Source organism: Callorhinchus milii, unplaced genomic scaffold, assembly GCF_018977255.1.
Source record: "Callorhinchus milii isolate IMCB2004 unplaced genomic scaffold, IMCB_Cmil_1.0 Scaffold10, whole genome shotgun sequence".
In the NCBI taxonomy this organism is placed as follows: domain Eukaryota; kingdom Metazoa; phylum Chordata; class Chondrichthyes; order Chimaeriformes; family Callorhinchidae; genus Callorhinchus; species Callorhinchus milii.
Window position 1 is genome coordinate 13,470,874 of NW_024704751.1, and position 59,121 is coordinate 13,529,994.

The window sequence follows — 59,121 nt, forward strand, 5'->3', positions numbered from 1 at the left end:
TCACACATCTCGCAAAGGGTTGTTATTAAAATAATAAGACTATTAAATTTGCGGAGGGAGTTTTTTTTTGGGGGGGCCGTCGGAAGTTGTTGAGGATCACTTGCTCGTCAGTTCTGTTGCGGACTCAAAGTCCACTCACAGACGTTCCAAAGGTAATTAACAAGCTCTCTAACTACTGTATGTATTTTCTCCGCCAACGCTGTTGCCATGGCTCCCATTGCAGATGGTGGCGGCTCACTCACCACCTGTCACTGTGACATGTAAATTGGTGTTGAGATAAGCTAAGGGTGTATTTGCACAGAGGGATGCTTTGGTTGCCTGCCTATGTCTGTTTATTTAAGGGATGAGGCCACTAGAAGGTTTGCTGATAGGTTTAGTTGAGGAAGGACAGGAGGAGGCTCATGTGGAGCATAAATGCTGGCATAGACCAGTTGGGCCGAATGGCCTGTTTCCGTGCTGTATACTCTATGTAATTCTGTATAATTTCCATCCCCAGTAGTCTGCACTTGACTGCCGGCCAAATACACTGAAATTGGTTTGCCCTTGGATTTGGTTCTTGGTGCTGCTATCTGCTGTTAGACTACCAGCGATCAGATGACCTCTTCAGGAGTGTCAATGAAACAGACTCCTTCCCCCTGCACCCCAACAAGACAACAGGATAACAATACAATACAAAATGACATTCGTATGGTGCCTTTCATGTCGAGAGGATGTCCCAAGGTACTGGATAGTTAGGGATTTGTAGCAGAGCACGGGTTGGGATCAGGGGAGGGTGGAGGGCAGGGGAGATAGGATGGTGGCCAAAGGCGCGGTCGAAGAGGAGGGTCATGAGACATGCCTTGAAGGAGGCAAGGGAGGGAGGGAGGGAGTCAGGTGAAGGGAATGTGGGATGGAGTTCCAAAGGGTGGGGGCAGAGAGGCTGAAGGCCCGACTGCCGATGGAATGTATTAAAAGTAGTTTGCCACGCACCTATCATTAGAAAAGGTAACTACTTGTGTTTGATCAAGCGTCTTCTTAAGTAGAAATGTCTCAAAGCGCTTTACACAAAGAGTTACTTTGCAAAGAGGGCAGTGAATCTTGAGCAGCCGATTCCGAGAACCAGCAGCGAGATGATTGATCAATTTGGGGGAGAGTGGCGGAGGGAGGAATGTTGGTCAGGATCCTTGGAGAACAGTATCAATTTCTTAGAAATAGGACCACGGGATCCTTAACATCCACCGCGACAAATAAGGGGACTGAAACTGATTTAAACCTTCTCATCTGACGGGCAACGCCATCAGCAACATTCTCTGTTTGCACTGGGAGTGCGAGCTCCAGCCCTGATGAGGGGGGCTTTTGAACCCCGAAATTGTCCGACCCAGAGGCGAGAGGGTTATATCTCGTGAACCAAACTGACGATGTAATTGTTCTCAAAACGCCTGGCTGGACACCCTTAAAATGAAGAGTCACGCTATACTCTAGTAAGTCGGATCAGCTGACACTTATTGGCTAAGAACACAGTCATGCAAAAACAGTAAAACAAAGCTAATATTTCTTCTTTTTTCGGTGCGTTACAGAGCTGCCTTTGATTTTGTGTTCTTTGTAGTAATGCAAACAATGAGACCACTCTAAATGGTGTTCCATTTTTTACGAGTTCTTTTTCAGGCCTGAACCCTGGAGCCAACTGATCTTTTCAGCGGCCCTTCAGATTCCTAAAACGATTCTTTTTCACTTCTGGGACTTTCATTCATCGCCGATAGTGCTCTCGGCTGTTTCGTAATAACATTTATTTTAATGCAGCAGCTTAGCAGTGCGAACCCAATGTTGCCAGCCCCCAGAGTGTAGAAATCATGAGACGAGACTGGGGGGGAGAGGGGGGAAATCAGTTGCTCCGGACAAAAAAAAATCATTTTCTCGATTTTCTTTTTGTTGCAGTAGTCGCACTTGATTTCCAGCTGATACTTGATCATGTTAAATTTCTCCTCTTAAATGTACTTCAGCTTGTGGGGATAATATACGGAGGTCTGGTACTCTATACATTGCCCCGATAACAAACATCGGCCACTGTTTGCTGAATCGTATAACGGGGAGCCTGCACGAGAACACAGAAATAAACAGATGAAAGCTCCCAACTGCCAGTTTATAACAATAATAATAATAATAATCCTTGTGTTTGATTTAGCACCTTGTCACATCGTTGAGACGTCTCAAAGGGCGTCATTTTGTATAAATGATGACCAGGAACAAAAAAAGTCCAGCCTTCCGCACTTGTGTTATCATTCCGCCACCGGTTCCCTGGCCACGAGGCAATGCAATTTCTGGACTATTTTCTCTCCCCCCCCCAAGCCACGGGGAGCAATGCTGAATTTCCCAATCAACAACAGCTGTTTCATCTTCGCCCACCTACACGCTACAGAAAATCGCACGCCACACAACAAGCATTCCCTTGGCAACTGCAAACTACCACCAGCGAACAGGGCAAATACAGGAGACTTGAGCAAAACCAATTAAAATGTTCCCTGAAGCCAATGCCACGATAACAAACGCACATTTCTTGACATCCAAGGCAGCCAATCTTGGGAGTTTTTTCTCGCTGTTAACATGCGGAATGTTGCCACCTTGTGGGAAGGAGGGCTTATCGGTGGCCAAAATGTTGCGTTTAAGGATGGCTGAGGTTGTCCCAAACTAATGCTTGAGTTGGAAATTGCAGAAGGTCAAATGGTGTTAAATGTTTGATCCTGGACTGGGTCACAAGTGACCTGGGCCCAGATATAAGGGAACCCACATTGAGGCTGGTCACAAAGCATTTATGTCCATCCTGGAGCAAATGTATGAGTCTGGCTCAGTTGGGAGCACACTCACCTCTGCGTCAGACGGTAGGGGATCACGTCCCATTGCTGTGCAAATCCATTGGTGCGTTCACCTCATAAAACCTAATCTAATTCTTGCATTTGGTATGGCACCTGGAGGACATCTCAAATTGCTTCTCAGGATTTATTCCACAAGTGCGATGGAGAAATGGTGTATTTGTAGGCAATCACGGCGGCCGATTTGCACACAACAATGTCCCACAAACAGCGGTGAAGTAAGTAAATGAACAATTCTATCAGCAGAGTACAAGGAGAAAATCTCTTCTCTTTTCAAATAGCGTCATGAGAACCTTAACGTCTACTCAAACAGGCAGATACTACCTTGGATAATGCAATAGGACATTAATGTAGTCTAGAAGTTCCAAGATTGATCTCACATTTTTCCGAGAGGTATATGTTGATCCAGCATCAAACAACCCCCCAGACATTGGGTATGGTAACTTGGAACATCTCCAAGTGATATTAAACTCCATAATGGGTTCCCAAAGCCCACTTAACTTTCTCACGTAGCAAAATTGTAATTTCACTTATTTTAGACACGTAAGAGATTTCCCCAGAGGCAAGGTATTAGTATGTGTGTGTTTTTTTGTTTGCCGATTTTTTTTCGGATATTGCTGTAAATCTGCTAATATTTCAATTAACGCAGCCTCTTAAGGGAGGTATGAACGGTGTCACAGTGGAAGAGAGGGAGGCTGTGTGCACAAAATACACATTTTCACTCTGATGAGGGCCTTTTTTTTTATTAGATTTTTTAATTTAAATCCTAGTTGCCTCAATGATTTCATTTATTGTTGAAATCAATTACGCACACAGAAAACAGTCAGAGCCTTGTAGAGCTCAGCCCTTTCAGGCCTGGAGAAAAATGGGAAAACTCATCTGCACCGTACGATATAAGACTATGTGATGAGTGGCCACTCCTTTCCCTCCTGGACAATCACAATCACATTATCTCACACGTTCCAGCGCTAACCCTTTGACTGCCAGAGGCTTCAGAGCAAATAACTTTCCTTGCAAGTTTGCAGCCTGGGTGCTGATAAGAAGATTAATGTTCCAGCGACAGACGCAACAAAATGCCAAGCTTACCTTTCTTACGTCTGCAATGCATTTCTTAATTATCTCGGGGGCATCATTACGGAGCAGAAGAATACGTTTCGCCCACAAAATACACAGTCAATTCGCTTTACGGCGTATCCTGTGAAGCGCTTTGAGACGTCGCTTTGAGAGGCGCTGTATCAAATGCAAGGATTGTTTATGTTTAGAAATACTGCAATTTTCCATTTCCACTCACCCTTCCATTCTCTCCGAACCGCACATAAAACCCAAATTATTCTTGAATATAAAAATAATTCCCGGCACAAGGTGTCTTGTGTGAGAGCTTCGCAGCTCGCATCAGATTCAGAGTTTTATCAGCAGGAGCTGTCGCTTCGAGACTTTCCGAGGAACTCGGAGGCTTTGCTTTAAATGCCATCTTTATCCAGAGGAACTCAGGCAAAGGCACTCTGCCCTTCCCACAGAACTGCCCGCGAATCAATTACCCTTCCAGTTAAATTATCTTTCACTGTGGATAAGAAAAATGATTCCGAGAGAAGGGAGGGGAAGGGAGGGGAGGAGTGGGGGAGGGGGAAGAGAGAGAGAGAGAGAGAAAGGAAGGGGAAATAATGACATTGACTTTAAATTCAGGTGAAAGAATTTGGAGATGTAGGTATTTCAATTATAGGCGCACAATGAAGAGCTCTGGCACTTTAAGAAATACATTAACATTCGTACAGTGAAGACACGGTCAGCTTTGTACTGCCTGTAGCCCAGCAGGATGCTGTAGTTTAAGCCTTTTGAATGCTTTGCTGCAATTGTGTTGGTAGGAGTGGGGGGTGACGGAGTGGGGGGAGGAGTGGCGGGGCGGGTGGGGGGGGGTGGGGGGGAGAAGTATTATGCCTTGCACAGAACAGAGACGGAGCTCGATTGCAACCGAACCAGCACTCTTCTTCCCCGGCCATCGCAGCAGCCTTTCGCAGCCCTCTCCCCTTCTCCCCACCGCGCCCCCCCCCCGCCCCGCCACACAAGCGAGATCACCGGTCGAGCCCTTCCACGCTTTTAACGTGCGCTTGGAACGTACGCTTTTCAAACTTAGGTATTCCGAAACTAAAGCGCTTTCCCTCTTACACTGTGCGTTCGTCAGCGAGCCTGGTGCGCTGGGAAAGAGCCGTGCAAATCACTCAGCACTAAAAGAGGGTCGTGGCAGAGATTGTTGCTGCAGTGCAGCATTGTATCTCTGGCCCTCCCCCCCCAAACTTCCAGCCCCACCTTTGCTGCTGAATTGGCTTCCCATTGGGGTCACTGCCTGCGTGTGCCCCGGTTACCTACTCCAGTCGCATGGTCCGTCCTGCACCCCTCCAAAGCTGTACCGTACTGGCAATGCAGAGCTGCTTTGCAATAAACTGTGCAGTTGTCTGATCTCCCACTCCCGCTCACTCTCCCACCGCAACCCCTCCCCGCTCCCCACCCCACCACCCTCCGAGGGCAAGAGTGTAAAAATATCCTTTATCTAAAAAAAACATGATTATTGAACTAAGAGGACTACTGGATATAGAAATAAATAATAATAATCCTTGCATTTTGATTCCACGTCAAAGATCTTTAACGTTCACCTTAACAGGCAGACGGGACCTCAGTTTAATGTCTTATCCGGTGGATGGCCCCTCCGACAATGCAACACACCCCCAGGACTGCATTGGGGCATCAGCTTAGACAAATGTACAGTCAATTCACTTTACAGTATATTCTGTGAAGCGCTTTGGGACATCTAGAAGACGTTAAAAGCGCTATATCAAATGCAAGGATTATTATTATTATTATTATGTTATTCTAAGTCCCAATGTGGGGCTTGAGCCCACAACCTTCTAACTTGAAGATGAGAGCGCTACCCCTGAGCCAGGCTGACACCCGACTGAATAACAGTGGTTTGGATACTCTTAAACTCTCATTTATCTTAAGAAAATAATCCATAGATCAAACAACAGACTACAAAACTGCAGAAAAGGGGGGGGAAATATTTATAGATTTCCTTTTTATTTTGGTTTAATAATGAAACAGTTGATGTTCCCTTCAGCAGCTGATTGAGCCACATTAACCTGTGCAGAGCATAATGATTAATTTTATGAAGAATATAGACCACAAGCAGATTAATCTTTGTTCCATTAGCAAGGCACAATGTGGTAATTAAAGTTACACAAGAAAAATGATTGTTTATGGTCAGGGCACAGCAACTGTTATGTCAGCCTGACACCAGTTGAAAGCAGTGACTGTTCTGAGGACTTGGGTGTCAATTCGATGTTCTTTATATAATGATAATGCTAATTAATAATAATAATAATCCTTGCGTTTGATATACAATACAAAATTACATTTGTATAGCGCCTTTCACGTCAAGAGGACGTCGCCAGGCGCTGGACAGTCAGGTATGTGGACCTTATCACGCTATGATATAGCGCCTTATCATGTCTTCAAGACGTAGAAGATTATTATTATTATTAATATCAATGGGAAATGGGGTGCTTGTAAAATTCATTGCGATGGTGGGAATGAGGAGAGATCCTACACACACACACACACACGCAGCAGCTTTGAGAGAACTGACAGGCTTTGTTGGCTACAACACTTAAGTCAGACAGCGCTCTTTCATCTCCAGATTTTTTCCCCCCAAAGCGAATGAAAAGGCAACGCCAAAAAGGCGCAGCAAACAGAATATTAGATGAACTACTTTCCCAAAAAACACGACCAAGGAATCATTGATCCCTCGCCCCAGCGTTCAGGAACTCTGACAGTAGTTTTAGAGTACAATATTGTAAAGTGAATTGTCTGTGTATTTCGAGGGCGAAACGCGGTAGCACAATTTTTTTGGTTGAGGGATTATTACCCCCCCCGGAAAGCGAACCCGCCAATCGACTAACAACCAAGTTCCTACTTACTGCTAAGTAAACAGAGGTGTGTGGATTAAGGAAACTTGCCTGAAGTTTCGCCCTACCTGGGAATCGAACCCGGGTTCTCTCGCTTGTGATAACCACTGAGCTGCAGGACTGACTGAACCATCCACCCAACAGTCTGGTCGCACCTTTTAATTTAACTCTGAACCCGGCTGAAGATCACAGTCTGCTCATCATTGACTGAGTCCATGTCTCTATGCTCATTGATCACCATGATCTGAGTATCAGATTAATCAGCTCGGGATTTATCAGTTGATTTCGTGCCTCTCTCCCTGGATTGTTCTTCACTGTTGTGACATGATCTGGTCCCTGACACTGATGAACATCTATTGATTTCCGCATATGTGTTGATAATCCTGAGTTCAGTACGCTGCTAATGCATTGTGCCCACAGTTAAAGGCATTGGTTTTACTCTGTGAGTGCTGTGTGTGCTTATCATACAACGTGAGGCCACAACTGTCAATATGATTAATCTGATGGAGACTGATAAACTTTCATCCTTAAGGAACCCAGAATACAAACCCCTGGTGTCTGACTGGGTTTTGAAGGAGAGAATTCAAACAGACATTCCCTTCCTGAACTCTAAGACCCAAACTGCTGGAAGGTTTTTAACTTTTACACTGAATATGCGGGGAGAGCCACTCGCCTTCAATAAACACGATGACTCCGGCTTGTTCCACCACCACCTCCAATGTCCCAGTGGGAAATGGTACTATGAATGACATTAATCATTCTGCCAACCAACAAGGCCAACTTAGTGCAATGCAACTGCTTTGAGGTAACCTTTGCACCTGTCTCACAAGGCCGGCCAAACTGGATTTTGTTGTTGTTGTTGTTGTTGTTGTTGCTTGGCATTATATTTAAGGTTTCAATCAAGTGACTCCTTGGATCATTGCACGAAGAGTTCGGCAGCCAGATATTTAATAACTGTTCTTGGAACATTTTCTCCGGTTTACTGTCCCAACAGGAAGATTATGTTTGATGCCAATAGGCGTATTGACCCACGTCCAGTTTGATCGTAGCAGCCTTTTATTTTAACACAAGCAACAATGCACGTTTTAGAATGTCCCGATTCATCTCTTCTTATTTCTTTTTCTTTTTGTGAATTCTTTGCAACTGGTCTCGCCAAAGAATTTTGAAACTGCTTGAATTCTTCAGGATTGCTACTGCAAACGGCTTTCGAGATATCTGGGGAGTTTGGGAACCACTCAGTAGATCATGTCAAGAAGGGATAACAGAATGCTCTTGTTTAATGGCACACAACTGCAAGCCCATACACAATAAATTGCTCTGCACAGTCTTGACTATTTTTTGATACCAAACTGCCAAGTGAGCCCAAACCATGGGATGACACACTGCAATGAAACACATGAAGTGAAGTCCTGTAAATTAATTGGTCAGGGCACTCGCCTCGCAAGCGAAAGGACCTGGGTTTGCTTTTCCGGGGATAATATTCCCTTCAAAAAAAAAAATAATAATTTGTTCACTCAGTCCATGACTGATTGCGGGACTCTGCTTTGCGCAATCGGCTGTTGTGTTTCACCCACAAAAATACAGTCAATTCGGCGTTTCAACAACGTGATAAGGCGCTATATCAAATGCAAGGATTATTATTTTTATAAAAACAGTACTTTTATTGTGCATTTGCATTTGTTTCATACTGTCTCCCGTTTGAATCAATTTAAACAGCGTTTGGTAAATGATGATTTGCTTTAATGAGACAGGCTAAATACTAAAAAATGTAAGTGTGAACAATGTTGGTGATAACAATAAACTTCAAGTCAGTTTACATCCTGGAATAAGAGGCAGATTCTGGTTAATTGAAGTACTGTTTTAAGACTGTCAGTTTCCAGTTTGTGCTTGTGATGCACTGAAATGTTCATTACTATAGTAACTGTGTGGGAGAATTACACAAGTGCCAATATGTGCGTGTGCGTGTTTAAACATGCAAAAATAAACAAGCAAAAGAATTAAATATGTTTGCATGGAGCATGACTAAAAGGGTCAGCGTATGAAGCGCTCCAAGATGCTACCCCGCATGAAGGGCACAATAAAATGCAAGTTGCTGTTGTCGTATTGGGAAAGGGATAGATTTTTGTCTGGGCAGCAACTTAACCCATCGTATGTACCGAGACACCCGTCCCTGGTTAGGCAATTTTGATCAGTGCATTGAACAAGCAAACAACAGTCTGACTGTATTAAACCCGACAGAGAAGATCTCTGGTGCTGAGAAGTCACAGGTTAATTAAATTTAAGATATCTTAGCCCGACTCTAATGATTTCAGTGAGGTCGTCACTTGTGCTCGTATCATCTCCTATTTAGAAGCTAACAATGGATCCGCAGAGTGAAGACGCTGATTGTGGCAAAGAGTAGATAGAGACTGTCTCAACTGAAAGTACCGTTCAAATGGAACCGTGACGTGTGATTAGAGTGTTACCTGAGCTCCGTCTTTCTCTCTCTCTCTCTGCAGGGTTTCGTGATGATTTTTTAAAAAATTGCAGGCGAGATTTCCTTTGGGGTGGAGTGAGAACAACAACAGCAAACAACAAATTACACTTGTACAGCGCCCTTCACGTCCGAAAGACGTCCCAGGGTGCTGGGCAGTCAGGGGTTTTTTTTGGACCCGAGCTAGGAGCTGGGGTCAGGAGGGGTGGGAGGGTGAGAGAGAAAGCTCCCGGGCAGGGCCTTGGAAAAGAGGCAGAGGTTGGGAGAGGCAAGGGATAGTGAATATATATATATATATATATATATATATACACATGATGAAATCAGCACTTTTGCAATCTATTTTAAACAGTGGCTTAAAAGAGGAATGACATTCTCGGTTCAAATCAGCTTCTGATCCAGAAACAGTGAAGTGTGGGTTCTTCAGCACTGTTGAGGAGTCACGTTGAACTTGATTGATTGACTCTTTCTCTCTCTCTCTCTCTCTCTTGTCTGCAGACAGTTTGACACTAAACCCCTGGGTGAGGGTGAGGTACTGGAAGAAATGGCTCGGTTTCTTGTCTGCCTCAGCAACCAGCAAGTGAGCGTGCGCGAGCAAAACAAACCATTAATGTATTGCCTTGGAAGCCGGCCATCCTCGCATGTCTGGAAGGTTAACGGATGAAAAATTATACGGAAAAGGAAGATGGTGTAATTGCCCTAGATTTTTGGAAAGTGCATTTTAAGATTAATAACAGATTACAAGCAACCCTGGTGGCTTGCCCATTAATTACCTGTTAATGGGAGTGTAAAAACATTGCTCTTTTAAAAAAATTCTGTCTCTCTCTGTGGGTTTTCATTCCCTGTTCTGTTATCTTGACCTTTTCACGAATCTTTCGTGCTCGTGGTCAGGACTGGGCTGCCAATTGGAGAGCGAAGGCCATCGTTTGACGATCATCATCCCTGGAAGCAGAAAGTGTCGATTCTTTCACAAACTCAAATTAGTTTGATGTCTGTTCAGAAACATTATCTGGGGATACAGTATGTAGTTTGGGACTTGACATGTCAAGCGACTGCCAGCATGGTGGAAGCGAACTAGGTGGACCTTGGTCGTCTTTCATCCAGCAAATTCTTATGTTCTTACGCGATGCACTTCTTGTAGGTTACGGGTAAAGCATTAGTTTTGTATTTATAAAATATGAACAGAAATTCACATGAACTGCGCTCCTTTGGGGAGTTTATTTTGCCTATTTCTGAATAACCTCTTTCGAGAACCATTTGGATGCACCATTTTGGCAACTGCATAGCTTCTGCCTGTTCAGGTGGATGTTAAAGATCCGATGGAACTACAGCACTCGAAGGTTGTTTGTTCCCGGCGTCTGACCCAACAATTCCCCCCGGGCAAAAAAAAACAGTCACTTCACTTTACAGCTATTTGCTGGACATTGCTGTGCGCAAATTGGTTGCTGTGTTTGCCTATGGAGTGGGGAGGGGGGGGGAGTTTCAGTCATTCTGCCCCTGCTCTCTGGAACGCCAACCTGGAATGTCTCCTAACTTGCTCCCTCACACCTTCTCCCTCCCTCCCTGTGCGTGTTCAACGCCTGCCTCAAGATGTACCTCTTTGACTGCGCCTCCAATCATTTTTCCCCTCCCCATCCTCTGCAGCTCCCACCCCCAGCTCTCGGGTGCCCAGGCAGTGATGTGAAGGAGGACTTTGAGACTCCCACCCACCCCCCCACCAATCTCCACCCCCGATGTGAAAGGCACTGTGTCAATGCAAATTGTATTTTATTTCAAATTTCGAGGCAGTCAATGGTGATGTGATCCCTTGCAGGACACCAGACACATTTTATTAAGGCAACAACAACAACAACTTGCGTTTATACAGCGCCCTTCACAATGGGCAGCCTTCACAACCAGGCTAATCCCAGCGTACCACCCCAACACTGTGTGAGAGAGACCTTTTATCGTTCATCCAGTCTCGCGCACCACTCCAGCAATGGTGTACTAAATCACCACCGCTATAGACCATCATAAATAGTCTATTCAAAGGTTTTAACACTGTTGCCATCAACAAATGTGTAATTCAGTGCACTTTCCGATTGCTGTAAGGCCATTCAAAATGCATTGTAATTGCATTAAGTAGTGAAGTAGTCAATGTATGTGTACAATACCAGACTGCCCCAAGCAATTGTTTTATTGCAGAAAAGGCACGTTATTATATAAAAGTGGGACAGTATCTTTTAGTCTCTCTAACCTGATGCATATTTAAGCGACATTTGTCACTGTGCTGCAATGATGATATTCATCCCAACTGTAGTCAAGAAATAGGATACTTTTTTTCGCTGCCGTTCAAAGCTATGAATTTTAACACTGTCTGCTTCACAGAACAGCTTCTCAGAAGTAATCACTTTAAAGGATTAATTTCTCCTCCACTTTCTACGACCGCAGGTTCGACGCTGCAAGTCGCATTTGCTTTTAAATTTTGTCGCGTGCGTGAGAGAGAATGGTGTGGGATCCTAAGCACGGCCCCTCCAACAATGAAACGCTCCCCCCAACACTGTAATAATAATAATAATCCTGTTCGCATTTGATATAGTGCCTTTTCAAGTCTTTTAGACGTCTCAAAGCACTTTAAAGTGGATTGACCGGATATTTTGTGCGCGAAAAGCGGCAGCCAATTGCGCACAGCAGCGTCCCCACAAACACATGTCTGTGGGGACTGAGTGGAGATTGAGTGACCAAATTGTTATTTTTATTTTGGGGGGGAGGGATTATTACCCCAGAAAGCAATCCGCAAATCGACTAACAACCGGATTCCATCAACTAACAACCTATATAGGAGGGTCAGCCCAGACTGTGAATTCAGAGAGCCAATATGGAGGTGCTGTCAATTGGCATATCACTTTTCCGGGGGTAATAAACCCTTGAAAAGTAAATAAATAAATAATGTGGTCACTCAATCCACAACTGTTTGTGAGACGCTACTGTGCGCAATTGCCTGCCGCGTTTCGCCCGCAAAATATATTGTCAATTCACTTTACAGAATGTTCTGTGAAGCGCTTTGAGACGTCTTGAAGACGTGATAAGGCGCTATATCAAATGCAAGGATTATTATTATTATTATTATGTTGTACCTTCTGTCTGGGAGGCGAAAGTACAACCAACTGAGCCGGTATGCGCTGTGCCATCTGCAAGGGTTCTTAATAGTGCAGCAAACTTAAAAATGCATTAAATATCCTTATCGTATTAAAAAAAAGCACCATCTGTGGATTACAGAGAGGAATCCAATACTGTGGCTGTAATTGCCAAGAGCATTCCTAAACCCTCGCTCTCCAAGATTATGCGAAGTCTGTTGGTGGTAATAAATGCTGGGCTGCATTGTGCAAACTACAGAGTGGGAGGAGTAAGGGTTTTGAGATGTCAGAATATCCAGTGACTGGAATTAATTGAACGCGATCTTACAATTCACTAAATTGGTGTTTTCAGTTCCCTGGTGGTAACCTGTTACCTCTGTGTTAAAGCTCCATTGGGAAGTGCAGACGGCCATAAGCAAATTGCAAACACGCCGTACATCCGATCCTTTTGTGCATGTTCTTTGGTAAAAGCACCAGCGTGAAATAAAACTCCAGACATTTACTAGGGGGCAACTTTGTGAACTCTTTGTAACGTGTGAATGGGTTTATTGTCAGGTTGAACAGAACCATTTGCGACAGACATGCTGCCATGTGCATTGTGTCAGGATTTCTTTTATGTGCATCTACTTATCGGTTTTGTTCTCTTGTTCTGATCTGTCTTCTATTGACAATTCCAATTTTCACGCAATTGTATTTTGTGTTTTTGCACATCAGTTGCGTGGTTAGTTAAAAGATTAATAATCTAATAATAATCCCTCCAAAACAAAACAATAATAAATTGGTCATTTTCAATCCACGACTGTTTGTGGGGACGCTGCTGTGCGCAATTGGCTGCCGCGTTTCGCCCACAAATATACAGTCAATTCACTTTACAGTCTATTCTGTGAAGCGCTTTGAGATGTCGAGAAGACGTGAAAAGCGCTATATCAAATGCAAGGATTAGTATTATTATTGTTAATGGCCTTTTTTTTTGCCACTTCAGTGAGTGAGACGTACTTAAGTCCGAGGCTTTGGGATGTCTTCTCCAGTTTTGCTGCGTACTCCAATGCGCCCCAAGACCTACCCAGGGTGAAGGGCGCCATATAAATGCAAGTTGTTGTTGTTGCTGCTGCAATGGAATGGGATAAAAAATCAATGTAGAAATCCATCGCAGGGCCAACAAGAAAGGGAAAGATAGGTTAAAGTATCGGAAGTCACCCTTTCATCAGAACTTTATCAGATCAAACAAACTTCTTGTCTCACAATGAGTTAAATGGCTCTTTCTGCTGGTTTCTTTTGCATGACAAAACACGCAGTCAATTCACTTTACAGTATGCTCCGAGAATCGCTTTGACATGTCTCGAAGACATGGTAAGGCGTTGTATCAAACGCAAAGATTATTATTATTATAAGGCAGCTCTCTTCATGTGCATCCTCTGGCACCACCGTGTTTGCAACACCATCAGGGAAGGCAGCTGGCAGTCCGACACTGTACAGTGGCTTTGACATCAGTGGGAATGCATAACTGACTCACAAAAACGCTTTAATAATTGTGTAATTTCGACAGCATCTGTTAATGTCTCTGCCTCTGTCTCGCCCATTCAGCTCAGAAGCTGCTTCGAACATGAAACAGAGGAGAAAAATAAGCGGCAGCAACGATGGTGCATTTCATCTTAACTCTTTAATCAAGGTATAAATAGCGGCACTTTTGGTTTAAATCAAGATGAGGGTTTTTTGCTTCTTCCCTGATAAGGCATTTGTCTTCGGAAGCTGTGGCTATTGCCCTGTTCTTGCCTCTGTCTTTGTCTTCTCGTCAGCTTTGGCTTTTGATGATGGTTTCTGGGGTCAGTCTGCAACGAAAAGAACTTGGAGTTTGACAAGTGCACGGGGCAGAATGAAATGTGTAGTTCATCATTGTTCTTTTTATCCAGGTTTAATCCAAGCTCTCACCCCCAGAAGGCAGAGCAGCTGCGGAGTCGGAGTTTGGCTCTAGGCTGGCATAACCCCAAACCTCGCCCTGTATCAGCGATTGCACAGCTCCTCCAAAAAACACTGGCTACAATAACCAAACAGCTTGGACATCAAACTCAGGAGTTCTCGGTACGACAGCCTGCCTGGTTTTATGTCTCTGAGTGCTGGAAACCCCGGGGATAATATTGCTCTATTAATTTAGTTTGTTAAAGGGCATTGTTTGTGAAGGCGGTGAGTGTATTGGATAAACACAAGTCTTGTGCCTGTCCAGAACAGCCTGTTATGTGGAGTCCTGTAGCGTAGTGGTTAGAGCACTCGCCTCGCAAGCGAGAGGACCGGTTCTATTCCTGGTCAGGGTGAAATCTTAGGCAAGTTTCCTTAGTCCACACGCCTCTGTTTACCTAACAGTAAGTAGGAACCTGATAATTAGTCGATTGGTGGATCGCTTTTCCGGGAGTGATAATACCCTAAAAAAAAATGTTCACTCAATCCACGACTGTTTGTGGGACACTGTTACTCAATTGGCTGCCCCGTTTATTACCTCTGAATATAAGGGAACCTGAAGACTTGCTTCCTGAGCCTTCTCAATGGCCCGAGTGCAGTCTAACTGGGATCTGATGGCTTTGCCAAGAAAATATTTGCTCATCCGTATAATGCTATTTGATGGATCATTTTTCAATTAAACCTGAAGATGGCTGGCTGGCAGGCAGGCAGGTTTCGAATGACTCAGCTCCTATCTTATTCTTCTGTTTGTACATTCAGCGAGTGAAGCTGTGGATCCTGAAAGGAATACCACAAAGGTTTCCCCATGGGTTACCCGTGGCTCATGCAAACGTTCAAGTATAGAAAAATTCTTACAGGACAAATATCGTGAGCCTAGCTCAGTTGGTGGCTCTCGCAACTCCACAGTAGAAGGTTGTGAGATCAAGCCTGACCTCGGGACTTGGAATTCATATCGTCCAGGCTGACATTCTCTAGTGCAGTGCTGGGTGAGTGTTACAGTGTCAAAGGCGCCGTCCTTCGGATGAGATGTCCAGTCTGTTTGTTTGCGTGGATATTAAAGATCCCTTGGCACTATTTGGTTGGAAAAAAGGGAGTTTCTCTTTCCCAGTGTCCTAGCCAACAATCCCCCAGAAAAAATTGACTTCATTCACTTCACAGCTGGTTGTACGAATTGGCTGCCACGTATGCCTACAAATAGAATCACTGCACTTGACAGAAGATCCTGTCAGGAGTTTTGACAATGTGGAAAGGCGCTATATCAAATGCAAGTATTATTATTATTATTATTATTATTATCCAATCTTCAACAAGCGATGAATGAATGTTCATCCAAGTGCTGGTAATATCAGCTTGTTACAAAACAGCTTAGCAGGTTCATGGTAACTTTCCTAAAATGATGGAAATTATAGCGTGCAAAGAGGATTTTCGGCCCATTAAACCCCATCAGAAATCCTCTCATTTCAATTCCCTTCAATGAGAGACAGCTTCTCGCTGGTCATTTATAACTAAGCCACATTCAATCACAATTTGCCCTCAGTTTATTGGAAAAACATTGCTACAGTTGTTTAAGGAGTACATTAAGGAATAATAGTAGTCCTTGCATTTGATACAGCTCCTTATCACATCTTCGAGACGTCTCAAAGTGCTTCACAGAATATACTGTAGAGTGAATTGACTGTATATTTGTGGACGAAATACAGTAGCCAATTGTGTACAGCAGCGTCCCACAAACAGTCGTGGATTGAAAGAACAATTTATTATTATAATTTTGTTTGAAGGAATTATTACTCCCGGAACCTGTATTACAACAACAACAACAAATTGCATTCATATAATAATAATAATAATAATCCTTGCATTTGATATAGCGCTTTTCACGTCGGGAGGACGTCCCAAAGCGCTTCACAGAACACACTGTAAAGTGAATTGACTGTATATTTGTGGGCGAACGCGGCAGCCAATTGCGCACAGCAATGTCCCACAAACAGTCGTGGATTGAAAATGACCAATTTATGATTGTTTTTTGGTTTTGGAGGATTATTATTAGGCTCTGTGTGGAGTAAGGAAACTTGCCCAAGCGTTTCACATCGAGAGGACGTACCAAGGTGCTGATTACATCACTGAGACAACTCAAAGCATTTCACAGGATTTTACTGTTCAGGCGAATACTGACTGTGTATTTGTAGGTGAGTGTGTTGGCACTGTATCGCAGAGCTCTCAGACGGCCTTGGTTTCCTTGTGCAGCCTGTGCCAAACAGCACATCAGATATTTCCCCTGCGGTGCCAGGAAAATGGGTGTCAGCCTGGCTCAGTTGATGGTTCTCCGAGTCAGAAGGCTGTGGGTTCAAGGCCTGGCTCGCTCCTTCTCTGCAAAAAACTCTTGCAAACAGTTTGTAATTTGGGTTTCATGTTTTGCCAAAAAACGCTATCAAAGAATACGAAGTGGGAGGATGAGAACAGGTGCCTGACAGCTTCACCCACTAAGATTCTCTCTGAGTTTTTGATGTAAATAACCGTGGTAAAGTGCTTAACACTGAGCGCGCCGATGACTCCTGTTTACCACAAGGAACCTTCCTGCAGTGGCTGTTGGTTGTCAGGGGAACAGAAGAGGGGAAAAAGCAAAAGCGAATTACATCTAAATTGTGGTGAAGTGAGTTGTACTGAAAACAGTCATCATCCAGTGCAGGTTAATGAGAAACCGTCACCATTGCAAGACACCCAGCACGGAGAACAGGTACAGTATTTGCAACTAAGCACATTTAAGCACATTTCCAATCTTCTGGCGCGTACTTTGCATCGTTTGGGTCAAAAAAGCGTGGAAAACTCGCATTTTTACAGCAGCTATCAAGTTGAAACGGTACGATAATTAATAATCATTTAAGTTTTGCTTTTGATGCAGCCCCTCATGGCATCGATGAAATACCTCGAATTCTACAATAAATGTCACACGATCCCAAGCAGCCAATTTGCGCGCAGTGATATCCAACGAATAACCACTGGAGCCAATGAAGTGAACTTTAAAATAATCCTTGGCATTTTATTTAGCGCCTTATCTTATCATTGAGACCTCTCAAAGCGCTTCACGGAATATACTGTAAAGTAGATTGATTGTAGATTCTTTTGGGCGAAACGTGGCAGCCAACAGCCAGTCGTGGATTGAGTGACAAATTTTTTTCTGTGGGAGAGTTTACTAGTGAGGGTTTATTTGGGAAAATTTCTCTCTGCTTAATAGTGCAATCTTTAACATCTACCTGAACAGGTAGACTAAATATCTGTTTAACATCTGATCCGAAGGACAGCACCTCTGGTAATGAACGCAGTGCATTCCCCATTCCCCCTCTCACCCGAGCACTGCATAATGAAACCCAAAGTGCTATTGAATGCTGAGGTAGTCCGTATAAGCATTCCGCTATTCCAATCATTATTCTTCATTAACTTCATTCTCTATGAGCCAAGGGTGTTTGAATGTGGATACTCCCTCATTGTGTTGCTTTAAGTTGCAGTTTAACTTGTGATGAGGTTCTTTCTTTTCCCCCCCCAATGAAGATTTTCCTTTTTCTTGCTTTTTGAACTGTACAACACACGAAATCATGTTAAAAGTGAATCTAGTATCAGCAGGTATCACCTGCACAGAGAGGGAGATCAGTGCAGGCAGACAGCTAACATCTTACCACTAAGGTCAGGAGAACAGGAAAAAAAATATCCTTAATGGCTAAAAAAAACCCAAATCCTGGAGCAATTAAGAGGCAGTGAGGATCTCCAATATTATACGTGTGAAATTGTTATTCTTCATTGTGTTTCATGCAGAGAGTTGAAAGAACTGTCACAGGTTGTGTAAAGCGAGAGAAAGCAGGAGGATTAGCTTTAAAATTTTAATTTGTTGATTCACGAAAGTGTATTTGAAGTCTCGTTCTCATGAATACATGTAGGATCTGTGAAGGTGTTGAATTCTCCAAGCTCTCCCCGAACTCCACCCCCCCCCCTCCCTCCATAAAGCCCCTTTGATCATCTTATTGTTTTGTCTACAAGATGCAGTCACTACACTTTCCAGTAACTCCAGTGAAGCTTTTTGATGCAACCTCCTGACGTGAAAGGCTCTGTGTCAAATGCAAGGAGTATTTATTACAAGCTGTGTTCCTCTGGATCTGTCTGTTCCTCGCTACCTAATGACAAGTGTAGAATTTTGTGCACAACTTCGAGAGAGGGCGAGGGTTGGGAGAAGCAAGGGATTGGTGTGATTTGGCTGTTAGCAAAGCTGTAAATAACATTGCACAGGAGTGTAAACTGGAGAGAATGGATACCAGGAGACCTCTATGGATTGAGGAATGTATTACAGGAAAAAAATCTCTGCCTTGAAGAAATTCCAGCGACACTAACTGTTTTGTGAAAAGATTGGGATGTCTATTTTCCTCTGATCGCAAAAACCAATGATCACTTTGCCGTATTTACGTAATGGGAGATCTTATCATGAGGACAAAGCAAAAAAAATGGCTGTTGGTTAACACAGAGTTATCTGTTAACCAACATTGTTTTTGTGCGATTAAAAAATTAGCAGCAAAAAGTGTAGTTGGCTTGATGAAAGTGTCACAGCCCAACGCCCCTCTGTACGAGAATGTGGCGGACAAGAATGTCCCAATAGATCTTCAATCCTGTGCCCACATCTGTAGCAACTTTAGTCAAATAACTAAATCGCTTGACCCCTTCCACTGTCGCCACCACACACACCCCCACACCCCCACCAACACACACATTAACATTGTCCTGTAATGGAATAACATTTTGCCCATGTTTTGTCAAAAAGAACTAAAGCAGAGAAGCTGATAGCGAGACGGAGTTGAAGGTACACGTAATGGTGCATAATTAGTCAATGAGAGTTGGTGCTTGTAGAGATGGTTTAGTCTTTTGAAGCAACGCAACACATAATTGGCTTTTGCTACCAACTGCAAATCATTTTCAATGGCTCTTGTTAATTCAAAAGCCTGTGATAATTTTGATGCTGTCCTTGTAAATGGGAAATGTAATGTCACAGTGCCGTGTTTGAACCGTGCAGTCAATTCCAATCCGTGTATTATTTGACGAGGATTACTTTCATATGCGTTGCGAACATCTTGTCTTTTCGAATCAATTTTTTTACTGAGGTGTGAAGGGAAAAAAAAACCTTTCAAAGCAATTATTGTTGCTTTTTGCTCTCCTTCAAACGATTTAATAATTACAGAATTATGCACATTCCCCTCGTTGATGTTAACTGTTCTTTCCAGCTTCCTACAAATGCTTGGCTTCCCAAGGCTCAGCAGTTTTTAAATGTTCAGAAGTCTTGCACTCAACTCAACTGCAAGCTACTTACTTAGATCTTGTAGAGTCCTGAAGTGTATTAGTTAGAGCACTCGCTTAGCGAGTGAGAGGACCTGGGTTTGATTCCTGAACGCGGTTGTGAGTCGATTGGCTTAACCCTTTTCTTGGGGTAATAATACCTCCAATAAAAAAATAAATAAATAGTTTCGCCCACAAATGCAGTCAATCTACTTTACAATATAATCTGTGAAGCGCTTTGAAAAGTCTGTACGATGTGATAAGGAGCTATACCAAATGCAAGGATTATTATTATTATTATAACTGAAAGCCACTTGCTTAAAACTTTTTTTGCCAGTGCAGTTACAGAGAAGGAGGCCTTTCATTGGGAAGAAAATTACACATTTTTTTCTTTCCACGTGATAATTGGGTGAGAGGGGAAGAGAGAGAGAGAGAGAGAGGAGACATCAGGGTTTGGGATCCTCTAGTTGGTACTGACACAGAGCAATTTTATGAACCCATTTCTTTCAACTAATATTTCGAATGCCATTTGGCCCTCCTATGATTTTAAGTGTGATCGCATGATACTGGGCCTGAGAGAGAGTGAGACTTCACATCTAAGGCACAAAATAATCTCTACAAATGTTCTTTACAATGTGCCATCTCACCATCTATGCCTTTCAGCCGAGCCAGCCAGCCCCAGAGCGCACGGTTTGAATTAAATGCAAACTATTATTCTATTAAAATTTCGTATGAAGGGTTTTGAACTTTGCAATAATAGGTTTATTGCAGGGAAGCCACTAGAGCTCAGAATTAGTACCGTCTCTGAACATACTTAAGCAATAATTTGCACTTGTTAAGAATGTTGAGGCAATAGCCGGTTCCTGCACTGAAGAAATGCTGCGGTTGCAAGTTGTGGCATTTAATCAAAGCAAAAACGACTTTTATTGCCAAGGAAATCCAGATAAATCATGTTGTGTTATTGCACTATAATACTTGCTGTGGTCTCGAAATCCTTATTATATTACTTCCCAGATGCAAAACTAGTCTTTTATTACACCCTCCTGTGAATCAAGTGATATTATTATTCAGTTGCAATGGATAATGATGTTGCAATAGTCTCTCATCGCTTCAGACACTATAACTTTAATGTTACTTTTAATTGGTTAATTTTGCATTTCTTTTCCTTGGGCGGCAAATTTACACTCAAAATTAGAAGTTGTAGCGCAAAGTCTTGAATTTAACCTTGTGGATTCAAATTATGACCTGGCTCAGTTGGTAGCGTTTTAATATCTGGGTCAGGACAGACATTGTGGGTTCAAGTTCGATGTTGGGATGTTGAACTCACATAAATCTAGGCTGATGCTCCAAGGCATTGTAAGAGCAGAAGTACTGCATTATCGGAGGTGCCGTCCTTTGGATGAAACATTAAACCAAAGTCCCATCTGCTGATTCAGGTGGATGTTAAAGATCCTATGACGCTGTTCAAAAAGAGAAGAGTGTTCTGGCCAACTTCCTGAATAAAATCGGCCATTCACTTCATGACTTTTATGGGTCGTTGCTGTGCACAAATTGTCTGCCTCGTTTCGCCTACAAAATACACGCAGTCCCTACACTTTAAAGGACTCTGGGACTCTATCTTGCGTTAGGTGGCGCTTTATACATGCAAGTTGTTGTTGTTGAATCCTGTGAAGCGCTTTGAGACGTCCTCCCGTGTCTGAAAGGCGCGATCCCAAATTGCAAAGAATTGCGATGATTTAGTTTCATTCGCGAAAGAATATCAGGCTGAGCACACGTGAGCTATCGCACCCGAGGACAACCTCTGCACAACCCGCTGCCTCCGTTCGACTGGCTCCGGACTTCTGCCCGCCCCTGGTGCCCTCCGCCCCAATGTCGGCGGCCGCGCTTTCAGCCACTGCGCCCCAAAACTCTGTGGGGGCGCTCTTCCTCCGCCCCTGCCGCCTTGCCCCTTTCCATCCCCATTTTCGGATCGCGCCCGAAGACCTTCCTGTTTGACCGCGTCTACGGTCAAAAAAAACCGCACCCCCCCCACCACCGCACCCACACAGCCCCAGCCCGGGCTCGGCGTCGTGCTCCGCCACTGTCAGGCGCTCTGGGGCGCTACCTTGCGTGAGGGGCGCAGTGTAAATGCAAGTTGTTGTTGTGGTGGTGGTGGTTGTTGTTGTGGTGGTGGTGGTGGTTGTTGTTGTGGTGGTGGTTGTTGTTGTTGTTGTGGTGGTGGTTGTTGTTGTGGTGGTGGTGGTTGTTGTTGTGGTGGTGGTTGTTGTTGTGGTGGTTGTTGTTGTGGTGGTGGTGGTTGTTGTTGTGGTGGTGGTTGTTGTGGTGGTGGTGGTTGTTGTGGTGGTGGTTGTGGTGGTTGTTGTTGGTGGTGGTTGTTGTGGTGGTTGGTTGTGGTGGTTGTTGTTGCGGTGGTTGTTGTGGTGGTGGTGGTTGTTGTTGTTGTGGTGGTTGTTGTTGTGGTGGTGGTGGTTGTTGTTGTTGTGGTGGTTGTTGTTGTTGTGGTTGTTGTTGTGGTGGTTGTTGTTGTGGTGGTGGTTGTTGTTGTTGTGGTTGTTGTTGTTGTTGCGACTGAACCCCGAACATTGTATGTGGATACATTGTGCACAACACCAGGGCTCCACCACAATCCCGACCGGAGGGGACGCCTGTACACCTATTTTCAATACAGTCCCATTTCTCCCCCCACCACCACCTCTAATGGGATTCGAGATCACTTGAACCGAAGTACAAATGTTAGGAGTGGAGTATACCATCAGCTGAACGACTAAAATCGTGGCATTGGCGTTGGTCTTCCCCCATCTCCCCCCCCCCCGCCCGCCATCCAAAAGTGCAATGGTTTGTGCCGACCCTCCTCTCGTTCACTCCCACCCCCCCACCCATCCCCTGCGTGCGTGCGTGCGTGAAGACGTCAGGACGCACGGCGACGCGACGCGACGCTTGCGGCGGAGCTCGGAGTGACGGGCGGCCTGACCAATGGGAAGGCGGGTCGGCGGTCAGTCTGGGCCAATCGCGCGAGGCGGTGGAAGCGGGTGACGGAAGGGGGCGGGAGCTGAGGCGTTGCTAAGCCGTCGGCGGTAATGGCGGTTGGCGGCGGTCGGTCGGTAGCGCCGGCCGCTTGTTAAGAGGGCGAGAGAGAGAGAGAGAGAGGAGGAAGAAGAAGAGGAGTTCAGCTGTTGTGTCATGAGGATTCCCGACGGGAGAGATTGGAGGCGGGAAGACGTTTGAGAGGACTGTTCACCTCAGGTAGGAACGGCCGGGCCGGGCGGGAGGGGCCGGGCGTCAGGCCCGAGGCCTATCGGGCCCAGGGCCGAGCGGCGGGACGAGGCTTCCATTCCCGGCCGTTGCTCACGGGGCGGGCGGTTCAGTGGAGGCGGCGGCGGCCGCGGCTCCCAACTTCCTGCTCAATAATGGGCTCCTCTTTTTTTTAGGCCTCGAGAGTGAGAGAGACAGAGTGAGTGAGTGTGAGAGAGAGTGAGTGAGTGTGTGAGAGTGAGTGAGTGTGAGAGAGTGAGACACAGAGAGAGAGAGTGAGACACACAGAGAGAGAGTGAGACACAGAGAGAGAGAGTGAGACACAGAGAGAGAGAGTGAGACACAGAGAGTGAGACAGAGTGAGTGAGAGAGACAGAGAGAGTGAGAAAGACGGAGAGAGAGAGAGACTGAGACGGAGAGTGAGAAAGAAGAGACTGTGAGAGAGAGAGAAAAAAACAGCAGCAGAAATAGCTGTTGTTTATATGAAATCATGTTTCTGATGCCCTCAACAGTGTTGTTTTGGGGTATGTGTTTACATATATATAATATATATAGTATCTATAATATCCATATATTTTTTTAAAAAATGATTTAGTTTTAAATCATTTGTTCTAATGTTTACTTTGGGGTGGGGGGAGGAGAGGAGGAGGGAGAGGGGGGAAAAAAAATCTTCCTATAAATTGCAGATTTGTTTTGCATCACTGGTGAAAAGGGATGGGTGGTAACTTAGTGGCCCGATGTTATCTTCAACCAGTGAGTGGTTTTGTTCATTGGGTGGGTGTCATTTTGACTCACTCAATCCACAGTGTCTCTCCCCCCCCCCACCCCCCCCCCCACCACCCTCCCCTGTTTGTTGCCTAAACTTTTTGCAGGGAAGAGTTGCAGGCACAGATCATCTGTTTGGGAAAAGCTTTGCCTTGAGATTGAGAACGTTTAAAGTTGAGGCAGAAGCTGACGTGACCAGTCAGAACACGAACGAATTCAACTTTCTTGAAACATTCCTTCAGATTCAGGAAGGGAAGTACTTTGTTCCGGGTTAAGAATCTAGTGATTCCAGCTTGCAACTCATTTTGAGCACGTTCCCCCCGTCCTCCCCCCACCTTTTGATAGTCGACACCTTTTCGTTTAAGTTACCCATTTTTGTAATTAACATTGCACCGTCACCGTCGCAAAATAATAAGAAAAAAAAATCAACAGGTTGCTTACTTTGTAGGAAAGTCAAGCTTTCTAATTCGTTTCTAATATTGATTTTTCTTAATGTGGTAATCAGCTTGTGGATGTGAAAACCTCAATTCCTTATTTTATTTTTGAAATTTAAACCCACGCGCACCGAGCTATGTTGTTAGAAATCATGAAACAGTCAAACTAATTGGGGAGCGTATAGGCTATAAGTTCTTCTGTGTTAAATACTGTATCTGCAGACTTTCCGTTCACTTGAGTCATACTTGGGTGTGTACTTAAAACCTTTCTCATCTGTCTCTAAGGAAGCCATCACTTTTGCAAGTGACAGCACATGACAGAAAACTCTTAATACTGACCGGATTTTAAGTCTGCTGTTTACTTTAACATTTTTAAAACAAAATAAGTAGTTATTCACTTCAATTTTGAAAATAACAAAACTTTGCTGACCCTGCCTATGACGGAGAGGTGACTAATACTGTATTGACAAATATGATGTTAAGCCTCATGTTTGCTCTTTGCTACACATTACCAAGGAAAGGAGAGGGAGTACATTGGATGTGGGCAATTGCATGTTTCTCATTCCAATCATGTTAAATTCCAAGGTGATATCAAAATTGGCAATATTACTAAACATTACCATACAGTGTGGAAACAATATCGGATGTGTTGACACCCCCATTCCATGTGTTAACATCTTTGGGGTCATGTCTGTGAAATAATATTTTGTTAGGGACAGAACAGAGCACTTCTGTACTTCTTAGTGACGGGTCAGACACCCAGCTGACCTAAAAAAAATAATTTCAATGACTTTTTTTAAAAAAACATGTGTTGCATCACTTTAAGGGGAGTACATTTTGCTGAATATTCCCAAAAAGTCTTTTAAGGAAGGCTTACGTGCTGATTAGTGGTAAGAGACAACTTGAGTGCAGAAGTTATAGAAGCTGATTTTCTGATGATCAGTACATTTGTTATTAGTGGCTGAATGCGTCTTCTCATTATAAACTCACACCATCAAATGGTCAACGCTCAATACAGTCTCAGTATTTTTCCTCATAGTAAAATCCTATGAGGCCCATTGAGACGTTTTATGACATGATGGGGTGCCACATCAAATGCAAGGATCATTATTATTAATGTTGTTAAATTTACAGATGAGAATTACTGCAGTTCCTTTGACTCCCTTATGACGTCAGAAAATGACATTTCAGTCATCAAAGTAATAGGGTTGGTGGGGACTACAGACAGAATTTGTGAAGGCATTCTACCAACCGGAGGAGGCTCTGTACTCTACGTAGTACAGTGACTAAATTAACTTAATGTTAAAGAGATAAGAACAGGAGTAGGCTTGTCAAACCCATTCTGTCATTATCTTCTGCCATTTTGTTAGATCACGGCAAATCAAATACTGTTGTTTTTCCCCTCAAAGCACAGTTAATTATTAAAAATATGCTCTCGTGATTGCTCATGCCTAAGATTTGTTTCATAAATTTAGATCGCTTCTTATGACCAAACACGACAGCTTAAGCAGGAGTAAGTTCTAACAGCAGTCCATATTTCAGTAGATTGTTGATGTTTTTTTAATGCAATATAATTTATATCACAACAAATGCTAAAACTGATTGTGACATTGTATATGTGAATATGAAACTAACTTTTTGTTCCATTTCATGTATTATGTACAGTTGTGTGATTGTGGGAATATATCTAAGTGGTTTGTATTTTTGTTTTAGAAGAGGAACTGGAATTGTGTATAATTTGTTCTGGTATCTATTTTGTACTGATATAAATACAGCTTAAAAAGCTGTTCCTGTCAGCAACCAGCTATGAGGATAGAAGAAATTGTTGGTGTACTGGATGGCTATATTTGACCCCAAATTCTGTCGAGATGGACTATTTTGTTTCAAAGTTTAAGATTGTGAGGTACTAGGCAAAGTCTTAAATTCAGTCCCTAATTTTTAAGATGGTCTTCTAAATTGAGAGTTAATTTAAGAATTTTCTAAAATTTCTGCTGATTTAAATGGGTCAAAGAGGAGTTTCAGGCCTATTGTGCATTATTCAGCTTATAAGAGTTAAGAATTTCAGCTGATTGAGAAGGGAGTTAATCTGCAAAACTGCCTCATTAAAATAATCACAAAAAGGGGATGCATGGTGCATTGAGTTTCAACGGTCACTGTAAATCAGCCAAAACCCCTTTCTTTCACTTCACCCACACAAATAGTTTAAAGGAACAATTGACAGAGCCTCCAGTAAAGCCCTTCGTTGTATAAAATGGTACAGTTCTACTAATTAATCTTTAATTAATTGACCTAAATCTGAACATTTTTGTTGGCATGAATTTTCACCCAACCTTACAAGTATCAATGTGTGACTTGTACCATACAATTCATTGCAAGTGGCTGCTGTGTATCAAGTAAGTGCAGTCTGCAAAAAAACAGGAAGTAATTGGTTTAACACTGTGCAACAGTAACTATTTTTGTAAAACATGGAAACTTTTAACTTGTCTAATCTTTAACGCCTGAATGTGGTCCTTATAGTACATGTCTGATAAAGAACCATCCAACTTCATTATGGCACGTTTGAGGATGTGAGCAATTTTCTCTTTTGGACTTTTGACACCTTAGTTTTCCGAAAATGTGCACATCAATGATGTTCGGGTAGAGAGTGAAAAGTTCCGAAGAGATTGAATTGTGTTAAACTGTTGTCTTCAACAGTCATCTGATGTAATTCACACCCTTCTAGAATATTTTGCAAGAGTATACCAGTCTGAGATTTTGCTATTATTTATGAAATTTAAAAAGGGCTTTCCTATTTCTTTTGTAAGACTATTTATAAATACCAGAACCCATTTACCTTCATTAGGTAGCCCTCTTGATATTTGAAGGAATCTTTTGGGATTTTGGATGGGTGGCCTGGATGAACCGATAGCCTGAAACTGTTTGACACTAAACCTAAGTAAAACCTTGGGTTTACGTGCGTTACACATTATATCACCAGTATCATACAGTAATGTATTCCTATGGCTTGAAAATTATATGACCATTTTATTGAATACTTTAGAAACCTAAGCACAGTATACAGTTATAATGAGGCTTGAATTTCACGGTTTAGCATTTTTTGAAAGTTGTATAAATTCTCTTGTTTCCTTCATTTGTTTTTTTTTTGTGTGTGTGCGCTATGGAAAGAAACCGATCCCCAAAGGCTGCCTAGCCGGCAGATTGTAAACGAACTGATGATAAGCAAACTTAAATTTTACAGAAGTATTGTACAAAGTAGTCAAGACAGAAATGTGTGTGAAACCCCAATAGGGAACTAAAACCTAGATTATTAACTTTATCTTTTGCAACTTAAAAGCTGCTTGCCTACTTTTGTATTCAGTGCCTCGCATGTGAAATAGTAGTGCAATTTAGTCCGGGGCTATTTCTGTTATATCTGTTTAGCTCATTCATATTATAAGCTCACAACAGAGTTAGTATTCCACTATTTTTAAATAAATTCTATAATAATAATACTCCTTGCATTTGATATTGCGCCTGATCACTTCATCGAGACATCTCGAAGCGCTTCACAGGATACACAGTAACGTGGTTTGGCTGTGTAATTTATGGGCATCGGTGCAGTGGAAAGAGATTAATAAAAAAACTCAATATTGTAGTATTAGATTAGAAATATGAATTTGTGGCTTGCATCGCCTGTTGTACACCTAGGCTAACCCAACAATTATTGTATTCTATATAATCCAGCACGACTGATCTGTTGCTTCACTCCCTGTTGCCAAAGCAGTATAGCAGTCAGCAATTTCTACAGGATATATTTTGAGTAAGATTATATGGTGTAACGTAACTAGCTTACATCAAACGCTCAACAATTTAATACTGGAGTCCTGCAGCTCAGTGGTTAGAGCACTCACTTTGCAAGTGAAAGACCTGAGTTCAATCCCAGGCAGAGGGGGAAACCTTGGGCAAGTTTCCTTACTCCACACAGAGCCTAATAATAATCCTCCAAAACCCAAAACAATAATAAATTGGTCATTTTCAATCTACGACTGTTTGTGGGACATTGTTGTGCGCAATCGGCCGCCGCGTCCGCCCACAAATATACAGTGAATTCACTTTACAGTGTGTTCTGTGAAGCGCTTTGGGTCGTCCTCCCGACGTGAAAAGCGCTATATCAAATGCAAGGATTATTATTATTATTATTCCTGCTTAAATGGAAACCACAAGCAGAACTTCCAGTGCTTTGTTGGCAGGGATTGTATTTGCCATTTACATTATGGTCTGCAATACTCCAGAGGTATCATGCTATCAGAACAGTGCTCTAATTTCTATGATTCTGCAATTTAATACGAGGAATAATAGAAAGGTAAAATGTGAGTCTCGTGCATCATGGTATGTATTGCACTTCTGCAACATCATAAGATTCATGTCAAATATCTCTAATAACGCTTCTGGAGGTTAATTAATGTGCAGCTAGACAGCCAATACGGTTGAGTATTGGTCACCCACTTTAGGAAGATTGTGAAGGCCATATAGAAGATGCAGTGGATAATAATAAATACAGTAATAATCCTTGCATTTGATATAGCGCCTCATGTCTTTGAGACGTCTCAAAGCGCTTCACAGAATATACTGTAAAGTGAACAAAACACAAAATACTGCAGATGCTGGAATCTGAAACAAAAACAGAGAGAGCCGGGAAAACTCAGCAGGTCAGGCAGCATCTATAGAAAAAAGAAAGTGAGTCAACGTTTCAGGTCCACGACCCTTTGTCACCCGAAACGTTGACTTACTTTCCTTTCTCCATAGATGCTGCCTGACCTGCTGAGTTTTCCCAGCTCTCTACTGTAAAATGAATTGGTTGTATATTTTGTGGGCAATAGATTTACTCGGTTTGATATTTTAAGAAATCAGCAGTTTGACCTATGAGCAGAGACTCTTTTACATCCTCACGTAGTTGTTGCTCTAGTTTTAATTATAATTAAACTAACGGATAAGTATACAAAATTATTCTTCCAGGTGGCCCTTTGAATGTTTAGTTTATACCTCTATCCTCTTATAACGGTTTGATAAAACACACTTCCTCTAAGTTAGCAGAAGTGCTGCTTGCCTTCTGTTCCTGAGGTGTTGATGTTCTAGCTGATGACTATGTATGTAAAGTATTGGATGTTGCTGTTGAAAAGACTCAGTAATACAACCTTATATAGTAATTCCTTGGCTGCTACCTCCATATGTCAATCACATGGTTACAAAAGAGAAAGTCTGAGCGATTGTTTAGATAAATAGCGACTATAATAATTGTTAATGTATTCTACAAAGAATTGGATAATAAAGTTCTTGCCAAAAACCCAGTTTTTTTNAGGTTAAGTCCAGTGAGAAGTGACTTAAATCAATGTTATTCTGTTAGATATCACTCCAGTGTACAGTAAATGTCCAGTGGTGTCCAGATTGTTGACAATACTGTATTAAGGGAAGGAGTATATGATGAAAATAACAGGTAACCAGAGAAATATGTTAATATTTCAAATTGTGGAGCTCAAATAGTTTTCAAAACCTTTTAAAAATGTATGCATTTTGTTTAGAAGTTCAACTTGAGGTTTTTAATTTTAGTATTTGTGTGAAAATCCGAATTATTTAATGTATATGATTGCACAGCTATGGAGATGCAAATGCCATGGAATGACAAGTTGAAGAAAAATACAGATTTTGCAAAATACAAATTAAAACCCTCTTTGAGATACAAGGGAGATTGTGTCAGCGTTTCCCAAAGTCGAGATTGGAATTGAGTGTTGCCTTCCAACGGTGTGTTTTGTAATATTAAAATGTCACACTGTGTTCTGCTTCTTATGTTTTTTGACATTTTTTAAAATTCTGCATTTCTAGGTCTTTTTGTGTTGAATTATTGTCAGAACCTGCGCCACAATGCCTTTAGTGACGAGGAACATCGAACCGAGGGACTTGTGCCGCCAGCCTCTGCCTAATAGTGTTCGTAGTGAGCTGGAGTGTGTAACGAATATCACTCTCGCAAATGTCATCAGACAGCTTGGGAGTCTGAGTAAGTATTGCATCCATCTGCTGTTTCAATTTGTTTGCAAATGATACACAAAAGACGTGTTTTCCCATACACCCAGTGTTTTTCTATGAAACACTTAAATGTCACCCTAGATTTGCAGCATGGTTTCTTATGTATGTGTTAAATTTCACAAGATGACGAGAAGTTGAGATGAAGAAAACCCTTCAGCTATTTGATTTCATCCTTCCAGATACTATCCTACCATTTTCTTATAACATCCAGTTAGATTATAAATGAATCCAGTCCCCTGCTCTTAACTATTCTTTTTACTCTTTATTACTTTCTATTTGAAGAAATGCTTTCTAAAACTATCCTTCACATCCTTGAAGCTGTAAACGTTGCCCCTATCTTGGAATAGCCAAAAGCATTGTATATATTTTTGAATCATGACATTTAAAATGTAGTGTCTAATTGCTGTTAACCTGCTTTTCTCATTATTGACAGGCAAATTTGCCGAGGACATCTTTGGTGAATTGTTCAACGAAGCAAGCAGCTTTGCCATTAGGGTAAACAGCCTTGGGGATAGGATTGAGCGTTTGCAACTTAAAGTAACACAACTTGATCCCAAAGTAGAAGATGGTGAGAATAAAATTTTGAAACATAATTCACATTTACTTGACAATTAGCATCACTTACAGATTAGTATGAACTGTTCATTTAATTCTAACATGGATTAAAAATATTCCTTTTTGCAGTTTCGCTGCAAGGGATTAACCTGAGGAAAGCTTTCAGGAGTTCCCCAAAGCAGGATCAGCAGTTGTTCTGTCGTGAATCTCTGCCACTACCTATCTGTGACACCTATAATTTGGGTGACAAACCTCCACCGCTGAATATTTTGACCCAATTCAGGTATGGAATGTCTTTTAGCTTCATGTCAACATTGTGTTACCCTCTCCTCAGAAAACGCAGGTGCCTGCTGAGCAAACTATAAAGTTATATTCTGAAGGAGTAAGGGATATATGAGGGAAAAGGGATAAATATACAATATATTATATGCATATATATATGACTCTTATGTTACCTTAGTTTGTTGCATCACACAGTATGTTTGCGACTTGATAGGAATGCAGAAATCTTGCAGGAATTGTTGCAATCCGAAAGTTGCTGTTCCATTACCAATTTTTAGGGCTAGTTGAGTCCATTTTCAAATGGAAAACGCAATGAGCAGGCCTGATTTACTTTGGGAGTGCTAGCTGTTGTTCCAAATTTAGCTTAAAAGCATTTCTGCATTGACCGTTCCGTGAACCGTGTAGTTTCTATATTAAACTTTTACAAGACAAAACTATTAAAAACAACACAGATCTACTTTGAGAACTGCTAAAATAGTTCTGCTTTACTTGAAGGTAACCAAAATCATGCTTTGCCAACTGGAACTTGCCGGGGGTACGCAGTCAATTGTTTTGACTACTTTCTGTTATTCTGTTAAAATCACACTTTGCAATGGTGGACAACTTTACATAAATTAGTTTCAGCTAAACACTATGCAAATGTGTGACTATTACATTGCTGAGAACAATGTTTTGTATGCAAATACCAGCTTGCATTCTTGCATACAAAACATTGTGCGCGATTGTGCTACGAATTTTCACTTCGTACACAAAAGTATTTTGGTTTCTGACCACAGAGAGCTATTTCTATCAGAATTTGCATTGTAATGGAACTTCAAATGAATGGCGTTCTTATTCTTTTGTCGACTTCTGTTCCAGGGATGATGGAAAAGAGAGCCTCAAGTTTTACACAGATCCTTCTTACTTCTTTGATCTCTGGAAGGAGAAAATGCTGCAGGACACCAAGGATATCATGAAAGAGAAAAGGAAACACCGGGTATTGCTTTTTTTTAGAATTTCAAATAATAGAAAGTGTGTGTATGTTTAAAGAGTTTAACTTGTATATTGAGTATATGTATATCTGATTCTTCTCTTTCTCCCCCCGGATAATTTTTTCCATGTTAAACTAAACCACTATTGTGTCTTTTCAAGTCATCTCTACACTAGTAATACCTACCCTGATTTTTTTACACTGGCAGGATGATACTGACATATAAAACTAGCAAGAACATGGCAGTCCAAAACCATGCTAAACTTATACCAACGTGACAAAAGTCTCGACAGGTAGAGGTTGCATGCCAGCATGTGTTTGGAGGTAGCAGAGTGTTAAACCCAGCCAGATCTGGTTGTGGGTAACCCCTTGTATTCTACATAAAAATCGCTATCTTGTTAATAGCTGTCGTGTGTGTGCATGGCCTTTTAAAACTCTTGCCTGTCCAGTGGCGGATTCTCTCTCTCGTGAGCTGCACTGTGGGCGGGCAGCAGTTGCTCTAGCATTTATTTAGCAGCAACATTGGCATGCTGGCTTTACAGACTATTGCAGCTTTACTGAGGTATAAGAAAATACCTCTGTATGACAGTTAATTGGCCAAGTGGGAATAATCTCTGGCACTGCCCGTCAGTGTTAACATGATATCGACCGAAAAAGATATTTTTGGATCATAGTGCGCAGGAAGCAAAACATCCTCGGGAAAATATGTCTTTGGAGACAAATATTGATTAAAGGGGAATGAAAGATTGGTGTTCTTTCTCTATAATAAAAAANCCCTTAATTTCTCCATTTATTAGCAGCTATTTTTTAATGATCTTTTAATAATTTTTGTCTTGTTGGAAGTCTACCCCTTAGGGTTTCTAATTTTGGTACCAGTTAGAGGGGAAACCATTGTAACACAGTTATTGAGATCTGGAATATTTCAACCTGCAGTGCATATGAGGGCACAAAACTACCACTGGATTTAATGTCAATTGTGACATTATTTCTGGATTAGACCAGGTTGCCTACAGAATTTGCCTCAACCACACACGCAACCTACACAAGGGGAGCAGAGAACTATAACGCCAGGTCTCTGAGAATATTTCTGAGCAGTTGGCCATTGTGGGTGTCTTTAAAGGAGAGAGAGATGGGGAAGTAATTCATACTTATCTAGCCTTTCCTCCTTCAAAAGTACATTTCTGAGACCTTTTCCTTATTAAGTTTTTTTTGTATTAAAAGTGTTGAATTATCAGCAGAAATTGTGCTTAATATTTGGAGTCATTTGAATTTGACTGTGGGTAAAGAATTGTTAAGGAGAGGCAGTGAAAATGCCAAGTGGATGTTCTCCTTTTAATAGCTGTCATTTTTGGGAATGAGAAATGCAATATAAATGTAGTCCAAGACTGTCAACCCAACATCTGGATAATTTTTTTCCTCACGACTAAAGATTCTTAGTAAATGCAACAGAAATTTGATTCACAGTCTCATTCCATGAGCTTATAAACTGACAGAACACTGCTGGTGCCTTATTTCCTTATTTCATGCCTCAGCCGTGATATTTTGCAGTATTTGAATGTTTTGCAACGTTAGTGTTTGCGTGCATTCAATCTGCTTCTGCTCTCTCTTTAATTATGAGACCTTAAAATGCTGTAAACTGTATTTTTCATTGCCAGTTATGACTTCTTTCTCTCACTTCTCTCCTACCCCAGAAAGAGAAAAGGGATGTTTCCAGCAGAGGCAATCTGAATCCAAGGAAGATCAGAACAAGGAAAGATGAATGGGAAAGAATGAAAATGGGCAAGGAATTTGTAGAAGCAAAACCATCTCAGGATGAACTTATGTATGTTTATTTAAAGTTATTTTTGAAATACAATATTTGACCTCCAGTGTTAAGCCAGCTTATCAATGTATTTGATGCAATCTGCTTATATAGATTTACTGCCTTACCTGATGATGCAGTTTTCGATACATTCTCACCTGTTGCATATCCTGGTCTTTAACTGAAAGCATTTGACAATATAGTTATGACGGGGCACGGAAGGGAGTCACCAGATATGGGGGAAACCCTGTTACAATACCCTTCCCCCTTCAAGTTCTGTCTCACTTGTAAGGCAAATGGGTTATGGTCCCGACATTTATTATAGACTCCCAAAATAATAATCCCTCAAGAAAAAAAAAACAATAATAAATTGGTCACTTCAATCCACAACTGTTTGTGAGACACTGCTGTGCGCAATTGGCTGTCGCATTTCGCCCACAAATATACAGTCAATTCACTTTACAGTATATTCTGTGAAGCGCTTTGAGATGTCTAGAAGGCATGATAAGGCGCTATATCGAATGCAAGGATTATTATTATAAATGCTATACATCACAAGAGCAGCCAGATGCCTTTCTGCATGCATGCAAGTGGTTGGATCTGGATGAAATATTTCAAAATGCATTACAAATCTATTTTCAGCAATTACCCTCCATTAAATTGCCTTGAAGAATAAGTCTTTAATAAATGCTGCATTTGGTGATACAGACCAGATCTTATCCAGAGATGGGAGAACAAATTGTACAGAGATCATCACTAAGTCTATATCCACACAGAGACAGTCATTACTGGCACTGAGTCAGATGTGACATGCACTCAGGGTATATTTATTCCTTTACATTTTAGCATGTATAACATCAGCATTCTGGGAAAGAAAAGGTCATTCCTTTGTGAGCATTTCTGATATTCCTAGTGTAGAAATCGCAGCCTTTGAGCCCATCTGTTTGCATCTGTTTCTGAAAATTAACTTTCAAGCGGGGTGGTGTCATTATGCAAACAGATGTCCGCATAACATTAATATTCTGGAAGACAAGATGTTTGAATCTGTTCCATAGTATCTGGTTGTTAGTACCAATTGAAAATTTTAACTTCTCAAGACGCGCATTTGACCTGAATGTTAGTTATACAGCTTTAATGCACATGTTTTGGGCGATACAGTTCCTAAAGAAAGACACAAGTATCCCAGAATTGTGAAGGTAAAACAAACTTCTCCAGGTAATTAAACATTACTGTTTTACAGGCCGCAGGGTGACATGGTCAATCATAATGGAGGCATAATTCCAGATGGAAGCGATGTTCCTGTTTATAGAACCCATGGAGGGTTTACTGATTCCATTCCTTCTCCCCCAATGTCACCTTCCTCTGATTTACCTCCACCACCGCTTGATTTTGGGTAAGATCAGCTATCTGTCAAAATACGCTACTGTTCCTGGTTCCACATACAGCGAGGTCAACCGTAGATTAGATTTGTACAGTTATTTCATGTTGTAATTATAACCTTTTGGACATTGACACTGTGACCCAAATAGATGGGTCTGATGGCAGAAGTCTCCCGCAAAGTGTTATTGCTTGTTACTTGTACAGAAAAGTTTTAAATAGAGTTAAGGGCGTGTTCGAACATTCGTTAGGGCTACAAGGAACGGTGCCTGTTCCATACCAGATTGTGCTGGACAATGGTAAATGTCCACTGTCATTAAAAACATACCAGTTAGAAGGTGAAATTGAGAACACTCTATTAAAGGTGCAATTTGTTGCGTTTGTGTTAATTATTCTTCTCTTTCTATAGATACTCCGCGGACATGCAGCAAAAGGCTTCGTTGACCTCTAAAAGGGGGAGCTATGTCAGTCCAAGTATTCCTCCTCCAGCACCTCCCCATGGTCCACCGTTGGGTACTGGTTCTGCTCCACCCCCAGCTCCCCCACCCCCACCGCCGATGGCAGATTATGGGGGGCAGGCACCTCCTGACACCCCTCCACCTCCACCTCCCCCTCCTTCCATGCCGCCAATGCAGTTCCATGCAGGTTCTTCCGGTTTCGCTGCTCCACCAGCCCCCCCACCACCTCCCCCCATCGACCAGTTCTCCGGTCCGCCAGCCCCACCGTTTTCATCCGCAGCAGGAGGCCCCCCTCCCCCACCACCTCCCCCTCCCCCTCCCCCTGGTCAACCCTCTTCATCCTTTGGGAGTGCTCCAGCACCGCCACCCCCAGCCTCGGATCCTAAACCCAAAGCGTCTCTGCCCCCAGTGAGTGACGCTAGGGGTGACATGCTCTCCGCTATTCGGCAAGGTAAGGCTCGTAGCACTGTCCCTTTAATTCACGCTGGGAGAAGGAAGTCAGAAAACCCAGAAAGTCTATGCAATTTCCTTCTGCCATCTGCTGTAAGCTTCAAATACACTGTGTCTGTGATGATCCCTAAAGCAAAGGGGCAGTTACTGGGTGACTTTTCGGAAGGTATTACGTAGTGGAAATTATGGGGGAAGTCCGACTTTTTGTCAATAAGATCAGCCTCTATATTTGACAGTAATTAGTGACTCTCTTTAATACGATAAGGCACTGTATGTGTATTTTTTTTAAAAAAAGCTTGCCTTTTTTTCCCCTTATTAGTTTCTCTACTACAATCGTCTCTATCGATTGCAGATCAGTGAAAGGTTATGAGAGTGAAATGCCAATGTATATTGAACCGACGTTTACAGTAAATTGTGAAAAGGGCATAGGCAGTTTCGATCTGCCATCAGTGTTATATCAAACGGCTTCAGTCAGGCCAAACATTCCAACAACGTAATTAATGCACAGTTGAAAATGAGACGATTTGAGTGAGTTAATTTTGCCGTGTGAACGTTACACCTGTAATCTGCAACCTATTGTGTTTGCTCTCCAGGCTTTCAGCTTCGTAAAGTTGAAGAGCAGCGTCAGCTGGAGGAGAAGAGGGACCACGTTGGCAATGATGTGGCCACGATCCTCTCTCGGCGAATTGCTGTTGAATACAGCGACTCTGAGGAGTCCGAGTTTGATGACGAGGAGTGGTCTGACTAACCTGGCTGCCAATTGCTTTCTGCTTAAAGGAGCCAAGTCTTTTTCCAATCATCTATTCACACATGAATGTAGTACTCTGTATTATATGCACAGGCTGTGAGTGGGTTGAGAAAATTAACTTCGAGGAAAAAGCTTGGTGTTATTATGGAGAGCTGATAATATATAAAGTGCCACATTTATAAAATAATAACAAGGACCTTGTTTATTGCAGTATTCCCCATACACTTGACTGCATTGGGAAGAAACGTGCCAGAAACAGCAGGATTACTAACATCGAAACTGCTTTTCCCTTTGAACTATTATTAATTATAGTGTACATGATCAACAAAATATATTTATCTGACAATATTTTCCTTCCCATATAAATTAATTAATCTGCCTTTTTATCAAAAGCTCTAGTTAGAATGGCTGATCTGTAATCTACTTCATACTTCAGCTCTTTAACAATCTTGTTTGCAGGTGAGATGCACTTTCTTGCTAAATTTGGGTAGGTTTGTGTAGTTAGTTCCTTTTGACTGACCTGAATAAATTAAAACCAGCAGTAAAGTATCCAGGAGCTCATTGCTGCCATTATAGTCTCTGCAAGTAATCCTATATGAAGCCCCTATTCTGTATTATTAGGACGGTTAAGTTACCAAAGTGCTTTATTGACTACATTTTTAAAAGGGAATGGGTGTGAAATATGCAAAATCTGGTGAAAAGATAATTTTTAGGCCTTAAATTTTTTATTTTTAACATGCCAACAGGTTGTTAAAGTGGTGTGCCCTCGACTTGTGTTATTACCGACAGGTATCCCCACTGCTTATTTTACGTAAAGCACACAAAATGATTGACCAAAAATGACTAAACGTATGAGGGAACTGCAATTACATTTTTTTGCTGCGTTTACATCTTTACGTTCTTTTCTAAATTTGCTTACACAATCATACAGCGTTTAGATGCAAGCTTCACTGACAAACTATGCAAATTTAGCACAAATCAAAAGCTAACCTAGATGAAATAAATAAGACACAATTTAAGAATATCTTAATTTGATTTTGACAGAGGATATTTTTTTATTAGTCTTTCTAGACAAAGTTTGAAACTATACAGTATTGTGCAGACATGATCAGGTGGCTGGGTTAATCACTTTCTACGATCTTTTGTTTTACAGAATTAATTTCTTTTCCTGGTTTGGTCATAACTTAGAGGGGTGGTGGGGGGAGGGTGCATTTATTACCTGGAGTAAGCTCTTCGTGTAACTTTTTAATAGGATTTATCGATTCTGCCCTGTTCTACCAGGGATCATACTTGCAAGAATGTATGTAATTATAATTCTATGTAACTAAAGATCATATACAGAGTTTTTGCTATGAAGCTCTGAAACCTGAATAAATGGTTACCGAAAAAAAATCATTTTCTAAATGGAATTATTCATACTGCATAAATAACCAACGGTCCTAATTTATTTTGCTCTCAACAAAAATTATATACGTTAAATTATATTTTTTGCTGTTACGTTGATCTCAGGTTTGGCTCGGTTGGTAGCACCTCACCTTTGAGTCAGAAGGTTGTGGGTTCAAGCCCCACGTCAGGACTTTGAGCTCACAGCGTAGGCTGACAGTCCAGGTCAGAGCTCGGAGAGCGCTGCATTGTTTGGACGTCCTGTGGACGAGACATCGAATCCAGGCTATTAAAACCTGTTCAGGTGGATGTTAAGGATCCCACCGCATTATCAAAACGAGAAACTTTTCCTGGGTTCTTGGAGGCAACAATCCTCCAGGTAAAAACGGTCATTCACTTCACGGCTGTTTGTAGGACCTTGCTGTGTGCAAATTGGCTGCCGAGTTCGCCTACAAAATGCGCAGTTAGTACACTCGTCAGTAAATCCTGTAAAGCATTTTGAGGCTGAAACGTCTGATCGTTAATATTTTCTCTCTCGTGCTGTTCAGATTGCAAGTGGCTGCTTGTAGTTGGGTGTTTGGACCTTTAGAGGGCATCAGTGGAATATAAAACTGCTTTCAACTAACCCAATAATGTTAAAAAAAACGTTGAGATAGGAAAAGTTAGATTTGAAGGAAATATCAACTTCTGGTTTTAAATCTTAAAACGGGCAGGTACTGTTCAGACCCAGGGAGAGACATTAAGCGCGGAAAACTTGAAAACCGTTAAAAAGCAACAGTTCTGAGTACGACTATTTTGAACGAACAATATGTGGGGGGAAAAAAAGTATGGGAAATAGCCGGCAGTTAGGATGAGAGCTCCAAGAGAGAATGTCCCCCAGAAAAAAGAAAAATGGTCCAAACACTTCATGGCATAACATTTGATGTATAAATAAAAATGCTATTTTCCCCAGCTATCTGCACCAAAAGCTGACTGCCAGTCAGAAACAACACAGCACTGAGATGCTGCTTCTCTGAACACACAGGTGAGATGTGATCGTGGAGCCGTCTCTCTGATTGGAAATCACTATAGAAATTAAAAGGTTGAGATGATCTGTGATGACTAGTAATAAACTCGAGCTGAATTTGTACTATGATCTCGTTACTTCAGGAAGCGAGCGACGGCTTCATTTAAAACCTATACAATAATCAGAAAGAAGACTTCCATGAACACTATTTTTATCTGTCTCTCTTTCATTATAAACCAATTTATTTGAGAATCTTGGAAGGATAAAATACTGCCTTAAATACAAGTTTATTATTTGTTCCCAGGTCATCGTGATCTTTTTCATCAGACATTAATTTAGGCTTCAGTTTGAGGAGGACGGGTTTGCAGGGTTATGGGGAGAGGGCTGGGAAGTGTGATTGACGTTAATTGCTCTATTCAAAGAGTCGGCACAGACTCGATGGGCCGAATGGCCTCTTTTTGTGCTGTACAATTCTATGATTCTATGACACTTACTCCCCCCCCCCCACCCCGGTTACTATTTAAAATACAAATTTCCTCCCAGTTTTATTTCCTCCTTACAAATCTACCCCCCCAAAAAAACTAATTAATTTGCTGCTCATCCCATTACTGTTGTAGAACATTCATTGCTTGTGCAGACTACAGTAGCTGCTGAATTTGCCTGCATACTATGCATTTCATTTCTAATTCATCTCGTTCTGTGAAGCACTGCAAGATCCTCATTGGATGTGAAAAGCATTATATAAATTGGTGTTCAATATAAACCATTTGTCTGAAAAATAAAGCCCAGTGTTACAAGGCTTAAACTGAAAGCTAGACATTCTGTTCTGAAGTTCATCTGAAGTCTCTGTTCCTACTTGAAGCTGTGCTTTTCATTTTGACTCACTCACTCTCTAGTTTCCTATTGTTTCTGAATTTCTCTACCCGCTGTGATGGTTTCCAGAGATGAGTGTGATATTGCAATCATAAATCATCTTCTGGCATCTGCTAACGAGACGCCTCAGGGGAGAAAGGGACCATTTTCCCTTTTGCCAGAAATGCAGTGCACAGTACAAAACCTCCCAGGGAGGTATATTCTCAGAAAGCCTCCAGCGAACACATCACCTGCGGTGGAGGATACCATATTTTCCAATGTGACTGGCAGTTTGGCTGAATAGGTTAGCGCTCCCACCTACAGGTCAGAAGGTTTTGGCTTCAAGTCCCACTTCATCCCTTGACCTGATAAATCTAGGTTGACCGTGGTGGAGGAAGTATTGCTTTGATGACGGTGTCGTCTTTCAGATGGGATATTTATGAAAACAAGCAATTATGGGGAATAATCTGGGAGTGGACGTGATGGTCGCTATGCCTTTTCTTTCCCCCGTTCTTTGACATTTTGAATTTTGTCTTGTAACTTTGTCTCTCTCTGTTATTTTTTCTACCTTTCATAATTTAATAATCTTTACTGTTTGAGTGCTATTTGCGACGGGAAACGTCTCGCAGCACTTCGCAGGATTTACTATAAAGTGTAATAACTATTTTGTAGATGAATGCAGCAGCAATTTACACACAGAATTGCCCCACAAACAGTGGATATTCTGGTTCCGTTCAACATAATGTACTCAAACTGCTCTGATGCACAAAAGCCATGAGGAAAGTCAATTCATCCCTTCTGCTAGTATGAAGCTGTTATTTCCTTTCAGCAGCCTCACTTACACAGAAATGTACATTTTTAATCAATAGCAGTTACTCTGATGTGGCTTCAGGATTCACACTATTTGTACTTTGATCTTTTGTGAGGAATACCTTAAGGAACAGCTAAAAAAAAATAAGTCCGACAATTAGAACTGTCAAATGTGAAGAGCAAAACAAAATAGTCAATTCACTTTACAGTATAGTCTGTGAAGTGCTTTGAGACCTCAGCAACAAAATGTACGGTGACCGCAGACACGGTCGAAGAGGAGGGTTTTGAGATGGGTCTTGAAGGAGGCGAGGAGGGGGCGAGGCGGAGGGACTGCAGGATGGCGTTCCAGAGGGTGGGGGCCGAGTGGCCGAAGCCCTCCCCGCCAATCGTAGGGCGGGCGAGGTGGGGAACGTGAAGCAAGCCGGAGCCTGCTGAGCGGAGGGAGTGGCCAAGTTGGTAGGGGTTTAGGAGATCGCAGCGGTGGAGGGGGGTGTGGGGGGAGGAAGACCATGGAGGGCTTTGAAAGTGAGGACCAGGATCTTGAACTGTATCCTCTTGTGTGATGGGAAGCCAGTGGAGTCGGGAGAGAGTAGGGATAAGACGCTATATCGGATGCAAGGATTATTATTATTATTATTGACTGATGCATTCTGATCCACCCAAAGTGCAAATTGTCTCCGTTTTAAAAGTTCCGTTTGAAAGTATTTAAAAAGTGCCCCCGAGTCAGATAGGGGGCATCAGCTGATAAAACAAAAACCTATTGGGTTCAGTTAAACACTCTCCATCAGGTGGCGTGCTGATGCATGTTGACATTCTAACTGTGCCACAGAATGAGAGAGTGCGTTCAGGATTCCCAGTATTGTGATCTTTTTAGCTTCAGGTCTCAATTCGATAGAGGCGAGCGGGGAGATCCCTTAAGAAAGCTGGAGTCGATACGGTCAACGGAGTATCCTTCCTGCCCTCAAACAAACACAAAACAATCAGGCAAAGGGGATGACGGATTCATTCCACAGCGCAGGGTATCTGGGAATATTCCAATAATCCACAGATTTCTTCCTGTGAATTCTGTTTTCTTTCTCCCGGAGTGAAATAGACCACGCAATTAGATGGGCATTTCCATGTTCAAAACGCAGCACATTCCACGTTTGTCGTAGCTCAATCCCACGTTACAGAGGGACGCTGCTGCAGTCTTGTGGAATTAAAATTGAATTACCCTTTGTTACTGTCACTAGAACGCTGCAGCGGCGCTGTGTTTTTGCAAGTGTTTAATAATCTAATAATAATATACACATTAATTTCAGATTTTCTCCCCGTGGTCAAATGATCAATTAACAACCACATGATCTAAAAATAACACTGAATACAACTAAACAATAATAGGGCGGGGGGGTCTATAGATCTACATGCGATTTATAGATGACTATAAGCCAATACAGTTTTGTACAAAAAAANCTTTATTGACCGATCCCATCGAATTGGATTGAGAATCGTTTCACCGGACAGTCGCTGCACTTTGCAATAAATCCTGTGAAGCACTTTGAGACGTCTTCCCTACGTGAAAGGCGTTGATATCAAATGTAAGAATTATAATTGATTAATGAAAACGGCTAATGAATTCATGTGACTTTGACTTGAATTACTTACGTTTCTTTTAAGAGGAGCTGCAAATAAAAAAAATTGTACATCATTCAGATTATCCCCGAAAATGGCAATATCAGTATTATCCAACTGCATTTATGCTCACACTCATGTGAAGTCATCAGTGACTGTGTTCACTGCATTGAATGTTGCAACAAACAAAATAAAGCGCCGCTGTGCGGGAAATACACTGTCCCAACCGGAAAAAANTACGAATCGAAAAATATAAAAAAGAACATCCATAGAAAAATATAACCTCGGAACACACACACATATATATATATATAAGTCGTAAAATATAAAAACGAAAATAATGATAAAAATACAAAAATAACTGGAAAAATCCGAATTAAAAAAAAATCTACAAAGGCCAGGGGGGGGGGGGGGGGGGAAAGGTCAATGATAAGGTAAGAAAAAATAAATCAAGAGAAGGGGGTGGAGGGGGGAATCTGAATAGCATGTTTCACACTGTTCTGGTTGCCATGATTAGTGCAGGTCATTGAAATTTTACACTCTGTCCCTGTGAACAGGTGAATAAAGTCGAGGCAATAAATTAAAAGGCTGTGTGTCTGCAAAGCCCAATTGAATGCATTAATTGAAACTCATTAGTAGTGGCCACAGAGCTCCCCTTTCCCCCCCCCACCACCACCTCTATTTCAAAATCCTGCTCGTGTGCAGCATTGCAGATAATAAATTCTTCCTTTAAAATGCATTAAAGTGTCAGAATAAAGCAGTGAATCCGAGTTACAGATGCTCAACTTGTTTGCAAAGGATGGGGAGAGAGAGAGAGAGAGAGAGAGATGGGGTGGGGGGGGGGAAAGAAATGCAGTAAAAGTGTGGCATCATCCACGACACGTTCAGAGGGGGTTTGGGTGGACGAGAGAAATCTTGAACGTTATGAATGAAATTTCAACCAGAAAAAAACGATGAGGGGACCAAAGGAATTCAGATCAGAAAATGAAATGAAATCGAAAAACCCAGAAGCTGGGAGGTAAGGTTTTTTTTTTAAAAAAAATAAAGTCAGGGCTTTTAAATATAAATGAAACTGGGAACCAAAATAAAAGGGGGGAAAAAAAAAGGATGAAAAGAATTAGAACAGAATACAGTGCTTTTGCTTTCCCCCAGAAATAGGTTGATCCTTTGTTAAAACTGTGTAAGATATGGATAGTACTGTATACTGCAGTGTCCTTGCTATACTGATTGATTAGCCCTGGTCTGGGTATTTAAATGTGTATTTATATATATATATATTGTGTGTGTATATAAAGGTTTGTAGGTGTGTTTGTGGTAAGCTAAAGCTAAAACAGTCTGGATGCAGTTGATTTGCACCAAAAGCCACTTAAGCTTTGTTTTTTTTTATTCTGCTGGTGTCTGTGTCTGTGTGTGTGTGTTTTTTGGGGGGAGGAAAGCAAAATCTTGTCAAATTGGTCCAGCCATTGACGTCAGTGAGTCCCTGTGTGGAACTGGAAGGCAAAGATGCTGAGAGCATGTCATTGCCACGTCTTAGCGATTGAGACTGACCTCCAATTTAACTCACATCTCCAACTGGCGCGTCCAAGCAATAAATAAATCCATAAATAAATAATAAATATAATTCCCTTGCAAAGACCCTTATACACATTCCGCAGCGCACAGTCTTCCCTGGTGGTTTAATTGCACGATAAGCGGCTGTACCAAATACTATAATTATTATTATTATTTTTATTGTGCATCATTTCTTTTAGGGTCTCATCTCAATTGTATTTTCCAGCATCGGCCGCAAAATGGTTTTGAAACCTGTTGATGCCGCTATATATTTTTATTGTAGGAGATGCTGCTAAAATAATAATAATTTGGTCACACAATCCACGACTTGCTACTGCTGTGCGCAATTGGCTGCCGCGTTTCGCCCACAAAATATGCAGTCAATTCACTTTACAGTATATCCTGTGAAGCGCTTTGAGACGTCTCGAAGACGTGATAAGGCTCTGTATCAAATGTAAGGTTTTGTATTATTATTACACTGCAATATTCAGCACAAATGCCCTCACCCCTCCCCACCACACATTAAGAAACATTAATTTGCATAAATCAGATGGAATATCTATGTTTAACCTTTGTATATCGTAGATTTCTCCCCCTCCCCCACCATTTTGTTTTCAGAGTGAAGGGAGTTTTCACTAACACACGCTCTAATGTATCTAATGCATATCCTAAATAAACACATGGTAGAAATGTCAATGTAGTTATGCTATTGCTATGTATTCGCAGGAAACTACACTCAAAATCTGATAATTCCCTCCTAAATAATCTGTTTACCATGAACAAGAAACACTTATTATAGTGCTAATAATGAGCCTTATGTTTGATATCGCGCCTTATCATGTCATTGAGACTTCTCAAAGCACGTCACAGAATACACGGTAAAGTGGACTTTATATTGTGGGCGATATGGAATGTTATTTCTCTCCTAAGGAGCATTTATTTGGGTGCAGTTTCATTCCCTTTCCTTGAACAACTCAAGATAACACTTCCTGCCAGTGCCCCTGATGATGGTAGATTATTTCACTTGGTGGTGGCCGGTACAGACATCTATCCTAATGAGAATCTTTATCATGGAGACAGGATCCAATAGGAGCCATTGGGTGGAGATGATCTCTTCCCTAACCTTGGTCTAAGGCCGATTCCAAGTAGCCCTGTTAGTATCTCCCCACCTACCCAGGAAGGAGCCATAGTGCTTTGACCAAAAGAAATATATAAACATTACTTTCCTATTGTGTATTTGTTGATGTAAACAGTCTGGTAGATCACACATCTGGATCGATGGAAGGAAGTGCTTGTGAACTGTGTGGCCGGTGTCATATTAATTTCAGTAATTGTATTGATGTTTCTGATACCTCTCTTGAAACGTCTGTTTTAATCAACTGTTGGGCTCTTTTATGGGATATATGTGCGTCATACATTGAGGTTATAATTCATCCCATAAATGCGCAAACCAACCAGCTTGTCACTGCAAGTATTTGGAAGGCATTGGGCTGAGTGCTGGAGGGAATATTCGATCAGAGAAGTGGACACGAGTGATTTCTATCACAAATTATGACTTTATTGATGATTGATTGTAAACAATACATCCCAAGTCCTCTGAAAACAAGAGGAACCAAATTTCACAAACGCAAATATTACAGTAAAGATATCAATCGAAAGTGCCTTGTATATATTGTAAAGTGTTTCTGAACAGTTGTGCAAATTTTCAAATACAGTACACAAAGTCTTTTAATGTATTACGGTCTTGGTCCATATGTTCTGGCTTGAACTTTGCAAGAAGTCTCATCTCAAAAACATCTCATCTTTTTTGCCCGCATTTCCTTTTAAGAAAACATTTTTTTTTAAATTTGGCTTTTATTTGTTGTTTGTTTGTTTGTTTAGTGCAACATCTTCAACAGAATAATTCTTTATTTGACATTCACAGTCGCCGGTTGTAATAAACAAAAGCCAGGCACGTTTTACTTAAAGACTCGAATCGATTTCGTGCCGTAAAATGAGCCCTAAACGGGTGCCGAGTGAGAGAGGGAGAGAGAGCTAGACATCACTGGGCGACCTGGACCTAAATGAACGTTTAGCTGATAAACAGCCACAACATGCTGTCCACAGAACCTTCTGAATATCGTGGTTCCTGTAGGCATAGATGACCGGGTTTATCATGGAGTTATAGGTAGCTGGTAAGAGAGTAATATAGGTGTATAACGATGGATATGTATAGTCTCCCATCAGGCAATATATTGCAAAGGGTAACCAGCATATTGCAAATGCCCCCAAGATCACAGCAAGTGTGGAGATGCCTTTTCTGGTGGTCACATAGTGGGAGGTGGGGAGGAAATGTCTCTGTAGAGCTATCTGGTGAGCGTGTCTGCAGACGATCTTGCAGATCTGCATGTACAGTTGCAACATCATGGCGAAGACCATAAAAAAGGAGATAGAGAGGATGATCACATTGTTTTTGGTGAGGGGTCTAGCGATGCTGCAGCTCGAGACGTCCTGCAGACAGTTCCAACCCATGACCGGGAGCAGCCCCAAGCAGATGGAGACCCCCCAAGTGAGGATGAGCATGATGTAAGTCCTAGTGGTGGTCCTTTCGGAGTAGTAAGTCAATGCGTTGTACAGGGACAGGTAGCGGTCGATGGTGATGGCTAGCAAGCTGCTGATGGAGGCGGTGAAGGAAGCAACCAATAGCCCAACAGTGATCAGGCTGACCAGTTCAGAATGGATGCAATAGAGGAACACGAAATGGACCAGCAAACCCAGGCCAGCCAAAAGGTCAGCAGTGGCCAGGCTGCCTATCAGCAGGAACATGGGTGTTCTCAAAGCAGGAGTGTAGAAAATAATAGCCACTACGATGGCGTTTTCGCAGGAGATGACAGTCCCAGAGACGCACAGCACCACATCCCAGGGGTTGAGAGGGAAACGGTCCACAGCCGAAGCCAATTCCAGCGATGAATTGTCCTCACTGGCTTCGAACCAGCCCGGCTGCTCCTCACTGGAGTTCTTGGCTATGTTCTCATTCATGTTTGTCGGTTTCCCCACCTGCAGTTCAAGAAAGGGAATATTTCCAGTCTTATTTTCATTTGCAGAAGTGCAAACAGGTCTGCATTTATTTGCATGGGATGCAACCGCAACACCTTGCCTTAAACCTCCCCAATCTGACTGCATTTTGAATTATAAAAATGAAATACCACCCCCCCCCCAAAAAAAAAAATCGGTTTCCCCTTCTGCAGTTTAAAAGGGAACATTTCAGCTTTTTATATATATGTATATATATATATATAGATATATACATTGCAAAGTGCAAACAGGTTTGCATTATATGGGATGCAACCAGAATATCTTTAACCGTCCAAATCTGATGGCATTTTAAATTGTGATATTGAAAAAAAACCCTGAAACCATTCAGAACGCATCGTAAGAATAAATCAAATTAAAAAAATCTTACTGTCCCCCCCCCCCACCACCCACACACACACACACATACACACACACTCCCCCTCTTCGTGTCATTCCCAGAAAACACTCGCACACGTTTCTTTGTGTCTGAGATTTTTTTTTGTGTGTGTGTGTGTGTGTGTGCATCACCCAAAAAAAATTGCTGTCTCGTACATTGACACATTTCTTTGTGTGAGATTTTGGTTCAACCTTTGCAAAAAAAAAAAGCAATACACGAACGAATAGATTAATAAATGAGTCAATAAATAAAATCCTATAATAATAATAATTTTGCTCGGGTTATAAAGGGATTTGGTTTATTCTAATGCCCTGTAAATCCATTTTAAAACTTCACTGTCTGACATGAGTGAAGGTTGTTTTATTGCAATAAATCCATATTCGCTGAGCTCGTTTCATTCAGATTCTTAAAACGACTCCCCCAATCCCAAAGCTTTCCTCATTATTTTCCCAATAGATGTCAGTGTTTTTTATTATTATTATTATTAATATTAATATTAACATCATCAATGCAAAGTGCAAACAGTGTTAAATGACATGGGATGCAACAACCAGATTTTTTTAAAAAAATTTTGTTTAAAAAAAATCTGAAACCCACCCAAATCCTGATTGCATTTGCTTTAAAAATCCATTAAAAAAAAAACTCCCCCCCCCCACCCCCACCCCCACCACCACCCAAAAACCCCCAAAACAACAAAAAACACACACAAAAAAACAACATTACCTGCTTTTAGAGATGGTCACACATCCAAGTGGCTGGTCCCCTTGCTCTGTGATGGTTTTTTTGGGGAGAAAAAAGAGGAAAAGAAGGGGTGGGATGGTGGTGGGGAGGGGGGACACCTAGTTTTGTGTGTGTGTGATCTTCTATCCTTGTTGGGGCTCCAGTCTGAGAGAGAGTCGGTGTCATCTGCAGTTGCAAAGAGTCGGATTTGGGCAGTCAGTGAGTTGGGGAGTGAGTTTAAAGGGGTTTGGGTCAGACAGCTGGTGACTCACTTCTCCTTGAGGAGCTGCTGGAGTGATGGGTGCACGTTGCCTTTCTCCAGCAACACATCTCTTTTTCTCTCCCTCCCTCTCCTCTCTCTCCTCTCTCTCTGACGTCTAAAGGAGAGCCAAGCAATTAGCTGTGAGTAGGAGGTGGGACGAGTTCTGCATTGCAAACCCTCACTCATTCACACACGCACACAGACAGGGAGGAGGATGTTCATTCATAAAAGCATTGCTTTGCCACTGCAGAGCACGTACATGCACACAACTGGTGGCTTACACACACACACACACACACACACAACTGGTGGCTTACACACACACACACACACACAACTGGTGGCTTACACACACACACACACACACACACACACAACTGGTGGCTTACACACACACACACACACACACAACTGGTGGCTTACACACACACACACACACACACACAACTGGTGGCTTACACACACACACACACACACACAACTGGTGGCTTACACACACACAACTGGTGGCTTACACACACACACACACACACAACTGGTGGCTTACACACACACACAACTGGTGGCTTACACACACACACACACAACTGGTGGCTTACACACACACACACAACTGGTGGCTTACACACACACACAACTGGTGGCTTACACACACACACCCACACACACACACACACACAACTGGTGGCTTACACACACACACACACACAACTGGTAGCTTACACACACACACAACTGGTGGCTTACACACACACACACACACACACACAACTGGTGGCTCACACACACACACACACACACACACAACTGGTGGCTTACACACACACACAACTGGTGGCTTACACACACACACACACTCACACACAACTGGTGACTTATACACACACACACACACACAACCGGTGGCTTACACACACACAGACAGCCCAAGTAAATGAGCTGGCTAAGGAATCAATATGACTGTATACTGCACCAAGCGTGCTATAAGCAGTGTATATATATATATATATAATAATAATCCTTGCATTCGATATAGCGCTTTTCACGTCGGGAGGACGTCCCAAAGCGCTTCACAGAACACACTGCAAAGTGAATTGACTGTATATTTGTGGGCGAACGCGGCAGCCAATTGCACACAGCAATGTCCCACAAACAGACGTAGATTGAAAATGACCAATTTATTATTGTTTTTGGTTTTGGAGGGACTATTATTAGGGCTCTGTGTGGAGTAAGGAAACTTGCCCAAGGTTTCGCCCACTGCCTGGAATTGAACTCAGGTCTCTCACTTGATATGTGTGTGTGTGTATACTAAAAATAAAGGAAAAAGTGATCTCAACCATCCCAAACCATGGGCTCCTCCTCTGAGCCAATCTGTCACTATTGATTTATAAGAATAAACTGTGCATTTACAACCACAACTTGCATTTACACAGTGCCCGTCACGTGCGGTAGCATCTCGGAAAGCTTAACACCGGCGGGGCCTGACTCCGAGCCACGTGGGAGGGGGAGGAGGTGAAGGAGAGGAGGGTCTTCAGTCGTGATCTAAAAGAGGGGAAGGAGTGGGGGTGCGGAGGGTGGAGAAAGGTGGAGGGATTAGGGGAGAGATCTATTTTTCGGGGGTGGGGAAGAAGGGTGTTGGCGACCTGTTGGACTTTTTAAACAAAACGTGAATCGTACAGATCAGTCAGTGTGTGTCGTGTCCTATCTGTGTCGTGTTTAAAGATGTCTTGTTCTGCCCCGGGGAGGAATTGCACCCGGCAAAGTTAGATTTCTCGCCCCCACCCCTATTACCAACACCAGCACCGCCATACTGACTAGGGAAAGGTAATGCAATTGGCTGCCACGTTTACCCGCAAAATACACAGTCACTACACTTTACAGTACATCCTGCGAAGCGCTTTATCGAAACCAAGGTTTATTATTAAGATTCAAGCATACATGCCATCTCTCTGAGCACTTGCTGTATTCGCTGTAAGGTAACATTTATCTAACTAAACTACTATAACTAAACAACTAAGACGTTACTCAGGATGTAGGTTAAGTGAATGGCGTGGCTGGTGTAAGGTAACAGCGACAACATACTAACTTCATCAACAATATCAGATCCTATAAGAATCCAAATGTTATCTTAACTTGAAGTAGAGTATTTGCGATGGCAAACAATCACAGCTGTAAAAGTGAGACTTAAAATGTTTGTTTTATCGCACAAAAAACTTACAAGGGTGTAAATATTAATCAGTATTATGCTCTGACATTTATGTTTTGCTAATAGATATATCCACTTTCCTGAGTCCATTTTGTTCGGATCAGTTTTAATTAGTGTTGGATCTCAAGCAGACTTTTAATTTGTACGTATTTCTTGTTCCTTTCATCCAGTATTATGATCATCTTCTACCATGAAAGACCAGTAACATTTACGAGCTTGCAAATAAATTAACGGTCTCCACTTTAACAATGCATTTGCAGAGCGTTACACAACTTTAAAAGGGATTGAACACTGAATAAATTGAAAAACATCCAAAAACAACTGGGGGGGGTGAGAATTGATAAATTTGTGGAGCACTTGACAATGGCGGAGCCTGACGATGAGCTGGTGGGGGTGGGGGGGGGGGGGGGAGGAGATGACTGTAAGCAAGGTTGAAGGGCGCTATATAAATGCATGTTGTTGTTTGTGGGACACTGGTGTGCGCACTTCATTGCTGCTTTCCGCCCACAAAATACCCAGTCGATCCACTTTACAATATATTGCGTGAAGCGCTCTAAGGCGTCTTAAAGACGTGATACGGCGCTGTATCGAATGCAAGGATTATTATTACTTAATTATCTCAAAATTGCACCCAACTTTCTTTGTGGAATGTAAATACCACAATTGCCTCCCACAGAAGCTTCGGTGAGAGACACTATCCTCGGTATCCCTCACCTGGGACCCACTCGAACTCTGAGTGACCTGGGAGTTTAATTAGAAAACCTGTCGAATTTATTACTTTTTAATCAATAAGAAGAACCCGTGAACCTGCCTGTGTAATGATGGCTTGGAGAACATCCGTTCTCTTTTGCACAGGGGCCAACCCTGCCAAACAGTTACGTCCCTCTAGAGATGGACGTGATCAACAGGGTTCATTGCAAGAGGTTTACGAGGCTGCTGACCCAACGACAGAAGCATAAACGGGAAAAATTAACATACTATACAGATGTAATTTCTTGCTGTCTAATGCTTATTTACTCCACAGCCCTCTGTTTACCAGGTAGTAAAAAAAAATGCGGTCATTCGATCCGCCACTGTTTGCGGGGCGCTGCCGTGGCATTTGGCTGCCGTGTTTCGCCCACAAAATACACAGTCACTCCGCTTTGCCGTGTATCCTGTGAAGCGCTTTGAGACGAGATAAGGCGCTGTGCCAAATGGAAGGATTATTATTAATAGTATCATTATCTGTGCACATTACAGCAATGCCTCAAAGCTCTTCACAAGTAAACACAGCAGCTATTTGCTACAACAACTGTGTGGTGAGTGATCAATCAATCCGGTGCATTGGTGGTTTAGGGCATCGTAAGGAAGTCTCTCCTCTCTTCCATTAGTATTTGGTGGGATTTTTTCACATCCGTCTTCAAGTCTCAACCAAAGCATCTCAATTGGGAGAACAGAAGCCTAGTGAGCCTAATTGTGAGCACTATTCATAATAATATTATTAATATTTTGTGCATTGGATACAGCACTTTATGTCGTCAAGATGTCTCAAAGCCCTTCACGGGATTTTACTGTGCAGTGTAGTGACTGTGTTATTTGTAAGCAGAGCTTGAACCAACAACTTTCTAACCCAGAGGCAAGAGCACGGCCAACTTGAAACCCAAGCAGCACAATTTCCATCTCAATATCCCGTACACACAGGCCATCTCTCGCCTTTCACCATCTCCGCGCGTATTCATCCACCGTTCTGTCTGAGACCAGATTTCAAAGCCACAAAGGCTCACGTTTGTTTTCTTGATTCTTTTCTTTTCTCTTGATTTGAGACGAGGCAACGTGTTTTGGTTTTTCTTGGTTTGTTTTTGCAGGATGTTCTCTTCACACTACTCACTCGCACCCTCGCTCAGTCGCGCACGCACTCGGCGATTTGTATAGATCTTTTTCCACTCGAATGGCCTTTCCTGTCATAAATCATTTTTCTCCAATTGAACAACAACGAGATCTTTGAAGCTTCTGTCTTCAAAGAGATGGTTCAAGATTTATTTGCAATTCTTTCTCTAATTTTTAACTACAATACTAATCACCGAGAAGTCTTAGGAGGTTTAATTCCGCCTAGATCCAGTCTAATTCTAATTCCTCTTTTCTCTTGCTCAGGAGCCAACTCCGCCACTCAATCCCTATCCTACATGAATGGTGCTTTATAAGCTGCTGCTGTTGTAGTCTTGGCTTGTGAGCCTATTTGGTCTTAAAATTTAAGATCGCACAAAATTGGGGCAAACTCTTCAATTCAGTCTTGATTTGAAAAAAATATTTTGTCCTTCGATCCACAACGGCTCACTGCTGTGCGCAATTGGCTGCTGCTTTTCTCCCGCAAGACGCACAGTCAATTCACTTCATAATATATTCCGTGAAGCGCTTTGAGACGTCTCAAACGTACGATAAGGCACCATATCAAATGCAAGGATTATTGTATTGTCATTATTAATTAGGAAGCGGTTTGCTTTTTGAGAACTACAGAGAAAAAGAAGTCTTCCGAATTAAGAATGGATTTAAGGATTTCCCACTATTCGGCGTGAAATTTCAAGACAAAATAGTCTCGCAGGCTAAAGACAAGCTGAAAATTTTGATTTTCTTCTATTAAAATGTAAGTAACGTATGCGACGAGATGCGTTGACCAATATAATTCCTATCCGACTGCTACGAAAATTGACTCCGTCACAATTGCCAGGATTGCAAAGCTAAATGTCGTACAGAAAAATAATAATAATAATCCTTGCCATTTCATATAGCGCCTTATCACACCATTGAGACTTCTCAAAGCGCTTCACGGAACGTAGAGCAAAGTGAATCGACTGTGTATTTTTGCGGGCGAAACGTGTGCAAGTCATAAATTGAACGACTTGAAAACCTAGCTGACGTGGAGGGTGTTGTAACTGTTGTTGAGGTATGAATGAAAATTTGGTGTCTGACAGATCGACCTGTCGGGCGGCCAAGAGGAAATCCCAACTGGGAACGTTTTGCAAATGGTCGGTCTTGTATTCTTTAACCAAGCTGCCTCTTTCGGAGTGTATTTAGGAGTGGAGCTAAATGCTTCTGCCTCCAGCGACCATTCCCTTTGTGTTCACTCTCACGTGCAGGATAATTACATCCGTGACCTCCACCCACCACTGTACTCCGATGGACTCTTTCATCTTTTCTTTTGTTTGTCCTCACATCTATGCGCTGTTTTGATGTGTTTCACACACACCCCACCCATCCCCAGACCTCGCCTCGCTCTTCTCTCTTTCAACATCTGCACCAGCTGTAATCAAAAGGAATGCACGATGCCCTTAGGATTGCATTACAGGCGATTGCGGTTTGATGCAATTCTGCCAGCGTGTGTGTGGGCATGCCTCGCAGCTGTAATGCACGGATTTTGATGATCACCTCATCCCTCGTGTGATTAAAAAAACATTTATGATAATAATAATAATTCTTGCATTTGATATAGCGCATCACCAAGCCCTCGAAACAGCTCAATGCTCTTTGCAGGATTTTCCCGTCGAGTATAGTGACTGTGCACTTTTTAAGCATTGGATTGTGATTGAAGAGATAATACTGAAATCATCGAAGAGTTGGGAGTTTGAGGCTTCTCCAGCAAATTGTTTGCTTTTTCTTTGTACAAAGCTTAAAATTCGAGTACCAAACCTGAAATAGATTTGCATCGGGACTTTGAGCTCACATCGAAGGCTAATATTCTAAGTCAGCGCTGGTCGGGGGATGTGCTGTGTTGTTGGAGGTGCTGTTCCTGGTGTGAGATGTTTAAACCGAGGTCCCGTCTGTCTGCTCGAGCGACCGTCAAATATCACTATTCGAGCTCGGAATAACCTGAGCGTCGCAGTGCCCGATATAAACAGCGCGATTGTGGATGGAAATAAGAGCGTGTGGCAAAGGTAGAGACTTGTCAAGAGCATTTGGTCAAGTTAATACAACAACACCAATAGAGATGCACCAAGGGGATAGGGACAGGGAGCAACTTAGGGAAATTTTCATTAGTAGAGAATTGGTGCGAGGGAAACTGTTAGCACTAAAAAGTGACAAATCCCCTGGTCCGGATGGTCTGCATCCCGGGGTTTTAAAAGAGGAGCTTATGAGATAGTGGAGGCCTTATGTCTGATCTTCCAAAATTCCTTGGATTCTGGAACAGTCCCCATGGACTGGAGGATCGCAAATGTCACACCACTATTTAAAAAAGGTGGAAAGGAAAAGATGGGGAACTATAGACCACTTAGTCTCACATCAGTGATAGGAAAAAATTTAGAATCATTGATTAAGGATGTGGTAATGCGGTATTTAGGGCACAATATAATTAGGCCGAGTCAACACGGCTTTACAAAAGCGAAGTCATTATTGACAAATCTCATAGAGTTTTTTGAGGATATTTCCAGTAAACTAGATAAGGGTGAATCAGTGGATGTGGTCTATTTGGACTTCCAGAAGGCATTCGATAAGGTGCCGCATAAAAGGTTAGTCCAAAAGTGGTGCAGCGTAGATTTACTAGGTTAATACCAGGGATGAAGGGGATGAGTTACGAGGACAGGCTGACCAATTTGGGCCTATATTCTCTAGAATATAGAAGAATTAGAGGCATCTTATAGAAACCTATAAGATCATCAAAGGCCATGATAGAGTAGATAGTGGGAGATTGTTTCCCCCGGTTGGAGAAACTAAAACCAGGGGTCACAACCTGAAAATCAGAGGCAGCCCTTTCGCACTGAGTTGAGGAAGAATTTCTTCACTCAAATGGTGGTGAATGTATGGAACTAACTACCCCAAAGGGCTGTTGACGCTCAGTCCTTGAACATATTCAAGACTGAGATAGATAGATTTCTTATTGCAAAAGGGATTAAGGGATATGGGATAAGGCAGGGTCAGGTTATTAGCTGGAGTTAGATTAGAAGATCAGCCATGATTGAAGCGGGGCAGGCTCGAAGGGCTGAATGGCCTACTCCTGCTCCTACATGTTATGTTCTGTTACAACAACTTGTGCCCCTCACACAGGATAGTGTCGCAGAGTGCTCGACAGTGGTGGAGCATGACACAGAGCTGGAGGGAGGGAGGGAGGGAGAATGTAACTGTTGAGTGCCAGAGTGGCCAGCGAGCTACTTTCGTATTTATTTTGATGGGCTTTATTTCCAGAAAGAGTTTATCACCACTCGCTTTGGCACTTAAGAATGAATCATTAGTGTATTATTACCTGAAACCTTTGCTGCGATATTTCAAGGTAAAACCCGATTCCTCTCTGGTGACCTGCGTTATTTTTGGCAGCCTTGTTTTTTACCCAGATGTTGGATTTTATTTTTTTCTCAACTTAGCTCTCGTACATCTCTCCCGGCTGTCTGTGGGACATCACTGTGCACAAGTTGGCTGCCGCGATCTCCTAGAAAATACACAGTCACTTTGCAGTGAATCCCATGAAGAGCTTTGAGATGTCCTCGCGGTCTGACAGGCGCTGTATCAAGTGCAAGGATTTGAAGCGCTTTGAGACGTCTCAATGACATGTTAAGGTGCTATTTCAAATGCGAGGATTATTATTATTATGTTTCGCCCACAAAACATACAGTCAATTTACTTTACAGTATATTCTGTGAATCGCTTTGAGATGTCTTGAAGACGTGATAATGCACTCCATCAAATGCAAGGATTGTTATTAATTATTATTATAAGATGGACAATTATTTTAAATCCTTCCTGTGGATCATCTAAAATGATATCGCCATTATTTTGGCAACTAAAAGTTGTTCAGAGTACCTCGTGATGCACAAGAATACTTTTTTTAAAAAAGTTGTACCAAGAAAAAAGTCCCTTTTTAGCCTGAAATGAACATAAACAGAAACGAGTAATAAATAGCTCTGCGTTGCACCCTGCTATGAATATTTAAAGAGCTCCTTTGGGGGAGAAATCATATAAAGATGCAAGGATTCAGCCCACATGTGTGCACATTTACTGGAAATTTCAGAACACGTGGCAATCTCTGATTTTTTTAATACCATTCCCTCAAGCTTTAATATCTGATTAATCAACCGACTGCTGATTTTAGTTCATAATGGAAATGTATTAAACAGTGTTTGACTTTTACAATTAGACTCCCAGTCGAGGCTGACATTCCAATTCAGTGCTGGGTGGGGTGAGGGGTGGATTGTCAGAGGTGATGTCCTTCGAATGAGACAACAGCAACAAATTACATTTGTAAAGCGTCTTTCACGTCAGGAGGACGTCCCAAGACGCTGAAGCATTTAAACTGAGGTCCCGTTCCGGCTGTTGAGGTGGTCGTTAAAGATCCCGCGGCACTAACTCGGTGTGCTGGCCAACATCCCCCAGATAAACGTAATCAAATTAGTGAATTTAGTTTCTCCCGCAAAACACACAGTCACTACACTTTATGGTATGTTCTGTGAAGCGCTTTGAGACGTCTCAAAGAGGTGATAAGACACTACGTCAAGTGCAAGGATTATTATTAGTAGTAGTAGTAGTCCAAACCCACCACTGTACAGTCTCCAAGATGCTATCCTATGGGACGGTGCTGTACAAAGTGGTTGTAAATTAGTGGATGAGGTCATGCGATGGATGGAATGTAAAGTAAAAATCAACATGTGAGGCTTTTAAGGCGAGTCCGGATTGTAACACGGATGGTAAATAAATTGGCTTGACAGCAGAAAGCAGAAGCCAATGATCAATGGAAAAAAAGCTGCTCAGTGATATTTTTGTCCCTCATTCTATTCAAACCAACTTGGAGGAGGGAGTATTTTTGTTATATTGCAAACCTGGTTCCTTGTCGACATTTTTTTGTGTCTGAAAGGATTTCCTAATTGCCTCGGGATTGTGTTCGGTTCCGGTAAGATTTCTCGCAAGGAGTTTGGACCTCATTAAACGCTTGAGTCGCTGTCGATTTTAATGGGGGTCGTGTTAAATTCGCATCGCGTCACTTTTGTTTCCACGTGGGGCTGCGCGTTGTGAATTGTACTTGTGACAAGCTGCACGCTAGTGGTGACGAGCACTGACGGTGACGAGACCTGCTCTGCTGTGTGAAGGATGCTACAAGTTGTTGCTTTGCCTCTGCCAGAGCCCTGGTGACTTGGGGGCAGAACTATAAAGGTTTGCTGCATTTTGTCTGAGGAGGATTAAATGGTTTTGATGCAATAAATAATGATCCTCGCATTTGAAGCGCCTCAGCACGTCTTCGAGACGTCTCAAGCTCCGGGAACCTTCATCGTCAGCATTCGAGCGAGATGGGTTAAACTCAAGAGCAGTTACCCCCCCAATGAACGGGTGTCGTTTAGATGAACGTGTTGGGTGTGTTCAGTGAAAAATGTTTGAGCGTTTCATCTGTCCTCCTTCCTCTTTCCCTCCCCCCAACCTCCACATCCTCCCTTCACCCCCCACTCAAGCAAAGCAGTCAAAAGAGCACCCTGTAATTACCTGGTAGATCAGAAACCATTTGATTTTGTCAAAGGAGCCCTCGCAGTTTTACTTGAGTATTTTTCTCAGACCTGTGTCTGAAAAGGGTTCGATATAATAAATAATAATCCTTGCATTTGATATAGCGCCTTACCACGTCTCCTAGACAACAACAGCAACAGAATTACATTTATAGAGCGCCTTTCTACGTCGGGAGGACGTCTCAAAGCGCTTCAAAGAATATACTGTAAAGGGAATTGGCTGTATGTTTTGTGGGCGTGTTACTGATGTAACGCACAATAAGCCCTGGAAGCAGAATGATTGTTAAATTCTGATTATTTTGCCCAGTTTTGTCCTGTATCTCGGGGTTGATCAGTCGTTGTAGAGAGGCTTCCTGATGTCTGACTGGACTCTCTACGCCATGTGTAGTTTGTGCACGTCGATACCTAAACCCTGCGGAACTGTTGCCGTGGAAACGAGAGCCGAGTGAAACTGTTTGATTTGCGATTTCAGGACCGTCCTGATATAAGGAGTGTGTGTGTAAAAGCTCTAGAGAAAGAAGGTGGAAGCAACGGGTATACACACACAGACGTACATACATACGCATGCACAGAGATGTACACACACACAGATGCACGCACGTACACACAGATGCACAGACATGTATACACACACGTACACACACACACAGATGCACCACATACACACAGATGCACAGACACGTGTATACACACACTTACACAGACACAGATGCACGCACGTACACACAGATCCACAGATACGTGTACACACACGTGCAAACACACACACACACACAATGGGGTCAGAGTTGTGCAGATCAAATTTAGGAGAGCCTCCCCCCCACCGCCCCGTCCGAGAGTATGACTTCAGTACGAGGGCAAAGCACGTTCCAGAACGAATTACAAGGAAGGACAGATGAGGCCAGGACACTGCTCTTCTGGAAGGAAGACTTTACGATGACCTTGCCATCATATGCATCTTATTAAGCCTCTGTCCGAACAGAACAGCTATTGTTCTTAAACACACAAT

General features: G+C 42.2%; 2 protein-coding genes across 2 annotated transcripts; one reads left to right on the plus strand and one right to left on the minus strand.

Annotated features, from left to right (window-relative positions):
* The first annotated feature begins 22,683 nt into the window (after positions 1-22,683).
* On the plus strand, positions 22,684-37,500 carry wasf2 (WASP family member 2). Its single transcript, XM_007894746.2, has 9 exons — positions 22,684-22,897; positions 29,965-30,136; positions 30,599-30,733; positions 30,850-31,003; positions 31,861-31,978; positions 33,664-33,794; positions 35,014-35,166; positions 35,560-36,059; positions 36,652-37,500. Exons 2-9 carry the CDS (start codon positions 30,004-30,006, stop codon positions 36,804-36,806), a joined length of 1,479 nt encoding a protein of 492 aa, XP_007892937.1. The 5' UTR covers positions 22,684-22,897; positions 29,965-30,003; the 3' UTR covers positions 36,807-37,500.
* An 8,183-nt stretch (positions 37,501-45,683) lies between these two features.
* Positions 45,684-48,276, minus strand: gpr186 (G protein-coupled receptor 186). The gene is made up of 2 exons (XM_007894979.2): positions 48,194-48,276; positions 45,684-47,055 (listed from the first exon to the last, which is right to left on the minus strand). The coding sequence occupies exon 2, from the start codon at positions 47,035-47,037 to the stop codon at positions 46,054-46,056; it is 984 nt and encodes a 327-aa protein (XP_007893170.2). The 5' UTR covers positions 47,038-47,055; positions 48,194-48,276; the 3' UTR covers positions 45,684-46,053.
* Positions 48,277-59,121: the final 10,845 nt, after the last annotated feature.

Coding starts and splice junctions, on each gene's coding strand:
- gpr186 (XM_007894979.2), bottom strand. CDS start 47,037: ATGAATGAGAACATAGCCAAGAACTCCAGTGAGGAGCAGCCGGGCTGG.
- wasf2 (XM_007894746.2), top strand. CDS start 30,004: ATGCCTTTAGTGACGAGGAACATCGAACCGAGGGACTTGTGCCGCCAG. Junction 30,734..30,849: donor TGATCCCAAAGTAGAAGATG/GTGAGAATAAAA, acceptor TCCTTTTTGCAG/TTTCGCTGCAAGGGATTAAC. Junction 33,795..35,013: donor CCATCTCAGGATGAACTTAT/GTATGTTTATTT, acceptor ACTGTTTTACAG/GCCGCAGGGTGACATGGTCA.